The 72089-nt window shown below is 40.2% G+C and overlaps 1 long non-coding RNA gene across 1 annotated transcript; it reads right to left on the bottom strand.

The window, feature by feature from the left end:
• Positions 1–64166: 64166 nt before the first annotated feature.
• LOC309844450 lies at positions 64167–71082 on the bottom strand. Its single transcript, XR_014300700.1, has 4 exons — positions 70897–71082; positions 67907–68039; positions 67063–67213; positions 64167–64329 (listed from the first exon to the last, which is right to left on the bottom strand). It is a non-coding gene; the product is annotated as an uncharacterized lncRNA (long non-coding RNA).
• Positions 71083–72089: the final 1007 nt, after the last annotated feature.

The raw sequence follows: 72089 nt of genomic DNA, 5'->3' as shown, positions 1-72089 counted from the left end.
TTTAAAATAATTCTGCTTTACTTAGAACCCAATGCAAGTTCTCCCAGACCTAAGGGAATAGTTTTTAAAGTATATTTTAAGGGACTCCTACATCAAAATCAACTGAGTGCATGTTAAAATTCAGTTTTCTGGACTGTACCACCCCCAAGACCTACTAAACTAAGCTGGTGGAATAGCTCAAGAATCTTAATTTTATTAAGTATCCCAGGCTACTATGCTTCTGCCACCTACAGTTTGGGAACCACCAGTTAAGGACCTGTGCTGATTTGGGGGACATCTTCCTAACCTTATTCTTACCAATGAAATCTGTATTAAGAACCATCCCAGTTTAAAAATTATCCCTGCTAAACCCTCCTACACTGTTGGTGAAAATGCAAGCTGGTGCAACCACTCTGGAAAACAGCATGGAGGTTCTCAAAAAGTTGAAAATAGAGCTACCCTATGACCCAGTAATTGCACTACTGGGTATTTACCCTAAAGATACAAACGTAGTGATCCGAAGGGGCATGTGCACCCAAATGTTTATAGCAGCAATGTCTACAATAGCCAAATTATGGAAAGAACCTAGATGTCCATCAAAAGATGAATGGATAAAGATGATGTGGTATATATATATACAATGGAATACTATGCAGCCATCAAAAGAAATGAAATCTTGCCATTTGCGACGATGTGGATGGAACTACTGGGTATTATGCTGAGCAAAATAAGTCGATCAGAGAAAGACAACTATCATATGATCTCCCTGATATAAGGAAGTGGAGACGCAACGTGGGGAGTTTGGGGGGAAGGAAAAGAATAAATGAAACAAGATGGGATCAGGAGGGAGATAAACCATAAGAGACTCTTAATCTCGCAGAACAAACTGGGGGTTGCTTGTGGGGAGGGGGGTCAGGAGAGGGTGGTTGGGTTATGGACATAGGGGAGGGCATGTGCTATGGTGAGTGCTGTGAAGTGTGTAAACCTGGCAATTCACAGACCTGTATCCCTGGGGCTAATAATACATTATATGTTTATAAAAAAAATTTTTTTTAATTAAAAAAAAAGATACACACAAAAAATTATCCCTGCTAGCTATCTCTTTTCTTTTAATTATTTATTTATTTGAGAGAGAGAGAAAGAGAGAGCAAGCAGGGAGGGGGCAGAGGGAGAGGGAGAGAGAATCTCAAGCAGACTCCCACTAAGCACAGAGCCTGACTCAGGCTCCATCTCAGGACCCTGAGATCATGACCTAAGCCAAAACCAAGAGTCGCATGCTTAACTGACTGAGCCACCCAGGTACCCCTAGCTATATTCTTTCTTATGCTGCAGGAATTATTAGTCCCAAGCCTTTGGATTTCTACAAAATCCGTGGATGGGTTTTAAGACAAAAACCCCTAAATGTGTGTGCAAAATTGTGTGCAGGCATATGCTTTTGTCAGGGGTAAGATTCCACAGATATTCCATAGGTAACTTTAGATTATCAAAGGAGCTCAAAGACACAAAATAGCCCACGACTTTATGGAAGTGATCATATATAAACTGTAGTTCCCAGTTGTTGAAATTTCCCTCTGGAATCAGTACACACATAGATACTAAGCAACCTAAGCAACAGAATTTTCAAGCTAGGAAAATGACTCGACGTTTATTGAGCACTGCGGCTGACTACGGTGCGGTGAACACATTCATTTCTCACAACACCTCTTTAGCTCCTATAAGTGGGGAGTAGCACTATTGCTCTTTATATCGCTAATAACAATAGTTTATTGAGCACTTACTATTGGCCAAATTTATTCTAAGCACTTTGCATATAGAAGCTCATTTAAATCTTACAACACCTCTCTATAAAGGGCTTTCTGCTATTCCCTCCTTTTATAGATGAGGAAACCAAGACTTTACTTGAAGTCCTCTTCCCTCCTCTCTGCATCCTTAATAACAATAGTAGCAATAATAATAATAGTAATAATAATAGCTAACTTTCACTGAACTCTTATGTGCCAGGTGCTAGGTAAAGCACTCGTTTCATGGAAAAGGAAGCCAAGGCCGGAAAATGGTAAGCAGCCTTCCCAAAGTCACATAGTCAGCAAGCAGTAGGCTGAGCCAGGATTCAAACTTCACTCTGGCCAGAGAGCCCACACCTAGCCATGCTTTCTATTGCCACAAGTTCTGACCTCTGCCTTACTGAGGAATTACTGATTTGGGGGGCCTAAATTTCCATGGGTAGCCACCTCTAGTCCAGTGGGTTTCCTTTCTTTCCTCTTTTCCAAGCTCCGTTCACACTGCAGGCTGCTGGGAGTAGCTCCAAGTCTCCACAAACATCCCTATGGCCACCTTAAGTCATAGATGGGTCCCAGGTGACAGTGTGCCCAGCCACCCTGGGCTCTACCTCGGTTCCCAGACCACACAAGGTCACACCAGTTGCTCTGGGATGTCGGAGCTCTCAGTTACAATCACAGACCCAATAGGACCCGACAGCCTGGCTGGCTCACAGGAGAATGGGGCAGTATCGCATTTCAAATATTGCCTCTGCCTCCTGCTTGGAGACCATTGAGAGCCCGGTTAAAAAAATACAGTCACGACTCTCCTCTGGCCAGAGCTGTTGACTCTGTTAGGTGAGATCACTTGAGGAATATAAAAAGCAAGAGAAAGAGTGTCAAAGAGGAAAAACAATAGGTGGATAGATAGGGTCATGCAGAAGTCATGCAGAGAACAGCCCGGCCACAGTGTTCTGCTCAGTTTAAACGTAGGGTTTAAGAGCCTGAGGCATTAATCAATTCCTTTTAATCCCTTCCCGACTGTAGAATGTTTACTTGCACAGTGGCTTTTAATTCAGGTTGTGTCTGTGTGTGTGTGTGTGTGTGTGTGTGTATAAAAGAGGCTAAACTATGACTCAAAAAATCTTGACTGTAGCCAACGTTCCGGGGGACCAGCAAACACACAGCAAAGGCTTTGTGTTTTGAGCACACGACGTTTGTGTGGCTGACCATCAGTGATGCCGGGCTTTTAATGTTACGCAAGACTTTTTCCTTCCTTTACTCACCACTTAGCGACTGTGCTGATTCAACATTTTATAGATGCATAAATTTTCCTTTAGAAGCTGTGCCGAGAATGTGTGCCTCCCTGGGCCAGTTTCTTATTGAAATCAGATGATGCAGACAGGATGCGCTCACATTTCAGTGAGAGGCTGCCCCCTAGTGAAAATCTGCTGCTACACAGTCCACCTACGAATTTATTATGGCGAGCACTGCAGAGGTTTCTGGACACAAAGGAGAAATGTCCTTCGGTTGCCAGGGATGTGACAGCATTGTGTAATTTAACCATCAATCAGGTGTTGCTTTCCTTTCAACTTCCCCCTGCCTATTTTTGTTAGTTTCAGTTTTTAGTTCTCTAAAGTTTCCTTTGATATTTCAAGACGTCTTTTTAAATACATATACAAAATAAAAATGAAAATATAAATAAAACATAGTAAAATATAAATAAAAATATCTTTGTGAAACCAAGTGAAAGATGATGACCAGTGCCCTCTCCTTGTTGTCTTGATGGTGAGCTGTATGGGTAATTCCATTTCTACTTACCGCATTTGGCTATTTCATGGTCCTCTTTCCTATCTAGGGCAGCCATGTAAAGTAAATGATTTTTGCTTTTAGGAGATGACTGTATCAGCATTCAAAAAACTTTAGTGTTCAATGTCTCTATTTTTAATTGAAGCCTAGCGTTTGTCCTCAAATGAAGGTCTATGAAACAATTCGGATGAGGCATTTTTGCATCGTGCATTACAAGCCTTAAATCAATACTACTATTATTACAAAATTCTCTATTTTAGACAAAAAGTACTTTGACTGTTAAACAAGATTACAGTTAGTGTTTTGTTTACAGTTGATTTCTACATTGTTATACAAAGATGAAATCGTTTGCATGACAAAGTTAAACACAGTCTCTCCATTAAAAGCTAGTATCAAGACACTTGAAAACAGTAGCAAATTTGTCCTTCTTTGTTATTCTATTCCTCCGTCTCCCAGCCCTCCCATCTATCTAACATCAGTAGAAGGAATACCATGTTATCTGCATTAACTTGTTTGAAACTTTTAAGACTTAAAAGTAAAAAACCAATGATTGTGAACAACGGTTGTATTATCTGGGTGTTTGGAAATTCACTCTTCTCTGCCTCTATCTAATTTTGTAGAGATGCCATCTAAGATTAGAATCAAAGGGTGCTCTTCATTTTATTTGGTGATTTTTCCCTGGATTTTATGCTCTCTAGAATCAAAATTCTTTAGTTTCTCCTACTCCTTTATACTGATAAATATCCTCCATTTTGTTAGCGCCTAAGGACTAATTTGTGTAAAACTCACAACAACACTGTGAGCAAGGTATTAGCATACTCTCTTTAGAGTAATGAGACTTGGCTCAGAGAAGTTGGGTCACCTTCCCGAGGACACACAGCTCATTAATAGCCATCAGAATTCAAACTTGGGCCAATGGAGGCCAAGCCCTGTGCTCTTTCTCATCCTGCCTAGGCTTTCTATTCACTAAATCATAAAGGCATAGGTCATATTGTCTTCATCTTAAGAGAGTAGATTACATCCAGAAAGAACAAAAAGCTGGGAAGTACACACAAACATCAGCATTTCTCCTCTGAGATGTTCTAAATTAAGGAAAGTGACTCTCCTTGATCTTGGGGAAGAGTGAATGAGAGCTGTCCCTAAGGCAATGAGGAGGACTGGTAATGCAGCTCCCTGGTGATTCTCACCAAGGTTGCAGCCTTTTCCCTAGCAATGAGTAAGTTAGGGAGGTGAAATTTCTCTGCTTACACAAAGACGTTGTCATAATGCAAAAGAAGGGGACTTCATACAGACGTTGCTACGAGCAGATGGTATTATCTGAAACAACAAACAAACAAACTGCCCCTTGTGGGATTACTCGTGGGAGCTCAAAAAGCTACTGGAACAACAATATCCATAAACTGTGATTCGGAATTGGATTTGAAATTTCACGGCTGAGGGAACATTGACAATATTTTTTTCCTTCAGTTATTAAACTGAGTAGTTTTTTTTTTAAATTTATTTTTATTTTATTTTATTTTTTGCTTTGTTTCGTTTTGTTCCGTTTGGGTCCATTACCTACACTCTCAGGATGAACAACAACAAAGGATCCTTGCTTCAGGAAGTTTCTGAAGCTCACCAGAATGCTCAATCTGCCTTTAAAGAAAGCATAGTAAGGTGATCTGTAGTTATTTTTCTTTTTAAAAATATGAATTCAGTTATAAAAAAGAAGCAGATTGTGGTCAAGTAAGTAATTGTTCAGCAGATATTCTCTCGCTGTCTTTGGGAGGAATATACCTACTTCCCTTCCCAGTTGTTTTCTTTGCCCGTGTGATTTACTGTGGCCCAAGGAAGGTGGGTGGAAGTTAAGAGTATGCCAGGTGCAAGTCCAAGCTTGGGAAGCATCATGTGTTTGTGCTCAATACTCTTGTCCTCATGTCTGTGCACTAACACCTGTACACTTACTCATAGGATAGAGTCTCACTAAAAGGACTCTGGCTCTGTTATCTCATTTCCCAGGCACTTTACAGTACGCAGGATGAAACTGCTATAAGTTAACTTGCTGGTAACAAGGCAAAAGGTAACTGCATCAGGGAAGGAAAAGACAGAAATACCGTAAAAAGGTAACACACAAGGTTTCAAAATCATAGGAGTCCAGGACAAATTAATAGGAAAATAATATCCCTGAATGGGTCATTTTTCCAATAGGTAGCAAATAAAATAGAGAAGTTATACCACTTCCAGAAAATTTACTTCAAAAATTGTTTAAAACAGTAGTGCTTAGGGTTTTTTTGGAGTATAGTCTATTTTGAAAAACGTCTAAAAAATATGGATTCTCTCTTTGGAAGAATGCATGTGAGGAAACCCCATAGAATCCTCCATAGAATTTTAGGAAGGTGGGCCCCTAGCACTGATTCATGAACCCTGCATTTTAAGCCACTATTTTAAAATAAAAAAGAGTTTTACTTCCAGGAGAGGCCTAATTGAATTACTGGATTTTTTAAAATATATCTTTCTGTGAAACATAATTCCAGATAAATGAGGTCTCCTGGAATTCATAAAGCTATGAGAGGCCTTTGCCAATCACCACCCTATTACTTGCTAGACTGGGCCTGGAAGAGATTAATGATTTCACATCTCTTAGGACTTCATGTGATACATTCCCACATCTCTCAACTTCATTTTTATGAACTTCAAGTTTACAAGAGCTTAATAATTAGATCATTGTTCTATACCCTTGTAATCCAAGCTTTCTTGTCACTGTTCCATTGCTTGTTAGGAAAACAGAAAGCCATTGGATCCATTTTATTCTTTTTGGTAATACAATAAGGGATTCTGTCTCACATCTGCCCCTTAACTTTAATGCCTTCTGTGAAATATGAGGCATCCATCTTGCTTTTGCTTATGAAAACCCCTACTTTATGAGTCGATATTAAGTTTTCAATCTCAGAGCCTTGAACATTTATTTCTACAACCCCTTATTCTCTCATCCAAAAAAGAAAGAAAAAATAGCCCCAAACTGACAGTTACTGTTATAGATATCACAAGAGTTCACCGTTCTGCAGCTACAACTGCTAGTTCTTAGGACAAATTTACAGATTTTAAAAACCAAGGAGGGAGTACAGCAATGACTCTTAGTAAGATTACTATTTTGTGGTGCCATTATGACTAATAATACCTTAATATTATTATATTTTCAAAACACATCTATATTTTATTTCAGTTATTACATTTTCCAAAAAGGGAAGAGAAATAACTATTATAGCATGCCTACTATGCACCAGCACTGACTTGATTCCTTGGACACTTATCTCATTAAATCCCCATAGCACCTGATAAAATTTGAATTATTATTCCCATTTTACAGATGATGAACCTGAAATCAAAGAAATGAAGTGACTTGCTCAAGGTCACACTACATAAGTGACAGTGCAAACTCTTTTTTTTTATGTTATGTTAGTCACCATACAGTATGTCATTAGTTTCTGATGCAGTGTTCCATGATTCATCATTTGCCTGTAACATCCAGTGCTCCATGCAATCTGTGCCCTCCTTAAGACCCATCACCAGGCTCACCCATCCCCCTACTCCCCTTTCTCCAAAACCGTCAGATTGTTTCCTGGAGTTCATAGTGTCTCATGGTTCATCTCCCCCTCTGTCTACCCCCTTTCATTTTTCCTTTCCTTCTCCTAATGTCCTCCATGTTATTCCTTATGCACCACAAATAAGTGAAACCATATGATAATTGACTTTCTCTGCTTGACTTGTTTCACTTAGCATAATCTCCTCCAGTCCTGTCCATGCTGATGCAAAAGTTGAGTATTCATCCTTTCTGATGGTCGAGTAATATTCTATTGTATATATGAACCCCATCTTCTTTATCCATTTAATTGTTGAAGGGCATCTTGTCTCTTTCCACAGTTTGGCTACTGTGGACACTGCTGCTATGAACATTGGTGGGCATATGGCCCTTCTTTTCAACAGTGGAAACTCTTAAATCCAGGTCTATCTCAGTTCCATCATATCATCATTGGGGAACAGAAATGACAGGGAGGTTTTGATACCTTTTTGAAAAAAATCAAAAGGATTATCATGTAGAAAAAAGAATAAAATTGTTCTTTGTAAGTCCAAAGAACATTCAAAAGATGGGATTTACACCAATGGGTGAATATAAGAGGAGGCAGACTAGGGTTCAATATTAGAATGTTGATGAGTGTCCTTAGGAGTATATTGTGCCCACCAAGTTCTGAAATTGATCAAAAAATTAAAACTGATTTAAAAAAAGAAAAAGCCCACTCAAATGCAAATCTGGGGATCTGAGCGCAGATAGAACTCTCTTTTGACCACTTACCTTCATAGAGTCCCCGCCCTGCAACAGCACCAAAGAAACAGAGATTTCACCACAGGAGGCCTGAGGCAACCTTACAGATTCCTGGTGACCCTCTCAAAACATGGGGAACAAACTGACGCCTTCCCTTAAGGCCAAGTGTTTAAACACAGCTCTGAGAGGGCTGGAAAAAACTACAGGAGCCTCACAGTAGAGTGAAGAAACCCTCTGCTCAGGGTTTGGGTGTCAAAGTGTGACCCACAGATTCCTGAAGGTCAATGAGGCCTTCTCTGGATATCCCTGAGGTTAAAACTATTTTCATAATAATACTAAGATATTGTTCACCTTTTTTATCATGTTGACATTTGCACTAATGATGAAAAGGCAATAGTGAGTTCAACTGCTGGTGCCTTAACACAAATCAAAGTAGGGGCACCAAACTGTCCTAAGTTTCTTTGTATTCTGCATTACCATACCCTCAAAGTTTTGTTTAAACATCAATTTCACTTAAGAATGTCCTTGATGGAGGCCCCTGGGTGGCTCAATCAGTTAAATGTCCACTTTGGGCTCAGGTCATGATCCCAGGGGTCCTGGGATGGAGCCCCACATGAAGATCCCCACTCAGCGGGGAGTCTGCTTGTCCTTCTCCCTCCCTGCTCCCCCCCCCCACTTGCTCTCTCTTTCTGGCTCTAAAATAAATAAATTAAATCTTTTTTAAAAAAGAATGTTTTTGATGATACAGTGTTATTAAATTTATTAAATCTGGTCCCTTGAATATAAGTATTTTTAATAGTCTGTGTCATGGAATAGAAAGTGTATATAAAGCATTTCTGCTGCATTTCAAAGTATAATGATTGAGTTAAGTACTAGCACAGGGGCTACTGAGTTGCAAGCTTCACTCCTTGCTGAGCAGAGAGCCTGATGCGGGGCTCAATCCCAGGACCCTGGGATCATGACCTGAGCCGAAGGCAGAGACTTAACCCGCTGAGCCAGCCAGGTGCCCCCCTGGAGTATCATTTTTAACCCCAGCAGACTGAAAGATAAATTATGATTATAATCAATATTTGACAAACTTGAGTGTTTTCTAGAAAATGAACCAACTGAGCCTGATATTTCCAAAAAACCACAAAAGTTGACAGAATTTGTTGCCTGTACAATTCAAGCTTTCAAGCAAAAATTAGAATTCTGGAAAACTTGTATCCAATACTGTGATCTTGATATCTTTCCAGTATTCAAGACTTTTCTCAACATTTGGAATATCTGCATAACTCAGTGAATCAATTTTCCAAATGACTAATGCACAATGTTATGAAATCATGCATAGGTAGAAGACCCAGTCGGCGTGCAAAATAGACCAATGGATTTTAATGTAACAGAATATGGAAAGTTGATTCCTATAGTTTTAGATTGCACACTGCAACTAACACTTAAGAAACTATCACTTATTGAGTTTTGGTATAGTATTAAAAATATGGGCTGTTATCTGAAAAAACTATTAAATATTCCTCTCTTTTCCAACTCTATATCTGCATGAGGCCAGATTATGTTTTAATCCAACAGACTGAATGCAGAAACAGAGGAGAATGCAGTTATCTTCTATTAAGTCAGGCATTAAAGAGATTTACAGAAATGTTTTTTAAAGCTATTTTCACTGACTTCTTTATTTTGCAAAATACAGTTATTTTCATAAATAATATGTCATTTAACTAACATGATGTTTTCTAGTTTTTAAATGAATGTTTCAAGATCCCCCCTTATATAAACCAATATAATAAGTATTAGTAAGCATAATCCACAAAAACAAAATTATTTGGTCTTCAATAATTTTTCAGTGTGTCAATGGCTCCTTTTTGAGAACTGCTGGTCCACGTCAATAATGTGAGATAAATGGGGACTTGGACACTGGAGTGGATACCAATGTGAAAAGAGGTTATGCCCAGGACCCAGGCAGGACTGGATATTGCATGGAGCATCAAAATACCACATTCTCCAAGACCAGATGCCTCTCAGGTACCCTGATAATATGTAAATATGCATGGCATTAAAACCTTCCACTAGTAAGATGGATTTGACTGAACTGTTGAGTTTACAACCTGAAATAATTAAAAACCCTGGAACTGACTAGATTAATTTTGCTGTCACTAGGTACAATGGCAACTTAAGAGAGACACTCCTATTCTATCAGTGAGAAACAAAGAAAGTTATATTGTTTGTAGACATACTTATATGGCTCTGAGACATCCCAGCTCCTGGAGTCAGTTACAGCCTCCAAGTAGGAGCAAAATGACCACTGGGTGGAGGTGATGTAGGGGCTTCTGCTCGAGGGGAAATTAAGACTATGGGTGCTCAATGTCCTTTCCCGAATCTTCAGAATTCTACATGTTCTCATATTTGATGTTACAAAAATCTATGTTAAGTAGATAAGATGTTATTATTCCTTTACAGAAGGAGAGACCAAGACCCAAAAGGCACAAGTCTACTAGGGCTAGCCAGGGTAGTAAATCCTCCAAAGGCTCCACGACTTAAACAGAAAATGTGTGATCAGCTGGGGGGCTGCAAAGTCTCTGAAATAACTTAATTCCCCCTGACTTTAACTGAACAGATGTTCAATCCATACCTATCAAGAACAGAGAGAACATTAAGATGAACCAGGGCAGTCTCCATTCTCAAGGGACTCTCAGTTCAGGTTGGATGGAAGGTATGCTCCACTGAAAGTAGAATAATGTGTTATAGAAATGAAAAGTAAAAAGGAATTCATTCTGATACTAAGAATTAATGTTAATATTTCCAACCCTCAGTTCTAGGTCAAATAGAAATATTCAATCATTTCTCCATAACCGTCTTCCCAGTGGAGAGTCTGGCCACTAGGGCGATTTGAAGACACACACCAGATCTGACGAAATGTCGCAGAACACAGATCTTTCTACTCTACATCCCTGGGGGGCCCTCCACAGGACTTCACTACAACCCATCATTCACAGTCCATAATGACATTGGTGCCCAAAGTAATTGTGCAAGTGGTTATTTTTCTTGCATGCTCATGAGAATTGGCAAGAAGGCAAAGTATTTTGCATGAGGAAATAACAGTGTGTTAAACCAAATTGCCCCAGCAGTAGTCTCTTTTTCCTCTTTTCCAGGATCCCTGACTTTTGTGACTTTGGCTGGTGAGTGGGGTGCATTCTGTTCCTGGGGTGACTTACTATTTCTCATCTCCTTCTCCCTACATGCATCAAGGGTAGCCAGCAGCTTGGTATTCTGAAAATATGCTTCCTGGCTGCTCTATCTCATCCAAAGTTTATTATTTCTGCTGCTTTTTCAAGTGCAATTAATATTAAAGCCATGAGGGCTGTAGATGACTGATCATGCTAAGCTTTATGTTTGGGTCCTAGACACAGTAAATAAATCAGTTTTTTCTTTTGTTCACTAAGGCATAATTTGTGTTAGGAATTTTCAGTCAATCATCTAAAAATACACATGTATTTTGCAATAGCTGTTATATTTTATATATTGATTACCCCCACCAACCCAACTCTCCTTCCCCTCCCTTGGAAGAAAAATAAGACACTGTGTGTCAGTAACATAATAAAATGAAAAACAGATGTCCATGGTTAATGGTATACCAAAAGACAACTATGCACATCTGAAAAGAAAGGAAGAAAAAAGATAACACAAGCCTTAGTATTTGGCTTTACGTGAATATTTGATTCCCCAAAGGTGTGAACTATAGTTTAACAAATGGAAGGAAAGAACTTCTGGGAATGGTGTCCTCTTTCTCCTTCAGATGTGTGAGTATCTAAATGGTTTATTTATACAGAGTGCGATGTATTGATTACATTATGCTGAATAATATGTGATACAGTAACCATTAAATGTATTCTGATTTCTTCTGGTTCTCTTCGGTTCTAAAATAACCTCTTAATTTTCAGACTGTGATGAAGCAATGTTATCAAAATTGAATTATATAGCTGACCTATAATTGAATATTTGGTTCCAACCCAGGAAGAAGTAGTCCAGAAAGACTATGCTAAATGACAGTTGTGTCTGAGTGAGAAAAATTTGGGATCTTCCCCTAGGCTGAGGTGTACCACACTAACACCCTCTCAGAGCATCCCTGAGCAAAATGTAAGGGGTAAAAAACTCCCTTGAAAGGATCTGGAAGCATTATCTCTGTTAGGGGAATGGGTACTCCAGGACTATGGAGACCATTTTTGTGTTGTTCACCATTTTATCCCCAGAGCCTAACATAGCAGTCTATAGGAGTTGCTCAGTAGTTGTCTGTTAAGCGAATGAATGAAAGGAACCATTTAAATGGCAGGGCAACAAACCACAGCAGATCGTGGACTCTGGTGGTTCCAGAAGACCTGCAAATAAAGCAGGCAAGGTGTTGCTGAGCCCCGAGTGACAGAGGCACATCAGTGGTAGACTAGATTTGACTCTACGGACTCTCATGAGCCACAAGTGTGTAGCTTTTCCCAACTCTGCATTCAGTGACTTGAGGTAGGCAGTCTGAAATTGGCCATGGTGAAGGGATATCAACATAAATCAGCCTGTTTCTCTAAGAGTCAGTTTACCATCAGTGGTAACTGCCATAGCTACTAAACCTTGTTACCTCAGAATTCTAACACTAGGACGTCTTCTAGACCCTGACCAAAATGAGGAGTAAAAGAAGGGACCTGGGCCAGAGAAGATGACGAAGTGGTTTTTCATTCTCCTTGCAAGTGGTGAAAAGGCTTATGATCTATAATTGGAAAAGGTTAAATCACCTGAGAATGTTTTAATACCCCAGGAATCCTGTTTTTCTTTTCCTTTCTGTCCACGAGTGCTCATAATTTCAAATGTCCAATTGGGAACCCAGCTTCCCTTCTAGACTAAATTTAATGACTTACTTTTTAATTGAACAAATATTTCTTCAACGCTCAGCATGCGCCAGGCATGAGGATAAAAACTATGGTATATCAGTTGCAAAATAGCCCAAATTCTCCACTCCCCCTGTATCCAAACCCTCTGTAATTTGACCTTTCAGTCTCCCTATAAAGGAGTAAAGTTTATTCCTCCCCCCTTGAATCTGAGCTGGTCTTGAAATTTGCTTTGACCAGCTGTGTCCAGAGGAAATAAGTTACCTAAATCTGAACTGAGCTCTCAAGATGTCTTGCTCTCCTCATCCCTGTCTTTGCCTTGAGATGCAGGGAGCACAGTCAAGTCATCCAAGCCAAACTTATTCTAGATCATCCAACCCCCAGTCAACCCCACGGCTAACTGAAGACATGTGAATGAGCCCCTCTGAGATCAACAAGCTTCACCTAGATCACTGTTGATCTGAGACCAGCCAACCACGTTGATTCTTGTAAAATAATAAATGATTAATGTTTCTTTCAATAATTTATTAAGATGAAATTTACATAACATAAAAGTAACTGTTTAAAAACGAACAATTCAGTAGTATTTAGAACATTCACAGTGTGTGCAACCACCACCTCTATCTAGTTCCAAAGCATTTTGTGGAAATTCCAAAGCATTCCAATGTGCATCCATTAAGCAATTTCTCCCCTGTTTCCCACCTCCCTGCAGCCCTGGAAAACAACAATCTGCATTTCATCTCTATGAATTTACCTGTTCTGGGTATTTCCCATAGATGGAATCATGCAGTATGTGCCATTTCATATCTAAGTTCTTTCACTTGGCATAATGTTTTTAGGCTTGTCCACACTGTAGCATCGTATCTACTAATACTTCACTCTTGTTTGTGGTTGAATATTATTTTATTCTATGCATATAACATAATTTTTTAATCCATTCATCTGTTGGACATTTGGGCTGTTTCCACCTTTTAGCCATGGTGAATAGTGCTGCTATGAACGTGCATATACATGTACTTATTTGTGCCTGTTTCAGATATTTGAGGCAATTCCTAGGATTGGAATTGTAAGTTAGTATATATTTTACACTTAACTTTTTGAAGAGACATTAATCTGTTTCCCGCAGCAGCTGAACTCTTTCACATTCCCACAAATAAACGTACAAAGGTTCCAGTTTTTCCACATGCTTACGAACACCTCTTTTCCTTTATTTTTATTATTGCCATGTTAACGGGTGTGATGTGGTATTTCATTGTGATCTTAATCTTTATCTCACTAATGGCTAATAATGTTGAACATCTTTTCATGTGAGGGTGAAATTTTAGGGTGGTGTGTTGTGTATCAACTCACGGGGAATAAAAAGGTAAGCAAAATCAGAATGCCCTGCCCTCATGAAGCAGTCTAGTAGTAGTGACAGACTATAATCTAATAATTGTACGAATAAAGATACAACTGTGGTTAGTGCTATGAAAGGGAGGACCTCATCACTGTGAGAGCACAGAGGAATCCTAGGTGGCATGTCCTAGAAGTTTCTTCTGAAGAAATGACCACTGGACTAAAAGCTAAAGAAGGAGGAGGACTTGAGCAGATCAAGAAGGGAGTGAAAGGAATGTGTCAAAATGCCTATGATGGGAAGGAGCAAGGCAAAAAGGAATGGTTAAATGAGGACTAGAATGACCCAAAGAAGGGAAAGCTAAAGAAACTGAAGATATAGGTACAAGATGAGGCAGGAAATACAGGTAAAGGTGAGACCATGCATGGCCTTGAAGGTCCAGTGAAGAGCAACGGGATGTCATTAAAGATTTTTAAACAACGTGGTGATACACACAGACAAAAAATGTATGTTTTAAAAATGATTATTATTGGGCGCCTGGGTGGCTCAGTGGTTAAGCCGCTGCCTTCGGCTCAGGTCATGATCTCAGGGTCCTGGGATCGAGTCCCGCATCGGGCTCTCTGCTCAGCAGGGAGCCTGCTTCCCTCTCTCTCTCTCTCTGCCTGCCTCTCTGTCTACTGTGATCTCTCTCTGTCAAATAAATAAATAATCTTTAAAAAAAAATAAAAAATAAAAATGATTATTATTATAGGGTTAAAAATAGACTGAAGGAGGGAAAGAGTATAAGTTGGAAAATCAGAAGATGATTGTAGCATAACAAAAGCTTTGATTTGCATAGATAAAAAGATTCAAAAGATATTCCCATAAATTCACCTGGCCTTAGAGATGGATTGAATAAAAGGAAAGACAAGGTATCACAGATGACACCTGGGTTTTTAACTTGAGTAAATAAGCTGGTGCTCCTCAGGGGCACCTGGGTGGCTCAGTTGGTTAAGCATCTGCCTTTGGCTCAGGTCATGATCCCAGGGTCCTGGGATCAAGCCCCAAGATCAGGCTCTCTGCTCAGTGGGGAGCCTGTTTCTCCCTCTGCTTGTGCGCTCGCTCGCTCTCTCTCTCTCTCTCTCTCTGCCAAATAAATAAATAAAATCTTTTTTTTAAACTTTTTTAATTAAAAAGATGGTACGGGGCACCTGGGTGGCTCAGTGGGCTAAAGCCTCTGTCTTCTGCTCAGGTCATGATCCCAGGATCCTGGGATCAAGCCCCACATCGGGCTCCCTGCTCAGCGAGGAGCCTCTTTCCCCCCACCCCACTCTGTTTGCCTCTCTGCCTACTTGTGATCTCTGTCTGTCAAAGAAATAAATAAAATATTAAAAAAAAAAAAAAGATGGTGCTCCTCCATTGAGATTGGAAACACAGATTGAGGACTATGTTTAGGACCAAAGATCTAGAGTTTGGTTTTAGATATGTTGAGTTTGAAGTGTCATCTAAGTAGAGCTATTAGGGAGAAATTATACAAACAAGTCTGATGATTAAGTGAGAAGTTAGGCTAGGGATACAAATTTGTGAGTCATGTACATGGTGGGGATAACTGAAGCCTTGGATTTTGATGAGATCTTGTAGGAAGAGAATGAAGAATGTCAACAGAGGAAGGCCAGGACTGAGCTTGAGGATGCAGTGGTCTGTGTGGAGGAAGATGAACTTGAAAAAGAGACTGAAACAAAATGTATGGCAAGGTAAATGTAAAGCTGGAGTCACCAAAAACTGGAGAAGCAAGTGTTTGAGTTAGGCAGCAGTGGTGTGCACTGAAATGCTGATTGAGCATTCCAGTCAAACAAGGATGAAAATGTGTCAATGGATTTGTGACAATCATCTATTGAGGACTCGAGTAAGAGCTGTTTCTGTGGAAGGGGTAGGAGTTAGCTACTGTGGGTTCAGAAATTAATGGAAGATGAATAACTCTCTAAAAGTACTATGACAATTACAACATCATCTCCCTGAGCTTATCACATCCAACCACTCCCAAGCCAACTAGTCAGGGTCCATTCTGAGATTTCCTGCCAGCAACTCATTCTGAGATCAGCCTAGCCTAGACCTGTTGGGAGGCAAAAGGAGACTCCCATCGAAGTCTCACTGGGCAGAATAATCCCTCTCCAAGACAGAAGACTCTCTCTGTCACTTCATACTCTAATACATTAAAAATAATCCCTCTCCAAGACAGAAGACTCTCTCTGTCTTGGAGAGGGATTATTTTTAATGTATTAGAGTATGAAGTGACATTTGCTTTAGATAATAATTTAGTCTAAATAGAATATGGCTAAAAAGGACATAGAACTCCTGTTAAGTCAGATAAATTTTCTTAGTATGCTGAAAGTTATCTGGACTAGAGAAAATTTTAGCCATGTATGAACTGTTTCCATTCATTCAACCAACAATTATTGAACCTCATAACACTATCCCCTAAGAGGTAGGGATGCACAATAAAATAAGACATAGTCCCTTTCCCCAAAGAACTTAGAAGATATAAAGGAAGACAAAGAAATAGATCAGTGGTTACATGGTGGAAGGATAACTGTTCTGAGAAAGTGGTAACTCAATCACACTAAGATTTCTGGAAAGTCTTCTGATAGATATCCTTCTCAAGTGATATTTTGAATGGTGGAGAGAATAAGACTGGAGGATGAAGAAGAAGAACAGGACAGTAAAAGGCATTGTAGGTAGAGAGAACAGCCTGTGCAAAGGCCTGCAGGTATTAAGCAACATGGTGCTTTGGGGAACAACGGCTTGGATCTTGTGCCCATCCCTGAACAAATCCCTAATGCTATGATTAGCCAGGCCCGGGACACATAGCCACTCTTGGTTCCACGGAATTTAGTCAAATCCACCCAAATCACATGGAGTGAGAGTGGGGTAGGAAAAAAATCATAAAGGTTTACTCCACCATGCAAAGGGCTTTAAACTTTATCCTAAGGACAAGGGCAGTCAATGAAGAATTGCAAGCAGGACAGTGGAATGATGAGGTTTTCATTTCAGAAAAACCGTAAAGCAAAGGGATCAGAGGAATTCAGACTCAAGGCAATTAGAATTCCTGTAGGTGTCCAAGGGGGAGTGGTTAGACCTGAGCAAAGGCCAGGAGGACAGGAAATCCTCTCCTTTCCTTCATGAGGTCATTAAAAAGCCCATCAGCCAGCCACAGTAACATCGGTCTTTTTTCCAGTTTCCACCTAGATTTTTAGGCAACAGGAGTCTAAGAAATCAGAGACACAAGTCAAAGATGGTTCTTTGCCGGCAGACATGTCTAAAGGAAGAGACCAGATTTTAAATCCATTAGGTCCCCTGACTCTGTGATTCTATGTGTACTCAGGACAATTTACCACACATGCTTGTGCTTCCTGTTACCAGTAGGAGGGTCTTCGGTAATTGAGAGCACAGTGCGATTCTCTACATACATTTGAAGAGTTCTCTTCCAATCTATTCAAGTGGAAATAGAAATTGGAGCAACAAAGAGTCATTGCCTGTCTCTGACTTCAGTTTGGGGCATCAGCCCACATAATGCTGCCTTAGATGTATGGAAAAGTTTGCATATGATGGTGTTAATATGTACAGCACCTCCAGCTTACAAGCACTTTCTTCCATATTCTTTCATTGAATCCTTCTAGCAACTCTATGAGATAGGCGGTAGCACTCCCATTTAGAAGGAATCAGAAGCTCAAAGAGGGGAAGTGAATTGCCTTATGTTATATGCTAATAAGGGGCTGGGTGAGGAGGAGGGCAGGTCTTTGGGTTAGAATCCTGTATTTTCTGCGAAATCTGCTTTTAAGTAATGATTGTGAGCAAAGACTCACGAACCAAATGGCCAAGTTTGAAATCTTAGCTCGCTATACTGACTAGCTAAAGGCTTTAGCAACATACTATGGTGTATCACTGGCCTTCAGCCTCCTTAACTGTAAATAGAAACTTATAAAGAAAAGTCTGTTTGAGAGGGTTGTTCTGAGGATTAAATAAGTAAATAAAAATAAATAAGGTGACCCTATAATTCATTGTCTAAAATAAAATACTTCTGTGTGATCTCAGGGTCATGAGATCAAGCCCCACATGGGGCTTTGTGCTCAGTGTGGAGTCTGCTTGGGATTCTCTCTCTGCTCCTCCTGCTTGCTCTCTCTCTCTTTCTCAAATAAATAAATAAATCTTCAAAACAGAAATAAACACAAAATAAAATAAAATACTTCCAAAAGTGAGAAGCAGCACGAAAAATAAGTAAAATACATATTATTTTTGAAATATTTATTTACCGATCAACATTTTTTATTTCTTGGTGGACCTATAATATAGTTCTATTCAAAAGCTATTTAAGAAGTAAATTTTTTCAAAGAAAATAAAATACTACATATCCATATACATCAAAGCCAAAAAATTTTTTTGAACTTAGTATTGACTTTCTGAACATTGAGAATAATAATATAAGCAGAATAATCATTCTTGGTACATATTTGCTTACTTTAATCAGTTTCTCAACCATTTTGTCACTACTACCTGTCTTGTGGGCAGTGTCTCAGAGACCTTGGTATGTCTGTCTGGTCACCAAGTGGCCAACAGGAACAACGAATGGAATTCTCTTCCCTAACACCACACAACCTGGAAGGAGTTGGCTGTCCCCAGTTGCTCCTGCCTGAGAGCACTTCACTTTAACAGTGAGCATTCTGAATGCAGACCATGAAAAGTAAGTGTTACTTATGTTGTGTCCACAAGGGGTTGGAAAAAAGAGACGGGTTATCATTGGTTGATTCTATCATAGGTTAGGCAAACCACTGGTAGAAAGTTATTCTGACTTATTTTAATGCAGTTATTAATTTTTTTAAAATGTCAAATAATGAAAAATGCAAGGTCAATACTAAACTGGATACCCCAGGGCTGGCCCCAGGCAAACTGACCATAGAGTCACCTAAGAATAGAGTGCTAGAACAAGGTCTGGCTCACAGGAAGCACTAGGTAAGTACCAGCTATTTTTATCGGTTTAACCTTCATTGTTGTTGTTATCACTGTAGTAATCCTTTTGTGCATTACTATAAACAAAGCGCTGTGCTTCGAAACATCACCTTGTTTAATTTTTCCACCTTTTGCATCTATTTACTTTATCTGCATGGCCCTTAAATTCATTTCAGCTGGGGATTCTTGAATCTAGTCTGGAGCCTGATCCATTATACTAGACTTTCTTTTCCTATTCTCTATTCCTGTAGTATTATTTAGTAGGAAGCCCAACGTATTGGACAAAACTATGCACTCAATTATACATTCCAGATGTTTCATGTATGTTAGTCACCTGCAATCCAAAACTCTAAAATCCTGAGGGGCATAGCTAATGGATCAATCACAGTTCTCAGATGTACTAGGAACCAACTCTCACTAATTAAAGCAGAAAAAAGAATTTATTAAAATGTATTATGTAGGTCACAGACTCTCCAGGAGGTCTGGAAAATTAGGCTTAGAGACTATACAGCTAAACATGAGGCCCCAGATCCCACCATGGAACTGGGTGGCTCTGTGAAAACAAACTACCAGCATCACAGGACATGGTCCTCCCAGTATATATGACCAACACCTCTACCACTGGACACTGGACACAGCAAATAGAACCTTTGCCACAACAACCTCTGAAACCTCTATGTCACTGTTGCCATGACCACCACCCACACTAGGAGAGAATTCAAGTGTTCTAAGTCTCTTTGTTTCCTCAGCTTCCAAAAAAGGGGTGACTGCACCCAGAGAGTAAAACCTAGGTATCTTTGTCTCCTTTGGCTGCTACCAGAAAATACCATGGATTGGATGCCTTGAATAAACATCAGACATTTATTTCTCACAGTTCCGGAAGGTGGAAAGTCTAAGATTGAGGGTTAGGGCTTCAATATAGGAATATATGAATTTTGGAAGGACACAATTTTTCGGTCCATAGCACCAAAACATATGTCCATGCTGTGGCTGCAAAAGGGCAGAAAAGCAAGAATTTGGCATTTTCACATTCTTTGGTGACAGGAAGACATGTCCCATAAGATGAAAACGCCCCAAACATATGTATTCAAGCCCTGAGTAGTCAAAAATCATGAAAAATGTCTACTATAGCCATGGCTTGCATTTCTTTAATATCCTCAGAACTGAGCACCATCAAACCCTAAGGAGTTGCTGACATCATAAATTATCACTGACACTGTAAATTATGATGGTGATGCCAATGTGGACTAATTCAATTAATTATTAATTGCCTCTGGTAATACAGAGGTCCAAAGGAGTCTACAATTTTCCTGATAAACTTAGAAAAAAAAGGAGATAACTATATCTACTGTAAATTTCTTGCATCTCTAAAGAAAAGTAGAAAAAAAAAATGTAATAGAAGGGAAAATGTGTCTCTGTATCCATTAATCAAATCACTCCTTCCCAGTGGAACACTTGACACCTTAATAGTCATTATTCAATTAGAGCTCAAGTCTTTCCTACCAGATCCACCTGATTTCAAGACTCCTATAGTTATAGGAGTCAGTGTATGGCATCTTTAGTATCATACCATATCAGTGTATGGTATCTTTAGTATCATAGCTGGGTGAAAAGTCCAAGAGAAATGATAATACAAAATCCCAAGGACCATAATCCAAAGAAAAGCTGAAGAAAACAAAACATACAAGATGACCCTTGAAAGATTTCAACTACCACTCACCATACCTGTCAAGCCTGCAGTATGAATTGAGATAGGTGACTTACTGTGGGGCTGAGAATCATTCCCAGACACCAGGCACCTGCCTGAAGGAAGACACTGTTGGATTTTCATGGTTCCCACGCTAGACTCAGAGAACTCACCAAACATTTATGCGCCAGGTACTCTTCTCGGTACTTTGATGAAAAATCAAGGTGAATAAAATGCCATCCATAATGTCCCAAAATGTATAATCTATAGAAAGTGAGACATCAAGAATTCAAACTTCTTGGGGTGCCTGGGTGGCTCAGTCAGGAAAGCGTCTGCCTTCGGCTCAGATCATGATCCCAGGGTCCTGAGATCAAGCCCCGGCATCAGGCTCTCTGGTCAGTGGGGAACCTGCTTCTTCTTCTTCCCCTGCCTGCCTCTCTGTCTACTTGTGATCTCTCTTTCTCTGTCAAATAAATAAATAAAATCCTAAAAAAAAAAAAAAAAATCAAACCACTGTAAGATAGAACATAGTAAATGTCCTAAGGGCTGCACCAAGTGCATGAGGACTCAATAGAAGAAAAGAGCAAGAAACTCAAGAAGGGCCAGTGGCAAGAAAGAACACATTTCTGAAGCTCCTTCATGACTGCAAGTCATTTCACAGGTTATTGAAGAGAGTTAAGAACAGATCTCATCACTTATCCAGGACTCTTACTGGTACTTAAATGGAGTGAGGCTTTCAGCTAAGTGAGTAGCAGTGTCAGAACTAGAATGCAGACTTCCTGACTCCAAAACCTGTGTGAATCCTCTATAATCATGAGACACTTAAGGAAAAGCAATTGTTCCTATCCATTCCTGTCCCCTAAACATCACTTATGTCCCTATGCCCTAAATATGGTGAAAGGCTATTTGATCTTGTCACTTGGTGGTATGGCACTGAGATGCACATGTTTGGGGAGAAGGGTGGTCACAAGGCCTCTGAGGGACTAACCAGGTATCCCAAAGAGACAACTGCTTAGCTTAGCTGAGACACTGACAGACCCACTGTTCTATGAAAGCCCCTCAGCACATAGGTGCCCAGGACAGTTGGGAAGGGCACAGAGATTGCCAACATCTAATCCAGGGGATGGAGGTTCTGAAGTGAGAATTGAAAATCCAATCTGAGGCATACCTGGGTGGCTCAGTCAGTTAAGCGTCTGCCTTCAGCTCAGGTCATGATCCCACATCAGGCTCTCTGCTCAGCGGGGTGTCTGCTTCTCCAACTCCCTCTGCCTCTCCCCCTGACTTGTGCTCTCTCTTGCTCACTCTCTCTTTCAAATAAACTAAAATAAACAAAAAAAAATAATAATAAAATCTTTAAAAAAAAAAAAAAGGAAGGAAGGAAGGAAGAAAATATAATCTGAAATTGAGCTGGTTTGGCTTAGTTCTGCCCGAGCAGGTATGAATTCAGGTGTCTTGGGTTCAGGATGTAGTCAGGTGACACCCAAGGACACAATGTGGGGTAAGCTTGGCAGCAGCATGGAAAAAACATGAGAACATCACACACCTTGTCTACAGCCAAGAAATCAGAGCCACAGAGGCTTAATTGGACTTTGAAATGAGTACTTCATGAAGGGGGGGAGGTTGATTTCCCCCCCGGTTCTGTTTCCCCGATTCTGGCAGAAGATTCTACCTAGTAATTAGCTGGTAATATGCCACATCATTTCCTTCCCAGGAAGTTTCAGAGTTTCATATACCCTTGATACACTCATGCTAATTTTTCTTTTTTTCTACTTTCTGGGCATGCCATTTTTCTTGGTTTTTTGGTTTTGTTTATAAAGTTTGTTTCTCATCCCCAAAGGAGTTTATTGACATCATTCACTAATCTAATGGATTCCTCTCCTGATTTTCAGATATTTTCTTTCCTTTGATGTCAGGACCACGAACCAGCGATTAGCAAGTACCCTGACCTTGGGCTGGAGTTCCAAGATCTTCATAGTGTCACTAAGTTACTTGTTGGAATGTAGTAGACATAGAAATGCTCATGTCATCACCCTGTTGGCATCAAGGCTTTCTTGTACGAAGCTATTTCCTACAAACAATGGGACTACTGAAGGTAGCTGTGACTGGTCGGTCTTTGTCCTACCAGCACCTTTGCTGCCACCAAAACCAAAATGATCCTCAGTACTTAATAACTAGCTCCAATTATCCCATCTGTGAGTTCCCACATCCTTAAATACTATCAACTTTATGAAGATAACCTTAATAACCCCATCATGTTCTGAAGTCTTCACAGCATGTCTTTTCTATGGGAGATTTCCTTAAGTTAACGTCACACACAGGCTTCCTTTCATATCAACCACATTAAATGCAAGAAAGAAGGGAAAATCAGACTCCATCTGAGGCCCAGCTATTCCTGAGTTGTGAGGGTCAATGTGGGGGAGAGGGTAGTCTCTGAGATAAGATTCCGTCATCATGGCACTTTCTAGATATCAGTACTATGCTGGGTGCCTTAGGAGCACCATGAAAAGAGTTGGTTTTGCCCCCTCAATCCTTTGTCCTCGTGCCTCAGCAGCAACCAAGAAGCAAACCAGTTGGTGTGACTTGGAAAGAGGAAGCCACAGAGACTCCTGGCTCCATGTCTGAGAAGTGGAATGTGCCTCAGTTTCTCCTGTTGCCTCCTCACAGGTCCAATAGACTGGAAAAGATATTACCTCAGAAACCTTCCCACATCTACAGCCGCAAGAATCCTTTATACAGGACACTTCTCTTTTAGTCCATGGCAACGAGTACATTTCCTCATCACTGGGCTACTCCCCTCTTGTGAGGAGTTTCAGCTGGCTGAAGAATCAAGATAGAATGATCAGGAGTGTTTCCCCTCCCTCCAGCCCGGCAGGCAAAAGCAGTTTATTCTGTTGGCAAGAGGAAGTGCACCAACGCAGCAACAATCTCTGCTTCTGCTTTATGGCCCTCAGGCTCTCAGTCCCCATATCTAGACATTTGTGGGGGTTGGGGGAGAGGTGCTGGCCAGCATGAGAATCACCTTTTTTCACGTGTTCCAGAATAAATTAAAGTTAGAGAAAAGAACAATTCCCTAACTGGGAGTTTGAACCCTAAAACATTGTCAGACTATTCCTTAGGACTCCTTGAAAATTAAAATTGATAGTATCATCGCATGTACTATGAAATCAGATAACAGAAGAAAGAGAAACCCACATTTTTTTGTTGAGATGTTATTAATGTGTCACACTTTCATATACTCAGCATCGTGAGGGAGGTATTAATGTGCTCATTTTACAGAGAAGGAAACAGTGACCTCAAACTCACAGATTTTAGAATATAAAGCTAAAATTCTTTCTAGGACTAACAGATATCAAAGTTCATGATTTTGTCGATATAACAATTTGCCCAAACAGAGCCACGTTATCATTTCATTATATACCTGATTTTACAACTCTTTTAGCCCCTTATCTAGCACCATCAGACGCTTGAATTCTTTGCCAATAAATCAATATTTGCTTTGCTGGAAAACATTAGAGGTCTTTAAATATCTTGGGAAAGAAACATACCTCAGAAAAAAACAAAAAGCAAAAAAACAAAATAAAATAATTGTCCAAGTAAAATATTTGATGAGACAATAAGCAATGGCCCGACAAGGGTTTCAGGCCCTGGGGACAGTCTCCCGAAAGAGCTGTCTCAGCCCCAGATGCTGGAGCTGTCTGAGGAGAGTGAGGAAGAAATGAACCAAGCAGGGGTCTGGAGTCCTGACAAATGTGGCAGTCTTCCACTGCACATACTAGAAAAAATGGTGGCAAATTCTCAGAACTCCTGTGCTGCCAGCAGAGACCTTGGGAGCTCAGAAATGAAGTTCAAATAAACTAGCACAAGTTCTTCTGATCAGCTCGTCCCACTACCACTCCCTTGATTGCTAGGATTGGGAATAAACAGGAGTGGTTCAGTTTAAGAAGATCATAAGTCCATGTTGGTTTGAGCATGATTTTCTCATGTCATCTCAAAACAAGGTAGTCTTCTGGGTAACCGTCATTTCAGAGCTTTGTGGAAGGACCACCCTCACTGACGGCCCATGTCACTCTAACCCATCCTTGATTGGCTTTCAGGGGCAGCTGGCCAATGGGGCTCTCTCCAGGCCAAATATGTGGCCACCCGCTTCTCACTTTCACCCCCTCACCCTGGCACACGTCACTAATGGAAGGGAGCGCTCTTTTCTGCGGGGCCCAGATATAGCCTCCGAATCCTTCTCAGCACAGCTCTGGGCAGCCCCTGCCAATTACCTGGAATTGGCATCCAAAATGACATCTATTTTTCTGGATCATCTTAGAGACCCACTGAATAGTGTTTCCAGACTCCACATCAAATATTTTGGTGTGTCCATCCTCCCAGAATCTAAGTCATTATTCAAAGAAACAGTCAACAGAGGGTGAAAGAAGAGCTTTGTTCATTACTACCTTAAGAAACAGGACTTGAAAATAATTTATTTAAGCAGTCCACAACAAGAGTAAAAATACGTTGTGTGCTTCTGTGTGCCAGGCACTGTGCCATTCTTTCCAGATACAAAGAAGAGTAAGACATAGTTGTTACTCCCAATGGGCTTGCAGTCTCAAAAGAGATGGAGACCAGTAAACCATGCTGCGTTCTCAGAGAGCCACACTTCCACCAGGAAGGAGGCATAGCCTTACCCACGGACAGACATGCACATGCAGACACATTCCCATGTCCACACATTCTCAGCAGACAGCCTCAGGCACCTCATCCCTCTTCCTCTCCCCATAAGGGAAGCTACCAACTAACTCAACATACAGGCTGTAGAAACTGGGGGAAGTGTCCTCCTCTGATTAACATGTGAGTTGACAGTCCAGTTTCCAGACTTTTCTCCTGAAGTTCTTAAAACTTCACTAAGGAAAAATGTTTCTCAGTCCAAGTACGTTGATTTCAGCATCCTTCCTTGAGACTAATTACGAAAGAACTCATCTCAAACTTTACGGAGCGTAAGAATCATCTGGGGATTTGCTCAAATGCAGATCTTTATTCATATGGTCTGGGATTTATTCCTTCTCAACCCTTCTTCCATCTCTTTATCTCTTTATTGAGAAATGTTGGGAGTGAGTATTTTAGTGCAATAGTCAAATACAAGAGCTCTTCTTGAATTCAAGATCGATTGTGTGACTTCTGCCAAATCACTTATCCTTTCTTTGCCTTAGTTTCTGAATCAATAAAATGGGGATATATAAATATGGTTCTTGTAAGGATTAAATGATATAATTTGTGCTAACTGCTTGAATAATGCCTAGCACATGGCAAGCATTCATTAAATATTAGATAATTTTAGTATTTTTAAGTCAATTTTATGCCTCACTAATTCACATTTCCATTATTTCCAGTCCATACATTTAGTGTTGCTATTTCAACAACCTTATTTTTCATTCATTGGTTCTTTTCTATAATATCCTTGATTTATAGCATCTTATTTTATAAGCTCTGTTCTTGTTTTATATTTTCACTGCTTTATCTTTTTGATGCTGTTAAATTATATTTACATTTTTAATCATGTAAAACTGCTACATTTTCTTTACTTGCTCAAATGTAAGCTATGAACTCATTATGGTTAGGAGATCTTTCAAGGCTCTGTGCTAGATTATGATTTCCATATACCAAGTCTTCGCAGCACATAGCACTGGTACATAGATCAGATACCTGTGTAGAGAACCTCCTGCCAGGAAGGGCCATTTCAGAACTTGTTCCTGCAGGAACAACACAGTTCTAGCCCTTAAGCTTAATACAGGTGTCACTGCTCTTACACCTGGGCTTGTGCTGGGCTGCTCAGCTCCAACTTCGGAAGGTTTCCATTTGTAGGCTAGCAGGATAGCTCCACGCCCAGCCAACCTCTGGCTTCATGCGGGCCCACATTCTTGGAGCTTCTAGGCTCAGCCATTTATTCAACTGTTCTAAGCCCTTTCTGGGACTTTTTTGCTTCACCTTCATTCACAGGCTCTTATGCTCTTTATCTTTTCCCATCCTCACTTGTTCCACATGTTCCCCTTAACTCTATCCTTAACATTATTACAATTACATTTAAAGACAAAAGCTATTTGTCACCAGAAATACTCAGGGAAAAGTTGGTTTTCCTCTCCCTTTCTCTAGAGCTCCAAGTTGCAGAGATTTTCAAACTTGCCATACCATACTCTTTCAAAAATCTTCAAACCCTCCGTACTTCTCACTTCCCCTCTGCAGTAATCCCCAAAAGAGACAACCCTACCGGAAGCTATTTGGTCTTGGGCAACACCAATCTCTTGGGCATGACAGTGGGTCTTGAATTCCAGAAGCAGAGGTGGGGGACAATACAAGTGCCAGGAAGTTAAGGAGATTGCTGAGTCCTCTGCAACCCCTTCCCTGGCTCTACGGTTTTCTCTTTATAATTACTAAATTCCTTTACAAGATGGAGTTTAGATCTGGCACTACAGAACTCATTGGCCATCATGGCACTGTCATGGTAGATACCCTTCTCCTCTCTCATATTGTACAGACTGGACTTAGTGACTGTTTCTTCCTCCAATCATGCATAAATGAAAAAAGTTAATTTGTGTGTGTGCACATAAGTGTGTGTACGTACACACACATGCACACACTTCTCAAGATGAAATAAATAAATTGTATGGTAATACTGGCTGCCTTCTTCCATGATTCATTTCCCTCTTTTCCATATGCTCTCTGCCTACATAAATACCTTTAGCCTGTTCATTAATTCCCTGGTAAATGTATTTCATTCTTCCCTCTGTTCCTTTTTTCCAACACTCCAGTTGCTTTTTAGAAGTTTTAGCTCTAACCTTATGCTCTCTGTCTCTCTAGCCCTGCAGTGATTGTCACTATCTTTCTGTGTTTCTCTTTCCTCAAAGTCTTGTAAAATATAACATACTGCAAAACAGTGGTGTTCCTGGGATTTAGCATTTGGGGTGGCAGATGGGGTGGTAATGAATCTGCTTGTGGGGGCTGGGTACATCCCCCAGCACTCTCAACCCATTGCATACATTTTGAATTAAAAATATTAAAGATAATGGAAGTAGAAGCACAGTAGTGTGCCATTTAATCTATTCAGGAGTAGATAAGAAAACTTTTTACTAACACTTAATCCAACATGACGGACAGATAGCTAAACAAAATCCCCTTGATAGCAAAGAGCCATGAGAGCTTTAGTTTTGTGTTCTCACTGCAGCCTAACCATTGGAGAAGGAGGCATTGTCTAAGGTAGAGCTCTAGCTCAGGAAGCTGAGACTGGCTGCCAACCATGTTTCATTAGATTCTCCTGCTGAAGCCCCGTTACCACACAGTCTTTCATCCCAACTATCCTCAGACCCATTTTTTCATAAACCAGGCCAGCGGTTGCTTAAACTTAACATTGTAATTATTTTTTTTTACTTAGCCCCCATCTGGATTATAACCTGTTTTGAGGATAAGGACTATGTTAACCCCCTGCAATGCGAGGCATGGTGTGCATGGTGGGTGGAAAGTGAGTTATATTTGTAGAGAAATACACTGTGCACGTGTTTCTCTTACATGTTCTCATGTATTCATCAGAGCAACCTATGTCCATAGATGTCAACTGGAAGTCATAAAAGTAAGTAATCTTACCGAGATCACAACACTGGTAAGAGAGTCTGGATGAAAATCCCAATCTTCTTGACTCTAAGACATACATACTCTTTACACCACATCACGTCACTAAATGCTGAACAAACGCATGATAAGTGATGAATGAATGAATCCTGGACCCAAGGCACTTCAGCTCTGCCAGCTCAACTCTGACGGCAAAATAAAGGGTGATCACTACCGCAGAAGTGAAAAATGGGAGAGCTCTGGGAAAAGAACATTCATTCAACATGAAAATCTTCAGCATTTAGATACGGAAAACACCACACAGCAGCAATTCTCCATGTGAGACTAGAAGCATATCGGTTCATCAGCCCATCTCACAATGGACTGAATGGGAACAGAGAGTCTACAGAGGCTTGTGTTCTATGGGACCTTGCTGCCAATCTAGAATTAGAACCAAGAGCCTTTGAAAGCTCCATCCTCTGCTCAGCGATCCATAATTTTTTCAAATACTAACGTACACTTCTTCCCCGCAAGCACTAAAGAAAACTACATGGGAGAAATCCTTGATTATAAATTACTCAATATCAAATACCTATTGAGGGAGACACTGAACAGGAGCTTTTGGGTTTTCTAGAGTAGAAAAACAGACTTCGGTGCCAGCGTCCCTTGTGATGTAACCATAGTGAAGTTAGAGGGTTGCATCAAGCATTGCAGTTGGTATAGAATATCCTAATTACAATTCTAAATTGCACTAAATGCTTTTCTAAATAGCAGAAGCCCCAGATAAATTAATTTTCAGAGACATATAAAATTGCAGTCATAGGGAGATAAATATTTCATTGGCAAATCTTTCCATTTTCCCTGACCACTTCTAAGTAACTTTTAGATTACTTAGGAGACACACACACACACACACTTCTGGCTTATGAAAGAAAAAGAAAAAAACATTTCCATTATGTTCTGTTTCTTTTGAAGAATTCCCTGAGGAATTCTTCTAAAGTTGAGGCAAATCAGCATACACAAATACATCCATTTGCAATCTCCTTGGAAACTAGAACTGATGGCCAATTCAGGCAGCGAGCAACAAAATGTTTTCCCCAGGTTTACTTGAAGGGAGAAAAATATTGTGAATATGCAAAGGAAGGTATATGTTGAGTTTCAGGATTTGATGTGCTATCCTCTGGGGGCCTATATTTCCATGCACCAGAAAGACTGCTGCTTTATGCCAAGTCTACTTGCTGCGCCATCAAAAGTAAATAAGCCAAAGAAAAGGGATGATCATAAAAATGACTACCATCTACAGAAGCGCTTAGCAGGTGCAGGCCCTGTCCTTGGTGCTTTCCTTATATTATCTCATGTCATTCCCGCAAGCACTCTAGGAAGTAGGCATTCGCCCCTCACTTTACAGAAGAGGAAGTGGAAGCTCAGCGATGTCAAGGAGCTCCCCTAAGGTCACACAGCTAACGAGTCACGAGGCTGGGCGAACATCACTGCAGTTCCGTGTGTCCTCTGACTCGAAAGCCACACAGCCGGACCTGTGTTCTGAACTCAGCGCTCGTTCCCACGGCACCGCTCTGCTGTCTGTAAGACCACATGACTGTCCCTCCGCAGTTCCGTGACGTAGTTAACGTCAACCTTCAGATGGGATTTTCCGCTGAAAATGCTTCGAAGCCACCACAGGTTTTCAGCAGAAACACAGACCCACTGAAGTAAAGATAAAGAAGCCGCGACCCCAGATCAGACGGGCACCTGCTTACCTGTCCCTCACAACTCACTCCTGCCCCAATCTACACTGCAAGGAAAAATCCACAACGAGGAGAGTAAAATAGCTGTGCTCTACCCCTGGATGGACAAAAAGATTAAGAGGCGTACTGACACACTCATGCACACACAAATGGAAAACACAGATTTGTTTTGACAACCTATGATACTACAAAAATATTTATGAACGTAAGCTACAGCAAAATGCCTCCATCTTCCAAAAGCATGCACACCCCGCCAGAGACCGCTTCGATGTGGGGAAGGTGAGAATACCCCCTCAAAGTGAACCGTCCTCCTCAGGCTAAGAGGGGGCATGAACAGGAAGCCTCTGGGTTCCCCTTACCAGGATTCCTGGTGATGTCGTTCTTTTCACGGAACACTCTTTATTTTTCACATCCCCTGTTAAGTGACCACCCCTGATTTTGCAATCAGAGAGTCGAGCTGGCAGAACCGAAGTGGCTTGGCAGCTGCAGAGATGAAACTCAACTGAACAAACAGATTCTTAAGTGATGCTTAGATGAAAGAACTTGGACAGGGTTCAGATTTTTTTTCAAATTCATTTCAATGTGTGATTGAATCCTGCTCATTACCCTCTCGGCAGAATATTATATATTCAGCTCTTTATTGTATAATAATGTCAAGGATGGAAAATAAGAAAGGTACAATATTACCAAGTCTTCTTATTATAGAAGAAGAGCAGCTTTGTTTATGTCATAAACAATAGTCAATAAATGCATATAACAAGTTAATTTTTCGCAGCAATCCATACCCAGAACTTGAAATATGTTATTTTGTTCCTTGGTCCAAATTTCTTGAGACAAATAAATCTTTCTGTACAGGAATCATACTAAAATCTTGGAACAGACAGTGGATAAGAGCCTGCAGGTCCAATTTCAGAACGTCACTTAGTGACGTCACTTAGATCAGTGACTTTATGACAGTGTTGCCCGCGCGTCTCAGATCCCACTCTCACTCTCACTGCTCCAGCTGGCCAGACCCTCTGACTTTCCATGAATGTCCCAAGTGTGTACCCTCATGCTTGGCCTCGGGGTCATTGCACTAGCTCTGCCCTCTGCCTGAAACACTCTTACCCCAGATCGCCACATGACTTAAATCCCCACCTCTTTCAAATGTCTGCCTGAATGTTACCCTAGATCTTCACACATCATCCTCTATCCTCCCAACCCACTTAATGATTTGCCATATATTGGAATCTCTGGGTATATAGGACTCTCCTCTCCTACTCCAAGGTAAGCTGCCTGGACAGACGGGCTTCATCCAGTGCAGCAGTGCCAGGGCCAGACAGGGTAGCCACCCAAAGCAGGCTCTTCTGGGTGAATAAATGAATGAGTATCACCAGCGCCAGGTGAGGGCGGAGAGCCCTGGTGGGCTGGCTGTATAAGGTGTCGGTCTGTAAAAGGGGGCACAAACATCACTGGAAAGGTAATGAGATAGAGGGTATTTATTTTAGAACGCTCAAGAGAAATCTTTTAAAGGACTAGAGGGAACATGTTGATGAAGCTCATGGGCTAGGGAGGGAGGAGCCCCACCCGCCCCCCAACAAGGAAGTGTTAGATGAAATACCTTCTAAGGAGGGTAAGTGCAATTAGCTTTTCTTTCTTCTTCTGAGTAGAGTTCACAAGTTTGGGTCAAAGCAGAATTGCCCGAGTCTAACTAAGGCCCATAACAACCACAGTGGTTCTCCCTTCTCTCCCTTCCCTATGTCCTGCTCAGCCTGTCTTTGGAATCAACATTGGATGAATAGTTAAATAATCCTGGTTTGAAGTAGTGCTGTCACCTCAGGATGGTAAATTCAAGCCCCACAGTGGGTGTAGAGATTACTTGAAAAAATAAAATCTTACGGTCGCTGGGTGGCTCAGTTATGTGTCTGCCTTCTGCTCAGGTCATGATCTCAGGCTTCTGGGATCAAATGCTGTGTTGGGATCCCTGCTCATTGGGGAGTCTGTTTCTCCTTCTCCCTCTGCCTATTCCACCCCACCCCCACCCCCTGCTCATGAGCGTACATGTGTGTGCACTCTCTTTTTCTCTCTCAAACAAAATATTTTAAAAAATAATAAAATAAAAGAAAACCTTTAGGGGCACCTGGTTGGCTCAGTTGGTAGAGCATAGAACTCTTCATCTCAGGGTAGTGCTATCATCAGTCTTTCCTGTAAACCACATACCTCTCCCCTGTTCCAGGACCGACAGAGTTTCTCAGTTACCTTTTGGAGTCCATTCAAACTCTTCAGCTTTGGCACTCAATCCCTCAAACACAAATATATTACTTCACATGGCACAAAGGACTTTGCATGTAGAATTAAGATTACAGACCTTAAAACGGAGACTTCAGAAGGTTGTTCAATTGGGCCCAATGTAATCACATGGGCCCTTGAAAGTAGAAGAGAAAAGCAGAAGAATGAGAGAGATATGTCAGAAGAGGAGTGACTCAAGGTGTAAGAAAGAGTCAAACTGCCTTGGTTGGCTTTGAAGATGGAGGAAGGGACCAGAAGCAAAGAATGTAGGCAGCCTCTAGAAGCTGAGAACTACTGCCCTCCAACAGCCAGCAAGGAGACCGAGCCTCAGTCCTATAGCCGCATGAAGTCAACTCTGCCACAACCTGGATGGAAGTGGGTTCTACCCCAGAGCCCAGCTGTATCAGCACCTTAACCTTGATCATGTGAACTTGAACCAGAGAAACCAGTCAAGCCCACTAGGATTTCTGACCTCCAGAACCATAAGATAATAACTTTGTGTGGCTTAAACTGCTTAAGTTGTGATAATTTGTTATGGCAGCAGTAAGAAGCTAATTCAAGACCTTTAGCAAACTGGATCCCATTTTTATGCCCAAAACATCTAATGGCTCTGAACCGTGACTCCACCCGTGGCTCCAGTCAACCTAGTCTCCTTTCAGCCCATAAACATGCTCGCTTGTTTTTAATCCCACACTGTGTCTCCAATCAAGCTGTTCTCCTACCACAGCAACTCAGATCCAGTCCTTCAAGTCTGAGTCAGACCCACACCCCACGTCTTTCGCCTTTTAATCTGGTTGCCCAACAGGACTTTCCACTTAAGGACTTCCAAGTGTCACACTGTGTTTCATGTAATTATGTGTTTTTGTCAAGCGCCTTATCATCTTCTTTCCTAACAAAACTCTAAGCCTTTCATCTGCTAAAATCGGATATCTCCTTTGTGTCTGGCACAAAGGCACAAAACAATGGCTGCACAGTAAACATTTCCTAGAAAATCGCTCACTTCATTTTAACAGGCCCACTTGGAGATTTTTACATGTGGGGCATTCTCCAATCTCTTCGCAGGACAGAATTAGAAAATATGTTTTTGCGACATGGTTGATTTCACCTTGTATCACACATCAAACGTGCAGCATCTGAACGGAATCGATCCAGCGACAGGAAGCACTTAATTTCATTTATTTCTCTCAGCTGGACCTTCCTTGCCAGGACAGAGCTCTCATCTGATGCTGATGTTTCCACTCCATCCTGATTCCAAGGAATTTAGCGCTAACAGCATGAAAGCCATCTTCAGACCATGTGGGGACAGTTCCTCTCCCTTAGTAACAGCAGTATGTGTCTCATTGCCCAAACAACCTTTCCAACCCTCATTGCTGTGCACAGACCAGAGAAGTAATGACACCCCCTTTCCTCTCAAGAATAAGTCCTCACTTTTCATAATACAAAGAACTGGAAGGTTTTGTCTTGATACTAAGAGGTTTTTAATTACTACACGTACACTGAACAGACTTGCTATAGATTTCATAAAAGCAATCTGAAAGGTAACAAGTTGTAAAATATTTATTACACTGTCCTTGTGTTTAAAACCGTGTGTCTGTAAATTTTTATTTACCTCACATATAGTGTTGTCCAGGCTCACAGAGAATAACCAACAGGTTCAGACATCCATTTGGTAAGAATACATTATTTTTTTCACCGCAGCACTAATAGCTTTATTTTTTTTTTTGCCTTTATTTTTTTAAATGCTAATAGTTTCTATTATAAACTGTGTCCTTTTAAGACAATCATTCAGGAAACATCTACTTATACCTACTATGTGGGTAAAACCTCCCACCTAATATGTGTATGGTTGACTAAAAGATTAAAACTGTTTCTTTTTCCATACATTTTAGCATATGAAGTGTTCTTTGATCTACTTCCTCCCTATCTTTCCAGCTTTGGTTCCCACTGTCCCCTGGCCCCAGTGTCTCCAACATCTCTGTCCATTCTCACACACGAACGTCTATCCTGAGGTCTGGCCTTCGTGAGCTTGTTCATGCTGTCCCCTTTGCCTAAAGTTGTCTTCTTTTAAGCCCCCAGTCAAGTTAACTCTAATTCAAACTTCAGAATTCAGTATACATGCCACCACCTCCAGGAAGTCTTCCTTACCCCTCTTTCACTTCGATTTTCTTACCTCCCAAAAGACTATGGCTTTCTGGAGGGCAGGAATGGAATCTTAATCATTTTTGTAGCCTTGGAACCAAAACCAGTTACCTGACACATAGTAGAGTTTCAATAACTGTTGAATGAAAAAGTTTCAAGCACAGTTGTTAACAATTCCTCATAAATCGTTAACAATAGCTCATAAAACATGAATGCAGATGTTAAACATTAGAATAAGAATAAGATGGGATACATTTATTAGCTTTCTAGAGCTGCCCTAAGAATGACCACAAATGTGGCGGCTTAAAACAGGAATACATTCTTTCACAGTTCTGGAGACCAGAAGTCAAAAATCAATGCACTGGCCCACACTCTTTCTCAGGGCTCAGGACTAGAATTCTTTCCATGCCTCTCCCTAGGCTTCTGATGGCTCCTGGCAATCCTTAGTGTTCCTTGGCTTTTAGTTATATCAGTCTAATCTCTGCCTACATGTTCATATCGTCTTCCTCTCTGAATGTGTCTTCTCTGTGTGTTTGTCTTATGCAGATGTATGTGATTGAATTTAGGACCTACCAGGGTAATCCAGGATAAGCTCCTCTCTCAAAATCCTTAACTTAATTACATCTTCTGCCATCTAAGGGAATATTTACTCTATCATGAAGTGTAATATTCACAGGCTTCAGGTTTTAGGAAGTGGACATACATTCTTGGAGCCACCATTCAATACAGCAGGTGTTTGTTAGTGGGGGTATCATCCAAGAAGAGTCATAAAATTTCAGAGGAAAGAGTGCACAATGGACTGGAGTGATGGCCACATCGCCTTAACCCTTTAAAATGTCAAGGTAATTTGTTACTGTCCCCATGCTTCCTCTGAGGTAACACAGTGATGCTGAATCCCATTAAAGAAGAAACTAAAGGATGGAAAGGATATGTGGGTATTACAGAAAGGTCAAGATCAATATTTAACTATCCTCAAGTCTTCATTTATTGTCGATACTCTGTTACCATCCAACATGAATTTAAGAGGGATTCAATGACAGACACACCACGGAGGTTCTGCTGTTATTTAAGATAGTTTTTCATTTCTCCTTGTTTCGTTCCAGCTGAAGTTCTCCCAGCACAGATGCTAATGTTATACATTGGACAAAGGAGTGCAGCGAGGGAAACTGGGTACCTGCCATCATCAACAAACACCAATTCAACATTTGCCCTGAGTGAAATAGTTTGAGGAATGTTGAAGATGAATTAAGCATGCGTTCACGCTCAGGCAGCTACCATGTCATAGAAGACAGGTGATCAGGTGAGGTGTAGTCCAGAAAGAATGCTATGGAAGGGTAGAGCAAGAGAGATCATTCCTGGCTCAGGTTGGGAGAGAGGCTCCGTGGAGCAGATGGCACTGGAACAGGGTGTTGAAAAGAAAACACCCCACTCAGTAGAATGGGAGCTGGAGAAGGGGATAAAGTGCACAAAGGCAAGAGAGAATATACACAAAAGCACGGAAGTAAAAGACTCTGAAATGTATCGGTAAACAACAAGAAATTCAGGGTATATGCAGGAGGCAAAACACGAGGAGAGAGAAATGAAAAGAAAAATTATTATACGTGGTCCTTGACTATCAAGCAAATGGCATGGAGCTGTCATTACAGATATTTTGAATAAGGAAAAGACATAATCAGAGTTGTTTGGGAAGATTATTCTGGCAATAGTGTGAAAGATGTGCCTGAAGGTGGGGGAGGCAAGATGCTCAAAGATATTTGCAATAGTAAGGCCAAGAGCTAAATAAGGGTCTTAATTAAGAAGGCAGCCATGTGAAAGGAACAGAAGAAGTGAGTGCAATTTCAAAGGAAAACTCAATAGGATATAATGACCTATTGGGAACATGAGTTTGGAAATACAGCAGGCATACAGGGTTTGAGACTGAAATATGGTCATGCAAAATGGCGATGCCATTGGAAGATTTTGAAAAGTCAGGAGAAGGAACAAATTTCACAGCAAAAAAATTTTAACTTAGTTTACAAATGTTAAATTTCAAGAACTGGCAGGTCATAAGGCAAAGATGCCAAGAAATGACATGATTGGAATATAAATGCAAGACTCATTTGAAAATAATTGAAGTCATAGAAATTTATAACACTACAAAGGGAAAGAGAAAATATCCTAAAGTTTAAAGAACATCCATAATTAAAGAATGGAAGAAGGGTAGAAGCTAGCCAAGTAGGATGAGATCAAAAAGAAATGATGCCACCAAAAAAGTAAGAGAGTCCAAATGTTGAAGAGAAAAGAATTTAAGGCAGAAGAGAATTTCATGGACAGGTCATCAATACCAAGTACTACCAATTTCAAAAATGTATCATCATGGCACAGACATTACATTTGTGTTTATGATGTCTCTTCTCCAATGGGCAGAGAGGCCAAATCACAACAGACTAAGACTAATTGGTAACAAATAAAAGATGATGGATAAATTATTCAAGAAGCTTAAAGATAAAATGCCAGAAGCCAGTATCAGAGGGAAAAAGTAAGTCAACAGAAAGTTGACATGTTCAGATGTTTGGGGTTTTTTTTTTTTTCTTTTTAGAATAAATGCTTATATTCCAATCCATGTTTATCTAGTGCCTACATTGTGCCATTGTGCTGGTTGGTGAGCTCTAGAGATGGTTGGAACGTGATCCTCACTCTCAAACAGGAAACAACTGGATAAAATAAAATGTTAAGTGCATCGCTCAACATAGTGTGGTAAGGACTGCAATTAAGATAGGCAGAAGGCAGCGGGGACACCAAAGAGGGACATTGGGCTAGCCTGGGCCAAAGAAAAGTAATGGCACCAAGGGCGCAGGACGGTGCTGCCCTTGAATCTTACAGAACAAGGCATTGCATTAGCATATCTAATAAAGAGCAGGGGAGAGAAGGACTGCATATGTTTTCTTCAAAGACAAAGAACCTTACAGGAGGGGAAGGCAGAAGTTGATGAGAAAGAGAGAAGGTAAATAATGACAGCGTGGTTCTGCATGAGGCGGGAAAGGATGAAAGTGAGCCCGCCAGAAAAGGAAGTTGCCTTTCCCAGGAGGAGACCAAAGGAAGGAGACAGAAACTGATGAAGAAATGGGGCCAAGGAAGGCAGGAAGGAAAGAGACTGAGGGAGCCCGGCGTCCTGCCTCGTTCCTTTCTGTGCAAGGAACGTCAACCACCTGCCAAGAGCAGGGTGGGGCTGGGAAGGACAGAGGAGCGATGATTACTAGAGTAATCGTCTTTTGTTCTTTTAAAATAAAAACACTTATTCACATGGAAGGTGATTTGGGACCGTCTCTGCCTAATGCATCTCGTGTGAGAAGCAGTTCGGTGTGAAGGTGCAGGGCTTGTGCTCTGGAGCCAGACTGCCTGTGTGTATGTTCTCTATTCCTCATATTAGCTGTGGGATGCAACTGCCTTTAGGACAGAAATAATCTCTGTGCCTCGCTTTGCTCATCTATAAATGGGACAAATAATAGTACCTAACTACAGTTTTGTGTTGAGGAATGAAAGAATGAATGCCTGTAAAGTGCAGAGATCATGGGACGCCTGGGTGGCTCAGTTGGTTAAGCAGCTGCCTTCGGCTCAGGTCATGATCCCAGCGTCCTGGGATAGAGTCCCACATCGGGCTCCTTGCTCCGCAGGGAGCCTGCTTCTCCCTCTGACTCTGCCTGCCTCTCTGCCTGTGCTCGCTCTTGCTCTCTCTCTCTCTCTGACAAATAAAAAAAAAAAAAAAAAAAAAAAGTGCAGAGATCAGTGTCTGGACTCAGACATGTTAGCTCCTATCATTACTAAACCAGTGCGATCTCCTAGAACTTTCTGAGGTGATGGAAATGTCTACCGTGCTGTCCAGCCCCATTGTCACAAGCCGCCTTTGGCTATCGAGCACTGGGACGATGGCTCTAAATTTGTGCTCATTTCAACGTAAAAAGCCACATATAGCTCTGCAGAGGACCAAGGAGACCATTTTAAAAAGGGTTTCACTGGCACAAAAAAGGATGCTGAGTTCTATCCCCCAAGGACCCTGGTCCTGAAATACCGTAGAATAAACCCAGCCAATTAAAGACACAGTTGTAGCTCCTAAGATTCAGCTTTATTTTGTTGGCACTGATGATCAAAGATAGTATGGAGAAAGGATGTGCTCACAGCCCTCGAGATTTCGAAGGAAGGTGTAGTAGCTGGTGGAATACTTGTTAGAAAAACAAGAGGCAAGAGGCACCTCTCCAAGTGAACGGAACAGGGGTTCGCCAGCTTTCCGCATAAGTGGGTCAGTTGAGAGCCATTAAGAATGACAGCTGGGGTTCAGAGAGAAACCAAGAGCTTCTACCCAGATGTAGTCCTGAGCCCCGCTAATATCTGACGACAATGGAGTCATTTCACATCCGAGCCACGGAAAGAGCCAGTATCACAGTCTGGGCAACAACATGAAACTCGGTCTACATGACTGATAAAACGCAAAAGGAGGAGAAAGGTTATCAATGAATAATGCATTTCCTTTTGTGAAAGCAGGAGGCAAAGAAACAAATGGATCATTAATGGGCTTAATGCGATTAGGGTCCATGGTAGACGGTAGATGGCGATGGCGGGTGCTGGGGGTTGCGGGAGAGCGGGGGCTCCTGCCAGCAAGGCCACCAGTAGAAAAGACTGCTGTGGAGTGGAAGGGGAGGGCTTTGTCGGGGTGTTAGCCTGGAATTGTTGCTTTCACTTTCCACTATGTCAAAGTCTCTCCTCGACTCCAAAATTGGTTGTGTTCTCTCTCTGTTTCTAGAACAAAATAGCATAGTGGTAAAAACAGTGCATTCCTGAGAACTCGTGAAAAGGTATTAGCACATTTGACAAGCTTAATTAGGATGGTAGTGTGAGAGAACACACTGTTACTATTACAGCTTTAAAAAGAATTTTTAGAGCAGGTCAAGTTTTTTTAAAAACATTCTATTTTCCTGGGGCACCTGTCTGGCTCAGTTGTTAAAGCATGCAACACTGCATCTCAGGCTTGTGGGTTCAAGCCCTATGTTGGGTGTAGAGAGCACTTAAAAATAAATTTAAAAAAAATTCTATCTTCTTGTATTTGTTCTATTTTTTTTTAACATTCCCCATTTCTTTGTGGCAGTCTGAGGTCTTAGCCTATATAATATTCCATGGACCTGAGGAAACTTTTTTGTGATGTAAGTCCTCTGGCCATAAATTCTCTTGTTTTGTTTGCCCAAGAAAGAAATGTTTTTTAATTGTTTCAAAATGGTAATATGAGTAAATGAAGAATGAAGCAATTCAAATAAATGAACAGGAAATAATTAGGTGAAGAAAAAATATTCTTCAGCATTTGCTAAGAAATCAGACACAGAAGTTTTGGGCTGTACCGCTGACTTTATGCAATGGAGCGCATTCCTATCGAGTGGCATGCCTCGATCTTTTCAAAGGGAAATGCTTGAAATTTACCAAGAGGTTTCACTATTTAGGAAAATTCTATGTTTAATGTATGTGTACAAGGAAAAAAAAAAAAAACACCTTTTCGCTGTAAATAATCCTACCTAGTGAAGATTCCACTGCAGGCACTTCTCTTCCTGTCACATAGCGGAGTTACTGGTTCAGGGAAGCCAGCAGACCTGGGTTCAGACCAACCTCCACTTCTTTCTGCCTGTGTGATCTGGCTGAGTTGTTTTACCTGAACTTCGATGTCCTTAGCAGTAAAATGTGGACGATAAAACGTATCCGTGGAATGCTGTAGAACTGACGATAATGAGGCAGCCTAGGTAAAATACCTAGGAATGCCAGGATCCTGGTCAGGGTTTAATAATCACTGGCTGCTCATTCAGGAAGGGGTCAGGGTGTGCGTTCTCCCGCGAGGCGTCTGTCTCCACACAGGCTCGACACAGCTAAGAGCTAACTTGACCCCGATTTAGACACAGAAACCAAGAAATGTTGGCTCTAGGGGATTCCTTCTCCCAGGGAAACACACTTGTCCTGGTGACTCTATAAGGCTTTCAGGATCAATCAAAGAAGAGCCCCGGAGTGGGGGCAGGGAGGAAAAAAAGGACAGCAGTTACTGCAGGCTCCAGATAAAGCTCTAAATCCCAGCAATTCCCTTCCAAGACTGTTAGGACCCTTGCGCCTTCCAACCTGTGTCAACCCTGACCTATGTCCCATAAAGGACTCCATCTTCCGTCCCAGCCTCCAGCATGAGGCAACTGGTGTGTGCCTTGAATTCTCAACTGGTTGGGTAAGCTTATCACTCACATCTAGAACAGGGAGCACTACCCAGTCCATCAGATTTTAGATTTCTATTTTTCAGTGTTATCCTTCCTAACATTGAACAATGTGCGTTGGTAATCTAGCAAAAGAAATAGAAACATGTTTTAGGCAAGCAAACTGCTAGCCTTGCCTGACTCAGGCAATGGAGTGAGTTGGAGAGTAACCAAGGCCGGCTGTGAGTAGCACAGGGGTTTAGGGTAGGTCAGAAAAAGTGGGACACAGTGTGAGACAAGCAGTTGCCCTAGAGTTAGTCAGGCCAAGCAGATGTGGATGAAGCGATCTGACGGCAGAACAGACAAAGGTCAGAGGTTAGCAGCTGGCCAAGCTAGGCAGGCCAAGCTCCAGGCGGACACTGTCCTGTTCGTGTTCTAGGTTTCTGTTAGAGAAAGTGACCTGGAAACTTCATTAGCTCAGATTCCTCCTGGAACTCTCTAGAGGGTTCTAGAGTCTTTGTATGCAAGGTCTAGTCCCGATGACACTGGAAAACATCTTCATGCCCCCACGAGTCTCTAGTACCCCCTTGGTAGGGAGAACAATCTTTGAGCTTTACTAAATCCTCCTAAGAAGAACCATATCTTCATGGAAATAGACTCTTACCATCCTTAGAAACTTTATGAGTAATCATATCTTCTGGCCTCGCCTCTTCCTGGGGGAGGAACTTAACATCAGGATAGAATAGCAAAGTCTTTAAAAAAAAAAAATTGGAAGAAAGGACTCTAAAAAACTGGCTTACTGAAGCAAAGCAATTGGCAGGATAAATATGGGGAATGTTTGGAAAAGATACAGAAAGTAGAGTCCCCTTGAATATACGAGAGGGTCCTCTACAGCAGCCATCAACACACGTGTGTACCAGGATGAAGGAACACGATGGCATGTCCCATTTTAGGATCTGGCCCTGTGGCGCACATCCATGGGGGGAGGGCCCCTGGCCTGACTCTTGGGGAGGAAGTCTAGTGTTTATAAAAGTTCCAATAAGGACAGCTCTATTGTAGAACATGACTCACTTTTAGGCCTTGGAATTCGCTTAGAGATTAAAAAAAAAAAATGCATTTAAAATTGAGGGCCTGTATGCCATTTCTATCCAATGCCTCTGTATTCTTCATAAGCATCCAAGGGAATCACCACATCCCCCACAAAACACACAAACAAGATGCCAAACAGTCTAAGCTGCCTCCACTCCCCACCTCCCTTCTAGAAATTTAATAAGATTTTGAGCTTCAGGGTGATCCGACAATGCGTTACATGATCAGGAAAAATACGCCCATCACCGCCTTTGTCCCAGGCCTCTTGGAAAATGCCTATCATATCACACATGGCTTATCCTCACCAAGAAGGTCTAGAATTTCTAAAACTCTTGGGTTCCTTGTTAGAAAGCCCACGTTCCTGTGAAATACAAGTGACTGCAGAGAAATGCCCTGAACTCAAATTTGCTTCCATTTCAAGGGAACTGGAACAAAGGGTCACTTTGAAATGGAAGAGCAAGATAAGGAAAACAAAGAGCCACCCAGATGTTCTCTGTCCCCTCTGAATGCTCGCAGAGGGCGGGTCAGGGTGCCTCACAATGACGGAAAGCACCTGTTGAGGCCAACCACCTGGGCTCTACTTCACAGGCACTCTGACCCCAGGTGGGCCTTTATCATCGAAGCAGAAAAGCATTATGAGCAGATGTGGTCAGAGCGGTCTCCAAAAACAGGATTAAAATCAAAGCCTCTGGACCATTCCAGTGGTGTCTGTCTCCCCACCACCTCTGTGCCTTGCTAATCCCCCCTTCCACTTCTTCCAAACCTTATCCTTTCCACGCCCTGCTTTGCTCTAGAAATTGAAGCAGGCTTACGGCAAGAGGGGGCCATGGCCCATATTTCAAGGGCTCTGAGCCGGAAGAACACACCAGCTGCTTTCCACCCACTTCTCCCCAGCAGAGCCCATCTCTTTCCATCTACATCTCAATCCTTACTGACTGAATGTATTATCAGGGATGTACTTCCTATGTTATCTGCAGCAGAATTCCCTAAGAACTACTCCTTTTAATTCATTATTGTACAAAACACATCTAGAGCTTTTATTATGCCAAATCAATACATTACAATGTTTCCCTCCACATATGGTTTTGGAGAACGCACACACAAATATGCAAGACCCACTCTCTGAATATGCCTCACTTCTGGGCTATAAGAACTCAGAACAGCCCCAGGGGCAATCACCAAGTCCTTGTGCACAAGCTTACCTGCAGAGTCTTTTTGTTTTAGAAATGAAACAGGGCAATTGAACCAGCCATTATCTCTGAAGTGAATTATGTGCCTTTTACCAAAGCTTGGCCCGATATCCCCGTTCTTACATTTCTTGGCTTTGTGTTGCCTTTTTTTTTTCCTGTTTTCTTTTCTTCTTGAAAATTATAGACATGGTAATTCACTTGCGACGCACTGAGAATCTTAATCTGGCGTTGCTGGTAAATTGCTTCCTTTTAGCATGAGCTGGGATAGCTCGCACTTGCCACAGTGGATCAAACAGCCATTTTCATGCCTATCCACAATCACAAGCAGAAGCGCAGGATTTTAAATATAACAACCATGTTTCGTTCTCGGAATAACAAATGAAGAGCACAATGGCTTGTTTTTGAGCTGAAGGAGAGAGAATCCCCACGAACCACCAAAGAAAAGCGCCTGAGTGAGCGGGGATATTTGTACAGATCTGGGGAGAGGGAAGCACAGAAAAGAAATCATTTCCTGTTTATTATCTCCCTATCAAATTATGCCAGTCCCCCAGCTGAAGGCAAGAAACCTGCATTGTAACTGACCTCAGACATGAGGCGGTCAAATCTGGCCAGCACCACCATCCACCCGGGGGTCAGAAGAATGTGCCATAATTTCTTGTACAGATTTGCTCTCTTTTTCCCGTTTCGTAGTTTTCTAATAAAAATGCCTCTAGTTGGGATGCCCCGGTGGCTCCATAGGTTAAGCATCTGCCTTCAGCTCAGGTCATGATCCCAAGGTTCTGGGCTCGAATCCCGCATAGGGCTCCCTGCTCAGTGGAGAGCCCACTTCTCCCTCTGCCTGCCACTCCCCGTGCTTTCGCTTGCTCTCTCAAATAAATAAAATCCTTTTTAAAAAAAACTATTATAAAGGATTTTTTTTTTTTTAAAGGGCGCCTGGGTGGTTCAGTGGGTTGAGCCTCTGCCTTCGGCTCAGATCATGATCTCAGGGTCCTGGGACCCAGCCCCGCATCGGGCTCTCTGCTCGGTGGGGAGCCTGTTTCCTTCTCTCTCTCTGCCTGCCTCTCTGCCTACTTGTGATCTCTGTCAAATAAATAAATAAAATCTTAAAAAAAAAAAAAAAAGAATGCCTCTAGTTGAGCAACTTCTTTAGGGTCACTTCATGTTCTCATGAAGGAGGCTTGGCTATTGTTGTGTTTCCTCCACGATTGGAAATTGGATTAGAGAAGCTGGCCCTGGAAGGGAGGACTCCCCTTGTACTGCACGCATGTGCCGTGTGGCCTCAAGCAGACTTCCTGAGACAAAGGAAGGACAAGACTCCTGGTAATCCGAGCCCCGGTGATTGAGTTGGAGAGGCTAACAGTTGTGCAAATACAAAAGAGAATGTTTTTTGCATCACAGGCCTAACCACACTGCTGCAAAGAAGCCCACTGCCAGTAGGTACTGCGTTTTTCAAAAGGCACGGAGACGTTCAGACAGGAATGTGCCATGCAACTGGCAAAGGGAGGGTATCTCTCAAGACACCCTGAGCTTTTTCCAAGCAGCTGGTGTTTTCTATTGTGTGAAAGATAGACCTTCCGCCCTTTCTGCTTGTCATTTTTGATGTTTTGATTCCAGCTATCAGATCAGCAATTAGGCCACTGAAGACGACCCGCTCTTTGCAGTGGCCCCCTCCATTCTGGCTTGCCTGTTCTCAACATTACTCACACCAGGTTCCCAGGGATTAAACTGCTGGGGTCTCTGCTAAGCTAGACAATGACCTAACGCGCAATCATCGCCCCCCTCTCACATTCAATGTTGATTGCTGCCCTGCTGTCTCACCCCAACCCGCCTCTGCCAGGACTTCTCGGAAAACCATTCGAAATCTTCTCATTTCCAAGAGAAATGCCCCCTCTTGTGGTCACTGCTGAATACTGCAGTCCTCGCTTCCAGCAGGAGTGCTCTAAAATGCCCTAGAACTCCAGTCCGCTGGGAGTGTGGAAAGCTTTAAGCTTTTGCTGTGAGAGCTCAAGCCTCTCTAACCGCAGCAGGCTTTCAGATATAGACTGAGTCATATGAATTGTTGACATTCAACTGTTTTTGACCTATGAAAACAACAATCTCATATAGTCCAAAGTGATACTTAAAGGTAAGGCAAGCAGGGAAACTTCTACCAGCCCCTATGGTTCTCCCAGAGCCCTGTGAATACCAGCCAAGAATGGAAATTTTTCCAATTCTAGTACAGCCAGCTTTAACCAGAATGAATAAATAGGGATACCTGGGTGTCTCAGTTGGTTAGGCGTCTGCCTTTGGCTCAGGTATGATCCCAGGGTTCTGGGATCCAGCCCTGCAACGTGGTCCCTACTCAGTGGGGAGTCTTCTGCTCCCTCTCCCCCACCCCTCCACACCTTTCTCTTTCTCACTCTGTCAGAAAGAAAAAGGGAGAGGGGGAGAGAGAGAGAGAGAGAGAGAAAGAAAATAAATAGTTTTCATTCCCCTAAATGCTAGGTACTATGCCAAGCCCCAAACATAATCTTCTTGTGTTTCTTGTCATTTGGAAGCTGGTTATAAAGAGCAGGCTTAGAAAGTTGGACTTTTCTAGATCTGTCATTTATTCATTCCAGAGCAGTTGCCAAATGAGGGACAAAGCTACCTCTCCCCTGCACAAGTAGCTGGTCCCTGAACAGGCAAAGAAAATAGAGTAATGCTAAGTAGGGCGTCAGAGTTCTCTCACAGGTGTAATTATTTTTCTAAGAGCTGCAGTTCTTTGTTTCCTCATATGAGAAAGTAAATAGTGTGTGATAACTTATGTTAAGCAATCTTTTCCAAAAAAGTTAACTCATCATGCTAACAAAATTTTTAAACAAAATTGTATGTCTAATTATTCAATATAAAAATCATTGATGTTAAATGGGAATAAGCATCTATATCTTTGTATGAGAGACTTTTTATATTGAATGAAGAACTCCTAGAAAATCAATAAGGAAAAAAAAATCGGTAACACAGTATTGCAAAGAATGTAATCAGACAGGGGCGCCTGGGTGGCTCAGTGGGTTGGGCTGCTGCCTTTGGCTCAGGTCATGATCTCAGGGTCCTGGGATCGAGCCCCGCATCAGGCTCTCTGCTCCGCAGGGAGCCTGCTTCCCTCTCTCTCTCTCTCTCTCTGCCTGCCTCTCTGCCTACTTGTGATCTCTGTCTGTCAAATAAATAAATAAAATCTTTAAAAAAAAAAAAAAGAATGTAATCATGTAATCAGACAATTTATACATTTTTTAAAAATCGTTAAACAGGTGTAAAGAAGCTCAACTTTGCTCAAACTTAAAGCAATGGAAATTAAACCTATGTTGAGATTCATTGTCACCTCTCAGATTGGCAAAAATTAAACACTTGATTAATACACTCTTGACAAAAATGTGAAGAAACAGACAATCTTAGAACATTTCAGGTGTAAATATAAATTGCGGCACTCCTTCTAGTAAGGGAAATTTTTTTCCATTTTATTACATTTTAATCATATGTAACATATAAAATGCCTGTTTACGGGTGTACGTATTGATTCTACAATACCACAGAAAACGTATTTTTAAAATTTCCCACCACACACTTCAAATTCAAACCTAAGACCAAAAATGATTTACAATATCATGTTAAATCAAAACACATTTATATTTACAAATACATGTGGATCTTTTTTTAAATTGTATTATGTTAGTTACCATACAGTACATCATTAGTTTTTGAAGTAGTGTCCCATGATTCATTATTTGCATATAATACCCAGTGCTCCATGTAATCCGTGCCCTCCTTAAAACCCATCACTGGGCTCACGCATCTCCTACTCCCCTCCGTTCTAAAACCTTCGGTTTGTTTCCCAGAGTCCATAGTGTCTTATGGTTCATCTCCCCCTCCCATTTATCCCCCTTCATTTTCCCCTTCTCTTAATGTCCTCCATGCTATTCCTTATGTTCCACAAATAAGTGAAACCATATGATAATTGACTTTCTCTGTTTGACTTATTTCACTCAGCATAATCTCCTCCAGTCCCATTCATGTTGATGTAAAAGTTGGGTATTCATCCTTTCTGATGGCTGAGTGATATTCCATTGTATATATGGGCCCCATCTTCTTTATCCATTTGTCTGTTGAAGGGCATCTCAGCTCTTTCCACATTTTGGCTCTTGTGAACATTGCTGCCATGAACATTGGGGTGCATATGACCCTCTTTTTACTACAACCGTATCATTGGTGTAAATACCCAGTAATGCAATTGCAGACTCATAGGGTAGCTCTATTTTTAATTTTTTGAGGAACCTCTACACTGTTTTCCAAAGTGCCTGCACCAACTTGCATTCCCACCAACAGTGTAAGAGGGTTCCCCTTTCTCCACAACTTCTCCAACGTTTGTTGTTTCCTGCCTTGTCGATTTTTGCCATTCTAACTAGTGTAAGGGGGTATCTCAATGTGGTTTTGATTAGAATTTCCTCGATGGCTAATGACGATAACCATTTTTTCATGTGTCTATTAGCCATTTTTATGTCTTCTTTAGAGAAGTGTCTGTTCATATCTTTTGCCCATTTTTTTACTTGATTGTCTGTTTTTTGGATGTTGAGTTTAGTACAGCCAGCATGGAATACTGTATGGAAACTCTTCAAAAAATTAAAAATACAACTTATCATATGATCTAGCAATTCCACTTCTGGGTATTTATTTGAAGAAAACAAAAATACTAGTTTGAGAATATATCTGCACCCCTATGTTCACTGCAGTGTTACTCACAATAGCCAAGATAAGGAAACAACCTAAGACCTATTGGTGGTGAATGGATAAAGAAGGTATGACTATATGGGATGCCTGACTGGCTCAGTTGGTGGAACGTTCAACTCTTGATCTTGGAATTGTGAGTTTGAACTGCATGTTGGGTCTAGAGATTACTTAAAAATAAAATCTTTAAAAGAAAAATTGTCCCAGAAGATAAGTGCTGGACTCTTGGTTTCTGCTCAGGTTATGATCTCAGGATCGTGAGATCAAACTCCTTGATGGGCTCTATGTTCAGCATGGATTCTACTTGTCCCTTTCCCTCTGCTCCTTCCCCTGCACTCTCATCTTTCTCAAATAAATAAATAAATATTTTTTGAAAAATAAAAAGTAAAAAAAAGAAGCATCTGTGTATATACATGTGTATATATATATATAATGTATATAAATGTATATATGTGTATATATATAAACTAAAAAAATGCAGCTAAATAAGCCAAATACATCTATATAATGGAATAGAATATTATGCAGCTACTAAGAAAAAAGTAGGAATATCTCTACATAGTAATATAAAACAATCTCTGAGATAAATTATTAGTGGAAGAAAAGGTCCAGAAGTGCTTAATATGCCTTTACAGTTACAGAAAAAATATTTTTTTATTTTTATTTTATGAATATAAAGAAATTCTAGAGAATAGATTAGAAAAGTAATAGCATTGGATAATGGAAAAGGCAGATTATGAGAAGAAGAATTTCATTGTATCCATATGGGTGGGCGTGGTATAAATGAAAGTATCACATACACAAAAATTATGAGTAATAGAATCATTATGTCAACAGGTTAGGGGAAAAAATCCCTTCTTTATCTTCGACAAAGTTAATAAACTGTGCTGATGTGTGGGAAGAGTATAAGTAAACCTGTTTAAGGGCCACATAATCCTTCCTGCCTCATACATCAATCCTCCTGGTTCTCAGAACTTCAAAATCAGATTAATTACATCAATAACTTTCCTGTTTCTTCAGCTTATAGACAGTAGGTTGTAGCACTTCTTGACCTTCATAACTGTATGAGCTAATTCTTGTAATAAATCTCTTTTTATGATACCAGTTTATACATCCATCCATCCACCCATCCTCTTGGTTCTAGAGAATCTTGACTAATACAACCCCCCAAAAGCCAATTTTTACCTCCACTGGGAATAAGTGAATTATATCCCCAAGAACGATCTACAAGTTTCCTTCTAGTTTAAAACTGATGGAGTGGTGCATGCTGAGGAGAAAATGCAAACACGTAGGCACTAGATGGGTTTGAGTCAAATCCTGGCGCAACACTTGCTTCTCACATGGCCTTGAATAAGTTATTTAACTTAGACTCATGTGTAAAACAGGTGTAATGATACCTCTCATGGGTTTGTCAGCCAAGGCTACTAACATCAACTAAGGCAAAGTGGGTAAAGCCTCTGGCACTGGGCCTGGCACACCATAAGCAATAAATAATCGGTACCTTTTCATTTGCTTAATTTAAAACAAATCTAAACCTTACCTCTGTATGTCTGAAAAAACAAAACACTGATCACAGTAAAATATGCAATCATCGTAAATGATGACTCAGTGACCTTTCACGTGTGCCTGGAATGTAGTCTACCTTATCATGTTAGCTCTTATCATGATTTCAAAATTCTACCCAACTGCGACACCAAGATCATTTGATGATCACCACCTGCTTCAAAGAAATTTTCTCCCAGTTTCACCAAATGTAAAATCTTCCCATTTTTTAAACTCCCATAGTATGTTTGTTAATTACACCATTGAGGTGTCAACCACATTCTTCTGATGGGAACTCTTTTATTCTTCTATGCCACACATACACACACACACACACAAACTCAGCATAATAGATTTTCAGTAAATATTTGTTTGACAAACGAACTAATGTCACAAACTTGGATCCCAAAGATTAAATGTAACGTCAGCACTTAAAAGCAAAAAGAAATAGATAGCCTCAAATTAATATCTATATTAGCATAATAACTAGAACATGAATTAAATTCTAGGTAGAATCGAGTTTGTTTTTGTCATTGGTTATTCCTAAAATCCTAAACATGAATTCCAAGTAAAATCCCTTCTTTTTCTATTATAGAGATCAGTAAAAAGTCCTTCTAGAAATAGTCCATTTGTGAGGCATATGAATTTTTTAAAAGAGGCTCTTCCAGGGAGGTTAGGCTGCTTTCTAATATGTGTCAAACTTGAGTTCTATTAAAAGTGTACCGAGTATCTGTGTAACAGTCAGAACAGTTTTCTGGATCTCTTATTCCATCACTGTTATAGATGATGGCTCTTGGTGGCCTCCTGCTTCAACTGGAGGGATTTCTGTGATAAAAGAAACACATACGTCAAATGTAATAGCAGAAAGCTAAGAGGAGCCAGAAAGGGAGAGTGACTATGTGAAGCATTTGTTTTTAAGACCCTATGATGTTTTAAGCATATACCTAATGCTTTTTACACATGCTGAATAACTAGGCTAATTAAAAAGCCCATACAGCTCTTGTTAAAATCTGTTCAAATTTTTTGGAGCACCTGTTATAACAGAATGCCCACAGACTTGATAGTTTAGAGCCAAGACACCTGCTACCTTATGTCTCACAGTATGTTCAGTTTTATACTGTTAGCAAAAAAATAAACACTTTTTGACATTTAGCAATCTTATACAAGTGATATGAAATAATCAGGAAAGAGTGATAGTTTAACCCTTCCTGTGCTGCTCTGGAAACCACACCCTTCTTCTCTAGGAAATGGATTTTGACTATTTTCATGGCAAGTTACTTATGGTTTCTTTAATCAGCACTAAGCAAGGCTTTCTAAAAAGTCCAGGTACCTTGACTAGAAAATAGGGAATTTTCTAGTTAAAAGTTCTCAGTGAGACCCTTAAAGAAATGTGTCATGGTTTGACTTTATCAACTGTTTACGAAAATTTTAACAGCTTTGATATTATTCTTCCTGGTGGAATTTTTACAAGAGCATTTATTTGAAAATGCATATACTTTTAAAGGAAAAACATTATAAGAATTTTCCACAGTTAAGGAATTTTCATAGTCCAGACATGTACATAGGAACATTTAAATATTTCTTAGATTCAATTTTACGATTGGTAAGCAAATTTCATAGAGATCATTTGAGAATGGTTTTCAAGATACATAATTTCTAAATAGCTGCCACTTTATCTATAGTAGTTAAGCCCCTTGAGATCTGGAACCATGTCTTATTTGACTGTTAGCCTAAGGTTGGTTTAAAAAAAAAAAAAAAAAACTTTTTCAGATTGATGTTGTCACATGGTTTAAAACTTAATTTATGTTAATGACATTTCTATGAAGAAAATCTGCCTTTGATCTAGCAATTCCATTTCTAGAATTATGTCCTACAGTAAAGTCACACCTACATAGAAAAACTTAAGTAGAAGAATGTCTTTCCAGGAGGATTGTCCATATAGCAGATTTGAAACAACATAAAAAAGCATTTATAGAGAACCAGGTAAATAAATTATGATACATCAATACAATAGAATACTATGTAGCTGTTAAGTGAATAAGGCAGCTAGTATATATTGTATGAAACAACCTCTAAGATATTGTGTTAAGTAAAAAAGTGTAAAAGGAAATTAAGAACCCTCCACACGTGCCAACTGAAAATTTATAGCAATACAGAATATCTGGAAGGAAAGACAGTAAACTGACAATAGTGGTTATCCCTCAGGGAGGGAAGAACTCAAGGATTAGAAGGCAGGGGTGGGAGGAACACTTACTTTTCACTAAAAAATACTTTTGTAACTTTAGCTATTTGTATTACATATACATCTTACCTATTCAAAATATTTTAAGAGGCAAATTAAAATAATCCATTAAATTTGGGAGAAAAAAAAGAAAGTGTGATACACTATGGGCATACTTTCATATAGCACAATATCCTAAAGTACTTGTAAATTTCCAGACTGTTACTTAGTTAATCCAAATCAGTATTTAACAATATAAATCACAATTTAATGTCTAATTATCATGTCGAAAACAGCTTTTGAATGTTGTATGTGTATAGCTGTATTCAAATACAAGCTGTTTTGACTTTTAACCAACATACCAGAACTAGGAATGATTTTGTTGCATAATTAGAAAGCAACCTAGAATATATTTTTCTAAGATGTTTTTAAAGATAATGAGAAGCATTTTTAAATGTTTAAGAGAAAAGATATTTTAGTTCCTGGACTTCCATCAGAAGAGAAAAGTCGGATTCTATTTGTATTAAGCATCGTCGTTCAGTATGCACCTTGTCATTTTGGGCTGGAAACATCCCCAAACTGGGATTCCTGAGACCTATTTGCTCAAAGGGCAACCATGAGTCCCATGACTGTCCTGGGCTTGCAGTTCCAAAGACATACGGGGTCCTCAGCCTTATAAATCCCGGCACAGTGGTCAGGATCCACTCTGGGCACTTATAGTGAAATAGATGACTTACCTTCCCACGTCCTTTTCCCATCATGGAGAGAAGTGTTAGTCTTTCAAAAAACAATGTTTCCACCCTCAAGAACCCCGAAGCAACCAGCTCTCTAAAACCACCAGATGAACACACTAAAATTACAGTATACTTACTGTTTATTTGCATTTTAAAAGAGAGTACGAAATTATTTGGAGCTGGCTCAAGCAGTAGTAAGTTCTGATGAAGGAATGGGAGGCTTTAGCAAGGGAGGTTGAGGAGGATGAACGAAGGCAGATAGCCTGAGAGCAGCCATCACACCCAGTCAGACACCTAGCCTTCTGGATCAGTGCCTGATTGCCTTTAAAGGTTCACATCAGCACCTCATGGAAGTCACTGTGTCACACTAGTCATCGGCACTGCTCCCCAAATATTTCTGATTCACCCCTTTCCGGTCCCAGATGGAATTGTATTTGCCAGCTCCTGTAGTGGGTGGGGCTACGTAACCATCGTTAGCTGTTGTGATAGGAGAAGAGCTGCTATGTGACCCTCCAGCCCAGAGCGTTCACTTACTTACTCTAGGCCAATGTGAGACCCTGCAGAGAACTCTTTTTCCCTTGGCCATGGAGGTCAGCAACCTTTCCAAATAACAGAAGCTCTGTCACCTGGGTACTGGAGAAGGAAATACAAGAGAGATGAGCGAGAAATAAACCTTTGTTAATTTAAACCACTCACTGGGGTTATTTGTTCTCACAATACACTCCAGCCTCTCCAAACAATGGGAGATAACAGCCGCCTAAGTGGTTCAGAGCAGTAGCCGTCATTGGGTTTGCAAGGTAGTGATCAGGTTGAGTTATCAAATGGCAAATTTGATTTTTTTTCTTCTGTTTTCGTTGATAAAACATTTTTTACTTGCTCATGAAGGCCCTTTTCTAAATGCAAATTTTGACTACACCCCTGGAAGGTGTTAGAATTATCCCATTAGGAAACCGAGGAAATGAAACTCGGTGTTCCTTTTTTTCTCTCTTTTGCCTTCCCTCCCATAGTTTGATAGGGAATTCTCCATGAAAGAAGAAAACAGTGGGTATCTGGACAATTAACCCAACAATATATCTTATTAAAGTGCTATGTCAAAAATTACCTATTCATGGGAAAAGTTGGTGTAACGTCATGGCATATTCTAAATTCTTCAGTTTGCTGCATTGACCCAGGGGAGGAGAAGATGTCACGCAGTCCTGGAGTAAGTCGTTAATAAACAAAGGAAGGCTTGGAAAATACAGAACTCAACTCTAAGAAGATCACCATCCCACATTTGTAGAGTACTTTAATGACCTGAAGAGTATTTTCTTCTATATGACCTTTCTCAGACTCTCTTTAGCTAGCACATGTCTTCCCTTTATGTGTATATATCCATGCGACAATACCGCATTTCCCAGGACAAGGTCTCTTCCTTCCACATTATTGACATGGAAATTGAAGCTCAGAGAGTCTAAGGGATTAACTTGTCCAAGATTCTATAGGCAACAAGTGACAGGATCAAGATTCAAAACTAGATTTTCTGACCAACTCCAAGGAATTCTCTCACTGTCCTATTCTGCTTGGGGAAATAGGGACAATGCAAAGAAAAAGCCCAGACAAAATCTCAGCCTCTGGTCAGGGAAAGCTTCCTGGAAGAAGTGGTACCTGTGCACATCCCTTTCACTGCACTGCCAGGTGTCAGTTTTCCCACATATTAATGATTACCTTTATCTTTGCCATGGAGTTTAATGTTTGTTAAATGAATAAGCAAATGTATTGAATAAGTAAAGATGTTTTGTTTTGATATACAATGAGCTTTCATTCTTATGAAAATGCACATTGAATTCCTGGAACTCATAATTTCAAACCATGACCCCAGACTTACCCCCACCCCAACAACTGTAGGACCATGGCAACAGTACAAATGGGAGCCCACATACTATACATCAAATTATTTTAGAAGTAGAAAGCAAGCTAATAAGCAGTTAGCTAAAATAGTCTATTCTCCTACTTAACAAATACACCTCCATAATGACCAAAAATGTTTAAAGTATATGGTAAGCTATGACTTTTTATAACTTAGATCTGGCATAATATCAAAAACAACTGAATTTAATTTTTTTAAGATTTATTTATTTATTTTAGAAAGAAAGAGAGGGTACATGGGGTGGAGGGAGAGAGAAACTTAAGCAGACTCTTTGTTGAATGCAAACCCGACACAGGGCTTGATCTCATGACCCTGAAATCACCAACTGACCAAAACCAAGAGTCTGATGCTTAATGACTGCATCACCCAAGCACCCCAGAATTTAGTTTTTATCATGAATGCTGTTGATACGTCAGTGATGTTTGAGTGAGAAATAAAATAAAAACATACAATTCACAAATTATCATATATGTGTTTTATAAAATTTTTCTTGCTTTAATTTCAATATAATCACTAAATATTGTTATTTTAATCAAGATTTTCACATTATTTATGCTTTATTGACAGTAATGTCAAATTAGATCATCTGTCCCGAGTCACTGTTGTTTTTAAGGAGATTCCTCTTGGTTCCAGTTTGAAAAACCTTTACTCTGCTGAGATAATCACAACAGAAATTTTTGAATTACCAATGCAATAGATTTAGAAATGAACAAGATATACACCTTTGCTCGAACATTGTGATAGAGTCATATAAGGTAAACTATTATTACAAAAATATTACAAAATGTTTTTATTTTCACTGTATGCGTAGCTATCATGTACATCACAAATTTTCTCTTCTCTCAAAGCAGTAAGTAGATCCATTCAGTAATGTAAAGAATCAGTATTCTATAATTTAGCACATACACTCCCAGAGATCACAAGTAGGCAGAGAGGCAGGCAGAAAGAGAGGGAAGAAAGCAGGCTCCCTGCTGAGCAGAGAGCCCAATGCAGCACTTGACCCAGGACCCTGGGATCATGACCTGAGCTGCAGGCAGAGGCTTTAACCCACTGAGCCACCCAGGTGCCCCATGCTTCATGCACTTTAAGTTAATACTTACATACATGCAAATCTGAGTAATATAAATTATTTAATATTGCAGATTTTCTGCAGCCCTCATGCAGCTCTTTCAAATATCATGCTAATTCAGGAGTACTTGCAGAACTATACACTGCAACAAGAAGTGAAGCAAGGATATAGACACTTGGTACCATTGGGATATTTCATCGTCTGAGAAACTATTTCGTTCATGCTAATTAAAAGGAAGAATTTGACCAGTCAATCCAGTTATGTTTTTCTCTTATCTGAGAGTTTTCATTCCCTAAGTTACTTCCTGGGCTCTAACTGGTGCAGGATCTCCAATATGAATAGTGAGTCAATCCACACCCCTTCATGACATTTGAACAGTTGACGTGTTTTGAGGACATCAAGCAGATTTTAGAGAAACACGTCTCTGAAATTGAATGGTGTCAGTCATAAGAATGAACCACCAAGTGATAGAAGGAGCCATGTGTTCTTTGATGACTTTATTTTATGTGTAAGACAAGGGACCTCTAAGTGTGGGACCTGGTCAGAGGCTCCTTTTGCCTGGGCTAAGAGATGTGTTGCTGAAGATCCTTCGCAGTCCAAAACGGTTTAAGCCACTTCTGTAAATTCTTTGGGAGCTATTTGTCAGACCTCCTTTTCACTTTACCTGTTCCTCATTAATTATTCATGCTTGAGGATACATAAGAAAAATAAAATAGTACTACTACAATTTAGCACATACACTCCCAAACATTGCTATAAGCGTTTTACATACATGATCATATTTAATCCTGACAACAAACAATGAGGTAAATAATCTCACTATTCTCCCTCTTATAAATGAGAAAATTGAGACACGCAATGGTTAAGTAATCAGCTTCCCATCACAAAGCTGGTAAGGGGGAGCTGGTACTTAGAATAAGGAAACCTACCTTCAGAACCTTCACTCACAGAAGTTAGTCATAATCCTTTTATTTCATGACTTCCTCTCTCCTCAGATCTTAATTTTTATTTGCTTTTGATCACTTAAAATAATTTTCACAAAAGTACGTGTAGAGGAGCATGTAGAGAGTGTTGAAAGTGCTTGGGATCAAATCCTACCTCCACGTAGCAACCGCATGGCCGTGGACGCCACACTTGCAAGGCAAAGGTGGTCACAGTACAGATCTCAAAGATTTAGTATAAAGAATAAGTGAGGGGCACCTGGGTGGCTCAGTCGGTTAATCGTCTGCCTTTGGCTCAGATCATAATCCCAAGATCCTGGGATCCAGTCCCAAATTGTGAGGCTCCCTGCTCAGCGCAGGGCTCTGCTTCTCCCCCTCTCTCTGCACCCCCCCCCCCCCCCCCGGCTCAAGCTTGGGCACTCGCATCTCTCTGTACCGTGCTCTCTCTCAAATAAATAAAATAAAAGCCTAGAGGGAAAAAAAGGAATAAATAAGTTTTCAATGTAAAGAACTCATAATAGTAAGTGCCATGCAAATAATTGGTTTTGGTGGTCGTGGTGTTAGATATGGTTAATTTTCTGAGCTTTCCAATAGACATAAAAATAGTACCTTCTTCCGAAGTTTATTGAGTATTAGATGAGTTAAAATAAGAGGCACTTAAAACAACGTCCTATACAAAGTAAATGCTGTTTGCTAAAAAGATATCGTCACCATTATTTGTTATTATTATTCTTACGTGCAGTGTATTTTCTGAGCCTCCCAACCCCGGAGAAAAATCTTTTCATTTCTTTCACTCATGAGTGAAACGTCAGATCAATAGAAGTAGTTGGGTCACTGGAAATTTGTGCCTGGACATTTTCCCTCTCCGTGGTACTCGGCCCAACCCTCCCCACCCCGCAACAAGCCCCCTGAGGCATGAGGCACACCCCCCAGCCGTGCCTGGGGCTATGGAGATATCTTGAGACTGCTTAGTGACCAGCAGAAAGAACACCTCAGCGGAGTGAGGGGAGCCAGAAAGGTTACACGAAAAAAGAAATAAAGAAGGGTGAAAAGAGCAAGACTTCGGAGAACGCGATCTCCAAGCGGCTGTTAAAGGATTAGCTTGAAGAAGGCCGATGAGTCCATCAGCATCTGCAATACGGCGGATTTGGGAACAGCAGCAAGAACGCAGAGAAGTTTGCAAGGTTGTTGCCGGACTGTGGGGAAATTTCTCTCTGGTGACCTCAATTTTCCCCCACAAAATAGGAAGTAGAGTCATTTGCCCACAGTGAAGGGGGAGAAGTCAGGTCTGGGTTTTGAAAAAGAGAATAGAGGAAGTTGGAGTCACTGGTTGTGGAGAAGGGAGGGGTGATGGGCAATGCTGAGGGCCTAGATGACTCTGCTGGGCTCCGCAGACGTGATGTGGTTGTGCGGTTTCCTTCCGCCGCGCTCAGAAACGCTGCTCCGGCCCAGGGAAGACAGCCCTGGGGGGGGTGGGGGGGTGCAGACCGAAGCCCTGGAAAGAAACACAGAAGTTTAAGGACACGGACAAGACGGGACGAACTGATGGATCAGAACTGGATTAAGCCCCGGGGAAGAAGACAAAGGAGCTGGAAGGGAGGACGTGGGGTTGATTTCGGGATAAATGAGATTAAAAAGCAGCGGGGGTGGCAGCAGACTTCCGTGCAGGTTGCCGGCCCGAGAGGAGTAAACAGTACAGATTTGACTCCACCTCCGTCTGAGCAGTTCTGCACTGTGACAACATCGGGTGCCCCCAGAGGAGTGAGAGGGAGCGTGGAAGAGCAATGAAAGTGAAGGTCCCTGGAGAGGAGGAATTCAACTGAGAATGCGGGCTCTCGGTTGGCGTCCAAGTTTTCTAGGGCTGCTGCCGCAACAAAACACTACAGATGGGGTAGCTTAAACAACAGAAATTCACTTCTTTGTAGATCTGGAGGCTACCAATCTGAGATCACGGTGTCGGCAGGGTTGATTTCTTCTGAGGCCTCTTTCCTCAACATATACGTGGCTGGCTTCCTCCGGAGCTTTCCTATGGTCTTTCTTCTAGGCTCTACGTCCTCTTCTCTTCTTGGAAGGATACCAGTCATATTGGACTAGGGCGCAGCTCAATGATTTCATTTTACCTGAAATACTACTTAAAAACAGTGGTATTGGGGTGCCTAGGTGGCTCAGTGGGTTAAAGCCTCTGCCTTCAGCTCAGGTCATGGTCCCATGGTCCTGGGATCCAGCCCCACGTTGGGCTCTCTGCTCAGCAGGGAGCGTGCTTCCTCCTCTCTCTCTCTGCCTACCTGTGATCTCTATCTGTCAAATAAATAAATAAAATCTTTAAAAAAAAAAAAAAACAGTGGTATTCTGAGATTCCAGGGGTTTGGACTTCAACCTAAGAATTTGGGGAGGAGGGCTTCTGGATGGCTCAGTCGCTGAGCGTCTTCCTTTGGCTCAGGTCGTGATCCCAGGGTCCTGGGATGAAGCCCCATATCAGGCTCTCAGCTTGACGGGAGACCTTCTCCCTCTCCCACTCTCCCTGCTTTTGTTCCTGCTCTCACTGTACCTCTCTCTGTCAAATAAATAAATAAATAAAATCTTTGGGGAAAAAAAATGGGAGGAGGACACAATTCAACCCAGGACTAGGACTGAGAATGATGGCAGAGAGTAACACAGAGACAAAGAGCATGAATGCGGTACTGATATCTTTAGCGACTGAGGGATTGACTAATTATTAGCTTTCCGCTCTTCCACGGAGGCCACATCTTCTTGCATGCTACTTAGGATTCCAAACCATGTTGTTCTTGCAGTATTTTTTTCATAGACCCATAGCCCATATTAGTTTTTGTTTCTACCAAAAGACAGAGTGTGTGGCTTGCAAAATCCTATCTTAGCCGTCAGCGTGATCCCTTATTGCCTATGTAGCTCTGGCTGATGGCAGAGCCCCGGCCATGGCCCATATCTGACAGATCCTACCCTGTGTAAGGTGGAAGGTGAACCCACTCCCATCCCATGGCTAGATTCTCTGATACACTGAATGACATGCAGATAAATCTACAACACACACACCACTAGAACTGTTAGCACTTTCTTATTTTCTGCTCTTCTTTGTCAAAATAAAAATATCTACCTTTTATTGAAAACAGCATCGTACCAGGCCCTGTGGATTGAGCTTTCTATTTATTATCCCATTTAACATTTACAGCAATCGCAGATGAGGAAATTGAGAAAGGAGACATTAAATAACATACCCAGAGGCACCCAACTGGTAAGGGGCAAGTCTGTCTGGCTCTTAAGTACTATACTCAACAACAATGCTTTATTTGTGGGGACCAAATGTTCCCAGATGCAATGACATACCACAATCTCATTTCCTATGAGATGTTTATGAATAGCGAGAATAAAGGAAAACAGAATGTCTCAAAATGTATGTATTTCCTATGCCATCCTTGCCCCCCGGGGGTCAATTTTTCCAGGGTCAATGGATAAATACAGGGCTTTTTACCTCCTTTCAGCTTAACTGACCTATTCTATTTCAGAAGGCAAAAATTGGTTAGGTCACAAATTGTCTTGCTCAATCTACTTTTATTTGGCTTGTGGTAATGGGTAAATTGTTCACAGGTTTTAGCAATAGATTATCTGTCAGTTTTAGTTTTTAACATCAGGTAATGTGAGATTTTTGTCTTTTGTCAATGTTTCATGGACATTGTAGTGTGAGATCTGGAGAAACTGAATCAGGGACTAGTATTTGAGTGCTGTTTTATCGTAGAATTTTTATTGCCTGTTGTGGGGGGAGGGGTTGCTGTGTAGCCTCTTTGTTTCTTAACTTCTACCATCTTGGAAAATCACTGGAATCATTGATAATTTGGTGTTTGAGATGCTGAGCTAATGCTGGGAGAGACATATATGTTAAATCATAATGAGAATTTGCCTACTCATTAATTAAGTAGGTTTACATCTTTGTAGATACCTTGGGATTTAGAGATTGGGAATAGAAAGATCTAAGCAGAATACAGAGAGTAACTTCTCCATACCAAAATTTGCCTTTGCAGCACTCACTCTGTTGGACTTGGGTTCAGACTAATAATCAAACCCATGAGACACAAAGGACTTCATCCATGTCCAAATTTACTTTGTTTTAAGAAAGAGTCAAAACAAGTTAGAACACAGTATACGAATAACAAGTAAACAAATACAAGAAAGATTTCATACAATAGAGGGCTCATAATTCCCAGCCACAGCCCCCAATGTCCCAGTGCATGACAACAAATGATGTTGAATGGACACAGCTCCTTTCAATTCAAGGAAGCCATCAGCTCTGGGGTTCCTTTAGCTTTTATACCCACTCCTGCAGTCCCCTAAGGGCTTCAGGATTCATGTCCACTCTCTCAACCATGAAGTGCACATACTTGGTTTGGGCATGTTATGGGATTCTCGTTTATTTTGGATCTGGCATAGGGAAACTCCTATCCCCTGAGTTGTATTGCAGGAAAGATAAGACCAAGGTCAAATGCTCAGGCACCCTGAGGCTAATGAGCCAGAACCCTATATGAACCTTTCCTTGAACCTGCAAAGCCAGTTCCAAAAACAAACTTCCATTACTTAAAAGTTCACTTACTTTATAGGAAACAGTTTTCATTTTTCAAGAGACAGATGCACCTTTTAAAAAATAGGGGAAGAAAAGAATTTCAATTCCTGAAATTCCTTTTTCTTTAAAAAAAAAAGTGTATATATATATATATAGTGTGTATATATATATATATATATATATATATACTCACTGATCCAAAACAAGTTTCACTCTGGTGTTCTAACAAGCAAACATCCAAAACGTAATAATTGAAATAAAGTTTGGGGGAATCTAATTGATCAAAAAACCCTCTCAAGAAGCTCCTCAAAAAATTAAAAAGACAATTATCATATGATCTAGCAATTCCACTTCTGGGTATTTATCCAAAGAAAACAAAACAATTCAAAAGGATATATGCACCCCTCTGTCCATTGCAGCATTATTTACAATAGCCCAGATATGGAAGCAACCAAAGTGTCCATTGATAGATAAGTGGATAAAGATGTGGTATGTGTGTGTGTGTATTATATGTGTGTGTATACATATATATGTATATGTTGTGTACATATATATGTATAACAAAATATTATTCAGCCATTAAAAAATGAAGTCTTGCAATTTGTGGCAACAAGGATGGACTTAGAGGATATTATGCTGGATGAAATAAGTCAGACAGAGAGACAAATGCCATATGATATCACTTATATGTGAAATGTAAAAAACAAAATAAATTAACAAACAAAACAAAACAGACTCCTAGATACAAGAAACAAACTATTGGTTACAAGAGGGAGGCCAGATATTGGGGAATGGGACAAAATAGGTGAAGGGGATTAGGAGGTACAAACTTCCAGTTAAAAAATAAATAAGTCATGGGGATGTAACGTACAGCATAGGAAATACAGTTAATAATATTGTAATAATTTTGGATATGACAGATGGTAACTAGATGTATATGGGATTGTGGGGATCATGTCATCCTGTATAAAAATATCAAATCACTCAGATGTACACCTGAAACTAACAGGATATTGTATGTCAATTATACTTCAATTAAAGACTTGATTGATTGATTGATTGATTGATTTGAGGTCGGGAAGGGGCAGAGGGGGAGGGAGACAGAGTCTCCAGCAGACTCTACACTGAGTACACAGCCCACTGCAGGGCTTGATCCCAGGACCCTGACATCTGCATGACTTGAGCAGAAACCAAGAATTGGAATCTCAACTGACTGGGGCCCCACCCAGGCACCCCAATTACAGTTCAATTAAAAAAAAAAAAACTCTATCAAAAATCAGACACATAGCCTTATTGACAACTCCTTTCTGCTGTTGTGCTGATCTTATACAAAGGAAAATATTGCCCATGATGTTCATGATAGTTACTTTTATTTCCATATGCATGAACTGTATGTAGCCATGTGCGAAGAACTTATATTTTTTAATCTATAAAGCATAAAATAACTTTCTTTTACATCCTTTTGTCCTCAACCATCTGTTACCGTTATGTATCCTAAAAAACATAATATTTAAAAATTTTACATAATATAAGTAAAATAAATAAATAAATATACGTAGTGTGTGTATATGTGCGTATTTACTAAATTTTTCAAAAATTCCTGGGGAAAACTTTATTATGCCTTTAAAATCCTTATTATTTTCACACATTTCATGGCTAAATAAAACTGTTTTAATTTAAGCTAAGAAAACTAATTGGTATCAGATACTAAAAGTTCTTGTAAATTGTTGGAAGTGTTAGTTCTGGGAATAACATTTTTATATTTTTCGTATTGATTTGCCTTTGAGACAAACTGCAACAAGAAAGCAGGTGATAAGCCTTTGTTAATGCCTCTGGGAGAAAATGCTGTAGCTACAGACTACTGTTGATAAACAGATTTTGAATTAATTAGTTCTACATAATTATGTGAGCCATCAAGTCTCTAAAATCAAATACAATTTGTCTTGTATTGCTTTATATATAAAGAAGAAAAAAATTTTGTTTCATACCTTACCTCTTTTAGAGTATAGCTTTAATTTTTTAAAAGCAATGATCAAAATTTTTAAATGGCATATGTTCAAGGCATATAAATATGTATCAGATTCACAAAATGAGATAAGAAGAGATTCATTTTGTATAAATTGTTACATTAGTGACAGAATTGAGGATCAGCGCATGCTACTATCCCTGCCTCATACCTAGTGGAAATTATATTTTGTTAACAGAAAATGCTGAAGCGAACATCCCAAGAGAAGTAGCCTGGCAATAAAAAAACTAAGCTTTCAGTAACATATTTTTAAGAACTTTTTCCACACAGCTCAATAGCAACAAAAAAAATGTTTTTAAAGAAAAGCAGAGGAAAATGCTTTAAAAAGTAATAAGCAGGAAAAAAACCCTCAAATATTTCTGACAGATATAAAAGAAGCCTCAATAAATGGAGAGGAAATGACATAAGAATATTTAAGGAGATTTAATATTGTACAGATGCTAATTATTAGTCAATACATAAGCATAAAACAATGTCATCGAAATTTAATTAGATTTTTGGAAATTAAGCCAATTTTTATTTAATTGTTTATTTATAAATATTTTATACATTCATTTGACAGAGATACAGAGCGCAGGCCGGAGGAGCAAGAGAGGGAGAAGCAGGCTCCCTCCCATTTGAGCCGGGAGCTGACTCAGAGCTCAATTTCAGGACTTGGGATCATGACCTGAGCCGAAGACAGACGCTTAGCCCACTGAGCCACCCAGGTTTGGCCAGTTTTTAAAGAAATGATCTAGAAGAAAAACACGAGGATAAGAGATATATTTAAAGGAAGATTTGTCTTAGGTAATTCACTCTACTAGAAACGGACATATATTATAAACCATAACAATTTTTTAAATGTGATATGGACTAATGTAAGAATAGGTAGAGAAGGGGCACCTGGGTGGCTCAGTCAGTTGATCATCTGCCTTCAGCTTGGGTCATGACCCTAGGGTCCTGAGACCAAACCCCACATTAAACTCCCTGCTCAGTGTGGAGCCTGCTTCTCCCTCTCCCCCTGCCCCTCTCCCTGTTTGTACTCTCTCCTGCTCTCTCTCTCCCTCTCAAGCAAATAAACAAAATCTTTTTTAAAAAAAGGAGAAATCAGAGAAACAGAAGAGATGGCCCAAAGACAGACCAGTATAAGTTAAATTTTACCCTAAGGACATAATCCAAGCTTTGATCCCAGGTTTGACAAATAAATAACTGCATGGAGAAATGTTCATGAAAAAATATAAAGTGAGAAACACATGATTCAAGGTTATGTACATACATTTATACATGTTTTATATGTGTGTATAAATAAGATAATAGATTCATTTATATTATGTATATTCATTTTTTAAAAGATTTAAAGGAAATAAATCAAAGTATTAAAATTAGTTATCTGTGTATACTAGATTTATATGTGACTTTTTATTTTCTTTTTTACATTTGTTTATACTTCCTAATTTTCCTGTAATTGTTGGCATCTAAGAGACTTTATATTTACCTCTATCTCAGTAAAAGAATTGGATACATAAAATATTTTAAAAGCTGGTTTATTTTATTTCAATAGGTAAATTATGGGTTATTCAACTCTGTTGATACTGACTTCAGCCACTTAAAATGCAAAGTCTGATTTCTCTGTTGTTTCCAATTCCAGAAAATCAAGTGTCATATTTTCCTTTGGTCACTGCATGAACCACCTAACAACCCAATAAAGACATATAAATAATAAATACGTCAATGTAAGGAGATATTAATTTGCTGTTCCAAATCTGTTACACAATTATAGTAAGTCCAGTTTTTACACTTCTGAGGAGAAAAAAGCCCATTTTTTTATACCAGGATAATAATTCTCAGTAGAACAAGGCCTACTTACAATTTGTCTTTGAATCACTTTTATATATATTTGTCTGTAAATAAGAGAGATCACTAACTCAAAATTAATTGAACAATGAGGAGATTTATGACCCCATGGAAGTGTGGACCTTGGGTGGGGCTCGAAGTGGTCTGATCAGTGGCTCAGTTATGTCAAAAGTGTTCATGCCCATTCCACTTCCCCACTCAGCCATTGTCACCACCTCAGTTTCCAGGCTGGTTCATGGCTGTTCATGGGAACCAGAGGGTTGCAGTGGCTTTAGTCATAAAAACGTCAAGAGGAGTAACATGGGCCACCTCTCCCTATGCCTCTTTATTAGACACCTTTCACAGAAGCCCTTGTCAGACCTTGTCAGACCACTCAAACCTCGTTGGCCAGAATGGAATCATGTGGCCAGTATGAACCCAATGCAAGAGGAAGGAGATTAACATAGTTATCATAGACAGTATGGCCGGGGTAAGCTTCCCCCTGACATCCTTGGAAGACAGATATGTAAACACAATCTAGGTTCTTCTGTGGAAAAGGAAGATTGGCGGGGGTCCAGGGGGATGAGGGTGGGGTGTGTAGCATGAATGTTGGTTAGGCAATCCTTCATTGCTGAAAATGGCATGAGAAGAGGGAGGATTCCTTTTTAACTAAAGATAGTTACTAAAGACACTGTGATAGATGCTGAAGTTATAACAGTGGACAGGACCTTCCCTCTCTCCTCTAGGAACTTGCAGTTTTAACAGAGAAGACACAGAAGTGAAGAGACAACTACATCATGGAGCCCAGGAAGCTACTTGGGTGGGACACTTAACCAGCCTTGAGTACCAAAGAAGGCAACATCCAAGCTAGGTCCTGAAATTTGAGAAGGAGGCAGTCCGTGGCAATCAAGAGGTTGGCATATCTGGGGAGCCAAGAAGTGTAAAAGCTATAGATGTAAACAGAATAGAGATCATGTAGGGCCTTGAAGGCCATGCTAAGAAGCTTACATTTGATCCTGAAGAAATTAGGAATCCAGTAAAGAGTTATAATCAAGAAATAATATAATCCAGTTTCCTTTTTTAGAGCAATTAGTCCGTCTGCAGAGTAGAGAATGGATTGGGAAGGGTCAAGCCTAGATTTAGAGATCATTTAGATGTTTTTGCAGTTATCCAGCCCAGAAATCTGGAAATTAGAGGGTGATTTGAGTTTATGGTCTAGGCAACTAAATGAATGCTGGTACTATTGACAGAAATAGGGAACCCAAGGGGGTAAAACAAGTGTGGGGAGAGATTATGAGTTTATTTTCAGTCATTATGAGTTTGAACTGCTTATGGGATATCTAAGTAGAAATGTACAGTAGATAGTCCTATTTGGTTAGACGTCCTTTGACTGTAAACAACATTATTGAATTGCTATTAAATATCCCCAATGAAAAAATCTCATCAAATACTGCTAGTAATTGCCAGATTATCCAGGCATTTTCTTTTATTTCTAGCTCTGACATGATTTGAGTGATATGATGAGAAAAGTCATAGCAAATGTTTTGCATGCTGACAATTTAAACTAATAGATATTTTTAGATGTTGTGTAAGAAAAGAGCTCTGGGCTAAAAATGATGCTGACATTTAAAGGCTCTCTGTAAACTTCAGAAATGTGTAGCCTTAGACACCAGGGCTAGTAGCTTAGAAATAATGCTTAGCATCTAAACTTAATGCTTTTTCAACTTTGCTTTCTGTCTTAGGTTCAGATGTTCCTACCCCTACGCACTTTTAAAATGTTCACTCTTCCACACTGGGCCCAGACAGCCTCACTTATTTTGGGCTTAGAGTATTCCTGGCAGGCCTGTCTTTTATAACAAGGCCTCTTGTCCCTCTTCCCAAGTGTCTCTGGAGGGCAGGAAGTCTAGGTCTTATTCCCCAGAAACAAATGGTCTTCTGTCTAAAAAACATGGATATAAATCCTTTTTAAGATTCATCCAAATTCTATTTTCAGTAATATATTTGTTTTGTATAATCTTGCGTAATGCATGTTATATAGGTTCCTGGTAGAAATTTGGAAAATACAGAAATGTATAAAAAAAAAAAAGTAAAACTGAATCATAATGATATCACCCAGAGATAACAATGGTTAACATTTTGCTCTTTATCATCTTTTTTGTGTCTGTGTAAGATATAGATGTCTTGTTTTCTTAAAAATCAGGATTATATACTGCAAAATATTTTGGAAGCCTGATTTTTATTTACCATTTATCATGATCATCTTGCCATATCTTTAAGAATACTTCAAGAGCATGATTTTTTTAATGGCTGACTTTTATTGCATCATATTATATAATGAAAAATTGTATTTTACCAAGCAATCCTGTTTCTGTGGACAGGTAATTTCCTTTTTTTTTTTCTATAATATAAATAAATGTTGGGTGAATATCCATGACTATAAGTCTTTGTGACTTTGATTACTAGGAAAATCCTCAAAAGTTGAATTACTGGGTCAAAGGAGGTGACCCTTTTAAAAGTTTTGGTGCATATTGCCAAATGCTTATTATCATGAAGTCTATACAAATCTATACTCTCACCACTAATTTACATACCATCTAGTTCAGAGTAAATGACTTGTGGTTTACTTCTCTAATAAATACCATTAGAACACGACTTCTTTAATGTTTTCATACTTCTTAATCCACTTTCTTGTACTCTGAGGTTGACAAATGAGGTTCTTCATTTCATTCTGAAGGTAACCACCTGGGAGGAAGAAAGAGCCATAAATTTGGGGCTGAAGAGACGGGCTCTAGTCTAAGCGCTTTTACCAACTAAACTCAGTGTCGAGTCTGGCAATCTAACTTCCTCCAGCCTTGGTTTTCTCTGTCCTAATGACAAGACTGTACTAAAGACTAAAGTTTTAGTCTTCTCCATAGTTCCTTTCACTAAGGAGAATAATAACAACACATTTTTTATAGGTAAAACAAGACTTTTGCAAACAGTCTAATGGTGTCAGTAAATATTGTTATAGAATCTGTTCTAAGAACATGACATGATAGTCTTCTTTAAGTAAATTTTTCTTTCTTTGACAAACTAGTACCCTTCCTCTGCAAACAGATTCTGAAGCTTAGACAGGGCCAAACTTAGAAGTAATGGTCTGGTCAGCCACCTTGGGGATATGGGTAGACCCCAAAATCTCTACCCCAACCTCATTTATTCCACCTAATATTAGCTTTACTCCTTACATCTGCCACTAATATAAATAATCCTAGGAGGGAATTCATAATCACAGCCTTGAGGAGGCTGGGCCTCTACTGGCAGTAAGAGTCCTAAGGCCATTTAAACTAGCCTGGAATGAGGGCAAATGATATAAAACCATAACAAAATCCCTTAAAAATTATCACACAACAATGTCTATAAACATTAAAGAGGATTTGATAGTACAACCAAAAGTACCTTAACTTTACTTCTTCCCCTTTGTGTCACCATTACCTAGGGGCAACCAGAAGTGTTTTCCGGCCATTTCTCTTCTTTCCAGATTTTCCAAGCTTTTAGTTCATCCATATCTAAATCCTAAGAGGCATTGTATCTGTTGAACAAAATAGCTCAGCTATGCTTGGTTGACAGATTTTTAGCAAGACATTATTTATCTAGAAAAGGAGAAGCAAAGTATTAACAACCCCCCCCCCAAAAAAACCCAAATGATTCAGAAGTACCAAATTATAGATAATAGGGTACTATGGCTATCTTCGGCCTCAAAAAACCTCTGATTTGCCCACAACTTATTCATAATAAGCAAACAGATATGCAATCACCAAGTGTCTTATAATGGCTAAGAGCGAACATAGGATTACAGCAAGAGTTTGGGGTAAAGGGCAGCAAAGTTCATCATGCTGAGGCTGCCCAGAATGGATCTTAAAGGGAACCTGACCCCAGTTGTTAAATATGTCTCAGATGTGCATTGCTCAATCTTAAATCTTGATAGCCATCGAACCCTGAAATACTAGTGCAAAATTAAATGTGATTTTTTTTTTACCTTCTCAGAGGAGATGAATTTCAATATTTTTACCTAAACAGACTCAATGAAGGCAGTGGTTCTCACTTAAATATAAAATACACACATTATACATATATTCATGCATATATTTAATTAATACAAACTTTATCTAATACTTCATGAAGCTGACCATCCCCTTTTAGAGAGGTAAAAGATAGAGCAGAAGGCAGGAAGTGTATTTTTTAGGATAAAGAATAATAAACAGGAAGAGGAAAATGTAAAACTCTCAGATTGGCTGGGGGCAGTCAACCTCGTTTGGAATGAGAAGGTCCAGGATTGGCTTGGCATTGGGGAATTAGCTGACTGGATATTCTGTTTCTGGCCAAGCAACTCATTTACAGGGACTTGAAAGTTATCTATCTTTTATTTTCCTCACAAAGCACCCTGGGCAAAAGCTGCTCCATCTCGGGCCTAGAAAAGTATTTCCAAAACCCCTAACCAATTAAATCAGCATTTTTGAAAGTATGACGGAAATATCGGTATTTTTGTCGGGCTCCCCAGCTGAATCCAGTATGTACCCAAGGCTAAGACCTCCAATACAAGATTTGTCTCAGGAAATTATTATATACATTTGGGCTTACTGTGCTTATTTGAGTAATAGAGAGCCAGAAATTATGGGTACAATCAATGAAATAAATTTCCCACAGCCTGCCCACACCGGAGACCCAACTATTTTAGACTTTTCTTTGTGGGATACCAGCTGCGGTGTTTGTCATATCCCAACCTGAATCCTCACTTCCCTACCTGGGGGGTCTGATGTTACCCCCAGGAATTCTAACACACCTCATAACGTCTCTTGTTTTTTGTTTGTTTGTTTGTTTGTTTTTCTCAGCCTACTCTAAAACCACTTAGCGCAGAAGTCCTGAAAGGGCCTAGAATTACCTCCCCCTAAGATGCTAAATCAGTTAAGATGTATGGCTGTAATTAATGTGAATCCTCTGGGCTCTGTTATTTCTGTGAAGGGTTTTGAAAAGCCTAGCACATGGCAGCTTCAAGGGCTGGTTGGCCAAGAGAGGAGGGTAAGGAAGGATCTCTGGACCCTCCTGAACATCACATCCTGTCCTCCCTCTATTCTTTGACAAGGACAATTCACATTTTCTCTCTGTCTTATATATCTTATCTAGGGTACCATAAGAACGCAACTTCAAAGTGCTAGAATGATTCCGTTGGCAAAAAGATAAGCATCTGCTCAACCTCTTCACTTGGCCTAGCGCTATGCTTTCTCCTTGAGTGTCACAGGAACCCCCCCCCCCAAAATTATATATTTGAATTATCCTGTTAGGATTTTTCTCATGGCCAATTTATAAATATTATATATTTATAGTTATGAAAATATTATATATATTCACCACGATTTCTGAACAACTGGCCTTTCCTACTAAAGACCAGAATTTTTCAGTATTGTAGTTGTTGTTTTAACTTAGAATGACAGCATTTTCACCTACACATTTATGAAGTAGGTAAATGTCGTTTGTGTCTTGCAATTGTGATGAGCATGTTGAAGACAGTGAATGTCAAGCCAAATTTCAGACACAAGACTAGAAAAAGTAACCATATATAGCCACCCCTTTCCTACTGAGTTATGACAAAGCAGGTAGTTAAAAATCATGTGTAGTCTTGTCTCTTAACTCAGACAATAGGAATCTCACTAGCTAAAATCTGTTTCGCTTAAAAAACAACTTCAGCTTCCTTGGAGAGTCACTGAACCCAGATTTGTAGTTCAAACACAGCAGCTCTTAATTGTAGCGTTTTCATGTTTCCTGGCTTTGTCGGAAGGCTGAGGCTGCTGCCATCAGGTCTCCTCATTTCATTTTTTCATCTTACACATTGTGCGTACTCTGAATCATCTGGCAACACAAAACCCAGTTATTCCAGTTCCTTATGACTTCGCTATTATGCCTACGTGTTCAATTCTGTGATCTCTGGGACTGCATTGTGCTTCCATGATTAAGACTCAACAAAATTACAGCTCCGTTCAGACCTCCACAACACGGAAAGCAGTTCGTGGAGGTTCGCTGGGTTTGTTTACAAGTAAGGATGCCATATGCTCCTCTAAGGAAAAAAAAAAAAAAAGTATGCTAATTACCAAGGAAGAAATGAGATAAGAAAACATGGAATTGCTGCAGACCTACTAAGTAAACAAGCAAGGTGCTTTCTGTGCAATGGGAATAAACGTGGTGAATCCATCCCCTTGTATTTTCTTGGACTCTATCCGGAAAAGATTAAAGAGCAGGAAAAAGCCACCTTCCAGCAGTGGCTAAGCATGCAGATTAACATAGTTCATATTTTAACTCCAAAATGCCTCACATCTGTGTTTTGGTAAATGTAAAATAAGATAGACTCAAAAGGTCTGTCCCAGAACCGCCTGAGCTGAGCAGTTAAAACTCACCAAATAAAAGTACGCTTCTCTGCTTTGCTTTGTGCTGCTTGAACTTGCTGCTCTTCTCTGAGGTTTTATTTTCACACTAGAACTTGTTGCTGCGAAAAAATGCTAAGTTCAGTCAATCATTTGGCTTCAAAATAACTGCTGGTGTTTGAATGCAATTCTACACGGTTTTTTTCTTTTCCTCCAACTGGTTTGTGATTACAGATAAAGCTTTGTTTAAGGGGGGAAAAAAAGAAACCACACAGCTTTTTTTCCCAACAATACATTAGCAGGAAATTCTGGCACAGAGAGCTATGCCTCAGAGCAGAGTTTTCCTACCAAGGCACCTTCCTCCATGCACTATCCAAGTAAAAGCTACCCAAGTCTCTCTTCAAACGCAGAGGCCCACACAGAGCTTCCTCCAGACGAAAACCCACGCAACATGATAACCATGAATAACCATTTATGACTAATTTGTAACAAAGAACCATTTACACCTTGGTATCCCCACCAGTTAGGATTTGTACTGACACTTGGTAACAAGGGACAGCCCTCAGCAACTTTGTTAAGTAGGCAAAAAGGCAAGTAGGCTTTGTCCATTTTGTGGGCAGAACTAAAATAAGAAAAACATAGACAAGCCTTTAATAAATGACCTTTAATGGGGCAAAAACTTCTGAGGGCTAACTCCACTTCTGGTCATTTTAGCCTAGTATTACTGGAATTCCAAAGGGACAAACAGTTAACTTTTAGCCATTGGGCTTCCTAGAAGACACAAAACTCCCTATCTCCTTAGCTCTCAATATGTTACCCAACAAGGAGTCAGGAAGGTGTTCAACCTTGTAACCACATAGATCCAAGTTCAAGTTGCATAGCACAGATAAGTCTCAGCCTCACTGTCCTCATCTTCAAAATGGAGATGATAATTTTGCAGCAGCATCACGAATTTTGGGGGATATTTTCTCACCACTTATTTGCCTCTGCCCAGCAGGAGGATATAACACCCATCATACTCTCTCCAATAAGAGATCGAGTGTTATAAGGAACAAATACTTTCTTTGTGTTGGCAAACTCAACAATGCCATATGGGGTCTCCTGCAAGGAAACTTTCAGTAGGCTCAGTGACAAAATTAGAAATAAACCACAGAAGTAGGTAACTATGGCACAGCGAGACTTGGCTTTATATGGGGAAGAGTGGAGCCATAACTCTTTTCTTGAGG

This window comes from Mustela nivalis, assembly GCF_964662115.1.
Source record: "Mustela nivalis genome assembly, chromosome: 11".
NCBI lineage: Eukaryota > Metazoa > Chordata > Mammalia > Carnivora > Mustelidae > Mustela > Mustela nivalis.
The sequence above is the reverse complement of the archived record's forward strand: the minus strand, read 5'-3'. Positions and strand labels throughout refer to the sequence as shown.